A 70,880-nucleotide genomic window follows, 5' to 3' on the forward strand; every position below is an offset into this window, starting at 1 on the left:
ACATGCAAAGTGTTCAGGCACCAGCCAGCCATCTTTTAGGTTCAGGTGGACAGCGTATGGATGTGAGTTGTCCCCCGCAAAAGCTCATGTGTGAGACAATGTTAAGAAGGTCAGAGAAAGCCGTAACCAAATCAGTGAATTAATCACCCAATGGGATTGACTTGAGTGGTTAACTGCAGGCGGGGGGTGGGGGTGGTGGTTGGAGGAAGGCATTGGAGGCCTGGCTTTGGTGTATGTATTTTATATCTGGTGAGTGCTTCCTGATCATCTTGTGAGCTGCTTCCCTCTGCCATGCTCTTGCGCCATGATGTTCTGCGTCACCTCGAGCCCCAAGGCATGGAGCCTACCTTCTATGGACCAAGATCTCTGAAACCATGAGCTCTCAAATAAGCTTTTCTCTTCTATAATTGTTCTGATTGGGTCTCTTAGTCCTATCAGTGAAACAGCTGACTAAACCTGATGATGATGATGGGCTGTCACAGCTCCTGTGATCACACCTGGGCTCCCAGTTCCCTTAGCTTCTAGGCCCTTTGTGTCTAGCCCACAGCACAGGAGTCTGGTATCTCTTCACTAGAGGGAGGTCAGAACAGGTGAGACTGACGGGAAACTCAGTATCAGCAGGCTCTAGTCCCATCTGTCCTTGTGTCCCCACCTCCACCCCATGGCCCATGCTGTGGATTTCAGCTCTAATACCAAACACACAAAACAAAGGCCTCAAGCCTAACCCAGGCCCTCTTAATGTGGTAAGATCAAATTCTACAAGAGACCCATCTTAAGTCTCCCAGGTTGCTTCTCTGGTGGAATCTGTGTGCTGAAGACGTGGACTTTCTCCAGCTGTGTCCACAGCGAGCACTTGTGTATCAGGTGGTTTTTCATTGCTGAGATCATAATACCTGATGAGAGGAATGAAGAGGAGAAAAAGCTCACCTTGGCTCACAGAGATTTTCTGGTTTTAGAGTTCTAGTCCCTGGTTGGCAGACTCTATAGCTTTGGACCCAAGGTGAGCATCAAAGCAGAAGGGTATGGTGGAAGAAAGCTGCCTAGCTTACCGCAGCCTGGAAGCAGAGGGAAGGGAAGGAGCTTCAGGGAAGATGCGTTCTTCCAAGGTCCCGTGTGGGCAGTTTAAAGGTTTCTGCAGGGGCTGGGGATATAGCCTAGAGGTACAGTGCTTGCCTTGTACTCATGAGGCCCTAAAAAAACTGCCTTAAAGGTCCCTTCAGGTGAGCAAAATAAATACCAAGAGCTCTGATCCTAAGATAAGATGGCCAAGATAGATTTGTCCAAATTCCTTGAAAGAATGCATTTTCCCTGCACATCCCCAGTGACCCACCTCCTCCAGCCATGTCCAACCTGCCTAGTTATCACCCAGTTAGTTCATTCAAATTAGGATGGACTATTGGGTTAAAACTATCATTATCCAATCATTTTGCCTCTGAATATGCCTGCATTAATAGGAACTTTTGGGGGCGCTTTCATCCAAATCGTTACACCTGAGTATTTCATTTTAAAAATGGAGATTTTCATGCCCTAACCCCATGTCAGGGATAGCCCAGGACCTGGTTCTGAGCAAGCACCCTTGTAACTGGTGTGAATTTAGGGAAGGAAGACTGAGAGTCAAAGCGCATTAACATATATATACTCCTGGGCCATGAAGGTCTCACCTGGGTAACAGGTACAGGAAAGTAGGAAAAAAACCTACCAGGGTAATTACTGAGACCCTTGGTAAAAGGACCATTTTCTGGGGCTGAGGATGCTGCTCAAGCGGTAGCGTGCTCAGCTGGGATACGGGGGCACTGGGTTCTATCCTCAACACCACATAAAAATAAAATACAGATATTGTGTCCACCTAAAACTAATATATATATATTTAAAAAGACCATTTTCCTGCTGACTTGTCATATTCTGCTCAGCTGCGCTGTGGGCCCCTGCACAGATCAGGCCTGCAGTTGTAAGAAATGTCCAGGCTCAAGATCAGCACATCTGAGCATCACAGGCTCAGCTCATCTTAAGATCTAGAGAGTACATTTCTATCCTGCTTGATAATCAGCATACATCTATGTATCCAAAGTCAGCCTGGAAGCAAGGAGTAATGACTACAAATTCTCACAATGAGCAGAGAGTAAGGGTAACACCTCCCATAGTGAGCAGTGGGCAGGGAGCAAGGCTAAGACCTCCCATGGTGGACAGCATCCCTCAGCAGTTGTCACATTGCCTCTGGTTGGCAGACCAGCCTCTGCATGACCTCAGCATTGGCTGTAGGTGAACTGCCCCTCTCACCTTCACTCAAGGCTACAAGGCCTCCCTTTTCAAGTAAGGAATGAGGCTGAGTCACCATAAAGGTCACCCAAATCATCTGGGCTTGGGAACCTCTACCAGCACCCATGAACCACAGCATGGCAGCCATCCAGAGGCTACAAGACAGCTAGGCGAGTGTGACCTGGGAAGGTGGAAAGAAGACATCAACAAGCACAATTATAGGCCACTGATCCCACTCAATTCATAGAACTCCCCTGGCAACAGGGGTAGGTGAGGATCTTACAGAAAATTCTAGACATACAGATTAATGGAATTTAAGTTAGTGAAAAACCGAATCCCGAACAATGGGAAATACTTTGGACAAAGAATAAAATAGATCTAGTTTATATAAAGATGACAATTATGTATTTTGCATGTAAGTCCACCGTTTTTAACTGTGATCTTGAATGCTGACATCAGGTGCCAACCTGAAAGTTTAACGGGAATCTGCAGGGCTGGCAAAGCACTGCTCTGTGGTAGGCTGGGTATGGAAGATCCACCATGGATGCAGGCGCACCATCCTATGGGGCCCTGAGGGAACAAGAAGGCGGCAAGGGGAAATATACCTCTCTGGGGCTGGAACGTCAGACTCCCAAGCTCTTTCAGATGGACTGGGTGAGCTTGGCGCCCCAGCCTTCTCCAGGATGCAAAATGCCTATTGTGGGACTTTCCCAGGCTCTGTAACCAAGTGCCAGTTCCCCTAGTAAGTCTCAATGTACATCCATCCCACTGCTCTGTCTCTCTGGAGAGCTACAATATGATGGAAGAGAAATGCAAACAAAACCTTCCTGCTGTATGCCAGTACTTGTGCAGACCAGTCCAGACCCGTTTGTAGGATGAATGTTTATAATATGCATCTACCAAGAGTTTTTGGTAATCTGAATCAAATTCTATTTAGCAAAAGGTAAAATAAATGAAACTGGTTCCTAATATCAACCAACATTGTAAGAACCCCATCATATCACAGGCTGTCACAGCACCTAGGTTAACTGCACAGTAAAACTGTTCAACAACTGGGTGGGTGCAGTGTTGCAGCCTGTAATCCCAGCAATTTGGGAGACCGAGGCAGGAGGATTACAGGTTCAAGGCCAACCTATACAACTAAGGAAGGCCCTGTCTCAAAGAATATCAAGGGCTGGGGGATGTATGGGTTCAATCCTTAGTACCAAAACAATAATAAAAAACCAAACCACCAAATAACAACAAAGTTAAAATGCACTTTACAGTTCTCAGACAAAAAAGTCTTTAGCTCTATCAAAACCTAGGATCCCCTCTCTCTTTGTGATACTGGGATTCTAGGTTTGGGCCTGTGGCATGCTAGGCAAGCACTCCACCACTTAGCTCTACCCGAGCCTTCTCTCTATTGTAACATTACCAAAGCACTTGTGAGACTACTCCAAAATTGCCTTCTACTACTTGGGATTACTATTTAAAGTTTTTATAATTATTAGCCAAATAGTTATTTAATAAGATCTGGGGTAAAAAAAAAAAATTATCCCAGATTTCTGGCTAAAGCCCACATGAAAGGTTTCTCACTTTTACAATTTTTAAGAAATTCTGGTTCAAGATTTTTTTTTTACAGCACAGCCTTTTCAGATTGCCTGCTTGATAGTCCCAGGCATGAAAATTTTAAGCTATATCACTTATATACATTGAAGTTTTAATAAAACCCTGATAAACAACATCCCTTCTGGGCAGTTTAAAGATCCCTACAGGGGCTCGGGATGTAGCCTAGAGGTAGAGTGCCTGCCTTGCATGCATGAGGACTTGGGGTCAATCCCCAGCACAGCAAAAAAAAAAAAAAAAAAAAAGTGTCTTAAAAGTTCCTTCAGGTGAGTGGGTAAACTTAAATAAACACCAAGAGCCCAGTTCCTAAGATAAGCTAGCCAATAAGATAGATTTCTCCAAATTCCTTGCTGATAAATATGAGGGAAAATTCAGCAACACCTCTGGATGACAGCAATTGTGGGGAGAATGAAGAAAATGAAAGAAGAAATTCTACTTTCTAAATCTGTCTCCTTAGATAAAGCACATTTTAACAGAACAGGTACTTTAGGGTTCTTTCACAATAAAAAGACCTTGCCCAACAGCCCCCGGGACAGCCCATCATCAGTCCTTCCGAAGGGGAACAGTCTCCTCCCGGATTCCCTCTTTGGTCACAATGCAGATCCTGAGGGCATCCCCGGTGTATACGTCCCTCTCAGCTGCAGAAATGAAGACATCTTTCACCAGCCTCATGGCTCTGTCCAAAGACAATGGCACATGCTCCACGTTTTGCATGTTCTTGAAACCAACCTGGAAGGACAGGAGGCTGGCATGAGTGTCCTGTGATGGTAAAGGCCAAAGGAAGGTTCCAGCCTCCCCCCAGTACTCTCTCAGGTCTGTAGATTCATAATAAAAATATCACCCTAGAATGCCCTTCAGACCAAGAACTGCCAGTCTTGGATGAATCACACACACCAGAAACCTGGGATGAACTCATTGGCAAAGCTTCCATTCTTGAGAAGCTAAATCAAGCAAGGTAGAGACAGGTAAGCAGAGGAAGAGACAGTGTCATAACTAAGAAGAAAGTGGGCCAGGACCAATTTCTATAGCCACCAACTAGGTCCACTAGAAGAAGGCAGCAGCAGAGTACCCAAGAAGTCAAGTGCTAAAGGACACACTGCAGGCTGAGAGCACCAGGCATTCCTGACTGTGGGGGAGGTACACAGGAAGAGTGTGTGGTTTTAGGGAAAAGCAGTGTCCAGTGGTGGGAAATGAGGCAGACAAGCAAGAACCAAAGGCATGGCCAAACAAATCATACTTGACAAGTGAACTAGGGAACGAACACTGGAGACAGAAGGGGGACTGGAAAGTAAATTCAGAAATGTAGGTTTGAATCTTGGCAGCTATGATGGTGGAGACAAATGAAAAACATCCCTGGAAGTTAGAACCAGAAAAGTGAAGGGGTAAAAAAGCATTTTCATGACCTCAGGAGGGCACAAACCAACTGCTGAAGAGGTCAGACCCCAGAGAGCTGGCAGAACAGACACGGCATGGTTTGGGCAGTGACACCAACCAGATGAACTCAGCAGCTCCTTAGGAAAAGGAAGAGCACTAAGAGGGAGGTGCTGCATCTGGCCACAGTCAGACACAGGCTCCTTACCTGGTTGTCGAGCAGGGGCTGCAGCATAGCACTGGCTGAGCCTCCAGCCTTGAAGGAGTCTCTCTGGTAGGAGCCTACTGGGTCAAAGCTGTACACAGCTCCCTTTCCTTAAAGAAAAAAACAGTCTCCATAAGGACGGCACCCAATCACCACCCAGACCACGGTAAAAATGAAAATAAATCCAGTCAAAACATGATGTGAAATGCACCACCAACTCAGCTAACTTCAGCCAATGACCAGAACACATTCACTGCTGTGCCGGTGACACCAGCAGAAAGCATGGTCAGAGCAAGAGACCCAACCCTAGGCTCAGACACTGCAGGCAACCTACTTACGAGACACTTGACATGATCTGCAAGGTCACGCTGCTGTTATCAACCTGTGGCCCCAACATGTAGTGGGATGCAGATGCATCGGCTAATAGGTTACAGGGTCTGCTCTAATTTCTGACCAAATCCCTAATATTTCTAAATAGTATAGTTTTTATAATATTTCTAACTTGTATAGTTTTGGCATTGACCTGACAGTTGAAAATTTTTCCAGTGGTAAATGCATGAGTGATCATAAGGAATACTTGCTGTGTTTGAAGCATAAAGCCAATCCTTCATAAAGGAGGAATTTCAGAAAAACATAAATGACACATGTAAAATATTAGGTTTGCCCAAACTATAACAACTTGAATTACTAGAATGATAAAAAATAGCTTCTTTGGCTGGGGTTGTAGCTCAGTGGTAGAGCACTTGCTTAGCATGTACAAGGCACTGGGTTCACTCCTCAGCATCACATAAAAATAAATAAATAAAATAAAAGCATTATGTTCCTGTACAACTAAAAAAAAAACTTAAAAAAAAAAAAAAAAAAGAACAGCTTCTTTGCTGGGCACAGTGGCACGTGCCTGCAATCCCAGCAGCTCAGCAGGCAAGGCAGATCACTAGTTCAAAGCCAGCCTCAGTAATTTAGCAAGGCCCTAAGCAACTTAGTGAGATACTACCTCAAAAAATGAAAAAATAAAAATAAAAAGGGAGTGGGATGGGGTAGAGAGAAGACCTGGGGACATGGCTTATTGGTTAAGTGCCTCTGGGTTTAATTCCTGGTTGCTCCCCCAACAGAACAACGAGAAGCTAAGAAAAACAGAATCTGAATCCACTTCCTAGCAATATGACAGAAACTTGTGGGACAATGAGGATGTGCCCGGCAGACTCCACTGAAGCAGATGTAAATGATGCCCTCTCTGGCCCAAGAACCTCCTGGTGTGAAAGCACACACACGACGACGACTCAGTCATGACTCCTTGTAAACAAGAAAGACACCTCTATATCACCCAAGAGCACAAAACTTGTCAGTAGAAAGAGCAAACCCTGGAGCCAGCCCCGCCCCTCAGTATCCCAATATGGCCTGCTCAGGCCATGTTTCAGTGATCAAAAACATTAATATCTGCTATCACCCCAGAGAGGTTATGAGGTTAATACACTCAAAATACGTAGGTAGTTTCCAGTGCACACATGTTCAGTGTGCACCTTGTTACTACTACTCAGCAGCCCTGGAAGAAGACTTACATGTATGTAACGGGACTATGGAAGACGGGACAATACAGAATGAATTGAGCTGGGTAACATGTACAAGACAATCCTGTTCTTTAAGACATAAGAAAACTTATGCATATCTGGAGTCATCAGCTTAAAACTATACAATACATCCAATGTATGGTTACAGGAAAATACAGGTTGGACATCCTTCATCCAAAATGCTTAGGACAAAACGAAAAAGAAGAATCCCCTGATCTGGTTATTCAACAATGAGAAATTTTATAGGTATACAAAAGCTGGAAGAATAAATAGCAAACTGTATTTGATTATCTTTTGAGTGTGGGATTGAAGGTAAACAACAAAAATGCTTCTCTATTGTTTGAGTTTTTAAATAAAGAACACGTCACTCTGCAATTTTTGAAAAAGCTTTTTTTTTAAAAAAAATTATGGATGTGAGACATCATGGATCATTCAGAAGGCATGCCTAAAACTGCATGTAACTGACTGGAACAACACATGACACTAGAACTGGAGTACTCCAGCATCACCCGGAAGATGTGGGGTAGGGAAAATCTTCTTACCATGTGTGCACAACTGCCACTGTTATCTTTGTGTACTTTTTCTATTGCAGAAATATGAAGACTGAATTTCATGCTGGACAAGGCAACATGAAGTCCCCCAAGAGAATCTAGGGAAGTGTCTTTGAGAAAGCAAAGGTCCACTAACCTCAGCCTACCAAGAAGGAATGGAAAAGAGACATAAAGGCAAAAGAAAACCATATCTCGTACAAGCTGAGTGGCCACAAGCAAAATGAGACACAAAAGCTTTCCCTGAGGGTGGAACCAAGTTCAGAAAACTAGAAAGAACAGATCTGAGGAAAGCAAAGAAAAGGGTGAGATCTGCCATAAACAGACTTCAAGAGGCCCCTAGAGAAAGCAAGAGACACTGGCAACATCTGTGCAGGGGCATAAAGCTTGACTGTGAAGCACATTCTCTCAACAAAATTCAAAAAGCTCTATGATTTTCAAATAAATAAATTAATTAGAATAAAGCCAGATAAGTAAGTCCTTGAGAGATACAGATAAGTTTTGGCTTTCCTAACCAGGCAGGAAAGCCTTAAGACTAACAGATTAACTAAGAACGTACATAAAATCAAGCTTTCACATTCCCTGCTGGTAGAAGTGAACTGTACATCCTTTCTAGAGGACTGGGCAGTAATGAAAACAAAATGAAAAAGAAGAATCCCCCGATCTGGTAATTCAACAATGAGGAATTTTTTCTGGAGGAGAAAAACACAATTAGAGAAATAAACAGAGGTATATTTTTTACAAGGATGTTTCTCATGTTGTTTACAGGAAGGAAAGCTGAACAACCTGAATGCCTGTGGAGGACAGTGAGGCACACCAAAGTACAGCCTCATAGCACGGAATCATATGCTAAGAGTCCTTAGGCATATCTGGAATCATCAGCTTAAAACTACATTATATATCCAATGCATGGTTATAGGAAAATACAGGTTGGACATCCCTCATCCAAAATGCTTAGGACCAGAAGAATTTCAGATTTTTAAATTTTGGAATATTTATATATATAATATAAGGTATCTTGGGATTGGGACCCAAATCTTAATGTGAAAATCACTTACGTTTCATACACATAACCAAAAGGTAATTTCATAAAGTATTTTAGATAATTTCATTCATGGAACAGTTTTGCGGTGTGGATTTTCCCACCTATGGTGCTAGTCAAGTTTTGAATTACAGAGCATTTGAGGCTTCAGAGTAGAGATTCTCAACCTATACTACTGTCTTACTCATGCGCAACTACATGAGTGTATAAGCATGTATTTACTGTTCTCACTACAGAAAAACTAAGGTTCCTTTCTGGGGAAAATGTTTAGAAAGCATGGCAGGAACAAAGAGACTAAAGGCACAGACTCAGGTAAAGCAGACGCAGAAGGGCAGCTGCTCACCTCGTCAACAGGAAGCACTGCCTCCAGGTCGCCTCTCAGAAGGCAGGAAGGCTCTGGACTCAGGGCACCAGGCTCAGAGCAGAAAGGGTTCAGGAAGGAATGAAAATAGAAGAAACAAATAGAAAGCTGACAGAAAAGAGCAGATCTCTAGCTTTCTTCCCTGCTGAGGCCTTGAAGGTAGGCACCCAGCATTAAGAAACCTTCATCCAAAGGGGTGCAGGTCACCTAAGTACCCAGCTGAAGCCAGCGGGTGAGCGACACCAAGACCTTCTGGTATACCACTCTGAAAGACAAACGGTCACCCAGAAATAAAAAAAAATCTGAAGAAAGGCTCTGCTACAGAGACAGGCAAGGAAAATAAAACCACACAAAAAACAATCTAATGAAATGCAAACAATACAAGAAAATTTCAAATTAAGTACAAAATAAATAATAGAAGGATTGAAAAAAAAGCCATTAAACAGGGAAAATCGCTTAGAAATTGAAGACACCAGAAACAAAAGTAATAGAGTGAAAAACTAAAGTTGTATGCTGGCCATACAGCTCAGTGGTAGTGTACTCGCTTAGCATGTGTGAGACCCTGGGTTCCTTCCCAGCACTGTAAAAAAAACCCCAATAAATAAATTTGAGAAAAACTAAAAAATATCAGATTCTGAAAGCAAAATCTCAAAAAAAAGGCCACTCTGATTTTTTTTCTAGAAATATTTGGGAGATGCATGCCACCCAAATAAGGAAATAAACCAAGAGGAAAGCCCGGGATCCAGCCTCTAATTGGTGGCATGCATCTGTCCTGAGAGACTGTGTTTTTGGAAGCAAATGATATCAAAATCGTAACTGGTAGAAAATAGCAGCACCATGTGGGGTAAAGCAGCTGTGGACCAAAGACAGATGGAAATGTCAGGTGAAACACTTTCTCAGACATTGCCTCTTCTTCTGATAGAAAACCAAAGAGGTGTTTCAGAAAGGTTCTCAGAACACTGAGAAAGTATAGACAGTAAGTACCCCAAATGACTTTGAAGACATCACTTTACAAAAACTTTTTGAGTCAACTACTAAATATGTCAATAATTCCTTGTGATCACTTAGGATCACATGCAGGTCAAGATCCCATAGGCCATATTTTTCTCTGAGATAAAAATGCAAAATTACAACTTTACGGTATGCAAGACTCCCAGGAAAGAGCAAAATAACTGACTGCTAATGTGCACCACATGCAGTACTTGCTGTGTGCCTTCTGATGTCATTGATCCCTCTTAGCTTGAGATCCTTCTCATGACCAAAACATGAATTGCTGGGTTAGAGGGAGTTTACGGCTCCTTTCCACTCCAAGCAGAAAGGGACACATCTGGGAACCACGCCCCCTCCCTTGCCAGAAAGCAAGGCTCTACCTTCTTCATCGAGTCCACCGATGATGTTGTAGACATAGTATGGGAAGAAGCGCCTTGAGTACAGGATGGTAGACAGCATCGCAGCAATGGCCCCCGTTGTCATGGCCTTATTATTGGAATGCTTGTACATCTGCAGGATTTGGCAAAAACAGAAGGCATATGAAGGTGGAGCCTGCAATCTCTTTCACATCAAACACAACAATACCTACGTAAAGTGGTACTCTATTAGATCCTTAAAATCTCAAGGGAACAAATGCTAAGCTTGCCTTCCACTCTCTGGCCCTGTAAGAGGGCACATGAGGTAACTTAGGAAAGCCTTCCAAATCCACACCTCCCCTTCACTGTGAACCTAGACCAGGGGCCATCAAAACCTAGCACAGGCCAAATTTTAGCCCACTGCCTGTCTCTGCGAATATAGCTATGATGGAACACAGCCACACTCACTCATCACATACTATCTCCAGCTGTCTTTTCAGGACAACAGCAGAGTGGGGCAGCTATGACAGAGGCCAGATAGCCCATGAGGCTGAAAATGCTCGTCATCTGGCCTGCCACAGATCAGTCTGCTGACCCACATCAGAGCCAGATGTGGCCCCCATCTCTGCAAACACCTGTGAGAACAGGAGACAAAGGGCAGATCCTTAGTTTGCAAGATTCCAGTACAGAGAGTGGTCTCGCTCCTCAAAGCATTCCCAGCAGAGAACACAAGTAAAAAACAGGCTCCTAGGATAACAATATAGTGTTTTCATAATCCTAGATTTGTCAGACTCTTGGGAATCCAGAATAACTCAACAGAAATTCTGCAAAACTCACAATATAAAATGGGTTTAGGTTGACTTAATTTTTGTCAATCATATAGCATCACTAAAGAGAAACCCAACACTATAAACCCAAACCATGACTTTCAAAATATAGAAAAATAAAAACCTATGTAAAATACACATTAACAATCGCTGTAGATACCTTCTAACATATCTGAAACCTTGAACATAAGGTCCTAAAAAGCGCAAACAACTGATGAACAGTGAAATCATTTCTATCCAACCCAAGTCAGTGCCAGTGAAGCCAATATTCACCTGCCTAGTGATGGTGTCACAACTGGTGTGAAATCAGCCTCAACAAGCAAAGCCACGTGACCACCTTGTTGGCACTTTCCTGTCATACCACCCCCTACCCCTGGTGGCCACCACTGAAGCCTGTCAGGTGATGGGCTATAGCTCCCACCCTCACTCCTGGTCTATTCCTTCCTCTTCCTGCTCATGTGTCTGTACACTAAGGTCAATGGTACAAAGGGAGAAATCCTTTCAGCTGACAGTGCTTCAAACCAAGTGCCTGCTAACACATTCTGGGGCACCTTCTGCCCCAGACAGTTTTAGAGGGAAAAGTTTCCTATGAGCCCCTCTAAGGCTACTTGGAGAAAGAACTTCTCATGGTACAGAGATATCAGCATGTGAAGGAGCTGCTGGTTCACAATGAGACCTCAACAAACCTAGTCAGCAGGATCACTTCACTTCTAGGATACAATGTTTTGCCTGTTAAATTCATGCTTCTCCAGCTGTTCTAAGCAACAGTCATATTGCAGGCCTAAGAATCTAATGGATTGTTTCTAATTTTCAATGGTGTTGACAAGTACAAAAGCACCTACCTTCAGTCTTGCTTCAATAATCTTTGTCAGGGTAAGGCAGTCTCCATGAAAACCGCTACATCCAATGACTGTTTTGTCTGTTCTGTAAAAAGCACATTTCAGCAAGGATGGTTAAAATCTGATGGTGTTATATCATTCTCTATCTCCAGATCTTGTGTATTTTATTAAGACAAAGGAGAAAAGGGTGCTCACTTCAGCAGCACACTCATCACAACAGATGCTACCCAGGTGACAAAACTCACACTGGATGGTGTCTATATAGCCAAGTTTAAAGCTTTCTTTTTAACATTTACTACTCTCAAACTCTGAAAGGTACATCTTAGAAGAGGAAAGCACTGGCGGAAAAGAAAGCAGATCCAAGGGCAGAAGGGACTGGGACAATGCTTCTTAGGTTAAGATGTGGGCCTTGCTCAAACCAGGAAACAAGAAGGCGCTGTCATCTTCCTCACCTACTCCCCACAGCACCACAAGGGCCTGTACAAAGGGCCCAGAAGGACTCACACCTTATCTCTCTCATTCCCACTCCAATTCATGCTTAGTAAACTGTGACTCAACTTGGGATTAACAAGGATTCATAGCATTTCCCAAATGGTCATTTAAGTACTGCAGCTAATCAGCAAGACGCACTTCTGTGATATATACAGACAGTTCTATTTTGGTATATATAACTTCATTTCATACATTTTAGGAAGATAATTATTCCGCCCATTAAAACTTTAAGTTATTCAAGGAAAAATAAACTAGGAAAATTTAAGAACACTTAGTAGATATGGTGCTATGGTTTAGATGTTTGTCCCTTCCAAAATGTGCTGAGGTTTAACTGCCACTGTGATGGCATGTTTCGGGTAGAGCCCTCATGAACAGACTAATGCTGTGCACCCCTTTCTCTCTGTCCTTCTGCCATGTTATGACACAGTACAGAGACCATGGCCAGATGCTGTTCCCCCAAGGCTGGAATTCCCAGCACTATGAGCCAAAACACTTCTATTCACATAAGTGGACTTACACAAATGATTAGAGGCATAGAAAGAAATGTTAACAAAATGCTCAAGGTAAGATCCTGGGGATGGCATATTGGTGTTCATTATGAAATTCCTTTGTTGAATAAAAGTGCTTGAATTTTCAATAGTGAGATGCTAGGATAAAAACACATAGGTTACCAAAAGCAGTGTGGGTACCCAGATATAGCAAGTATCAAAAACTCTGCAATGAATTTAGAAAATGCTTAGAAAATTGTTCTTTAGAGAAAATACAAGATAAGCTCCCAAGGCAGCGTAAAAAGTCACTAAACAAACTGCTTAACCGGAGGAATCTTTTGCAGCATTATGTCATCACAAAGACATCATGAAATATGTCCTTAGAAAAATTTACTTACAACTTGTAACATTTGGGGCTGTCCCGAGTGTGAATAGAAAAGCCTTCACTGAGCCGAGTGTCAGAAGCAACAATCGAAAAGTCTTCACCAGCAATTGCCAATACAGTACTGAGGAAACAAAGAGAAAATTAATGCTTCGGGGTGGTAACCCTACCTTTCCTAATGGAAGAATGCTCCACAGGACATATTTGGATGTGAACAAAAACAGGATTCCAATGGAAGAGGAAAGACTGGCTATAAATGTCTTGGGAAAAAACCCTAATCATCCCAAATTCAAGCAAAGGCTCCCTGACAGGAATAAATGAAAAAGCCACTGAATTATTATCATCATCAAATCAGAAACCTTACTAATGCAAGGTTGTAGTTTAAAAACCCTGACATTATAAAATGATGAAATGAGGACCAGGTATAGATAGCGGCAGAAGGGAGCAGTGCATCTTCTTGTGCCAAGAGTATCTAATGTCTTGCACACAGCAGACACTTGGGTACTTGCTGACGAGTGGAGAGACAGCAAATTTCCCCTAAGATCCTTAAAGCAGAAACTCCAAAAGCAGACCCGGGTCCTAATTCTGATTCTCCAACTTAGCAGATACAAGGCTGCTGGGTATGTTATTTAGCTTCTCAAGGCCCCAATTTCCGTTTTTACAGCAGAGCTATAAGTCATAGACTTGTTGGGTATTGGCAAGGGTTAAGTGAGCTGACAGTTGTAAAGCCCTTATAACAGTGACTATGCAGCACTGCTCCTCTACTAGATGTGAGCTATGACTGCAGTGGCATATGCTTGAATGAGAGTAAGATGACTAAGCACCTGGGTTCTGGAATTACTGGAGGCAGAGACCTTCACTTGTCACCCAACACTTCTGTGACCTTAGACAAATTCTCCAGGTTCAAGTTAATGACAATAGCAGTACCGGTGTTACAGGGTATCTTTGAGAATTAAATGACAACAATCCACACTGAACACCTAGGGTTGAGGATGTAGCTCAGTAGTGGAGTGCTTGTGAGCATGTGCAAGACCCAGTAGTGCCAAAAAATAAAAATAAAAAGTCACAGCACCTAGCATAGTGCCTTCCAGAATATAGTACTCGGAAAACTTGAGGTCCTATTTTACTGAATAAGGTTTTCACTAAAGTTTCAAAGTAGAAAAGGATGCATTCCAGGGATTAGCAAGCAAAGGGAAACAGCTAATATTTACATAGTACATGAAAACAACCATTCAGGTGGCCATTTTAGTGCAAGAGAGTGGAGAGACATATTCCTGCATGATGGACAGGGATCCTGCTGTGGAAGGGCCCAAATGTCAAGCTAAAGATTTATGAATTTATAAAAAAAAAATTTGAATTTTAGCAAGGTACTGTGAAGATTATCTGAGCAAGAATGAAAAAAGTTCAATTTGCACAAAAGGGTTTGATGACTACTCTGACAACACCACAATGTAAAACGGGACAGAAACATGCTCCAGAACAAGTAATGCAATGGGAGGGAAGCAGGGTAAAGAGGAGAAAAGGGGATGCACCCCAAACAACACACACACACACACACACACAATGGACTGAAATGCAGAGCTGGAAAAACCCATTATGACATCCATGATTTTACAGAAGCAGAATAATGACATAACTATGCCGCACATCTAAAGGAGGTGATGTGGTTAAAAAGAATAATTAGCTTGTTTTGCTTACTCTCCTCAGATGGTGAGAATAGAAAAATCAAGGCATAAATGTTTTACAGGAAAACAACAAACAAACAGAATTGAGGAACTTATGAGAAGTAGAACTGGAGAAAAAGTCTTGGGAATTATACTCCCAGGTATGGGACATGTGACTGCTAAGGACAGACTTGGAGGCTAAAAATTAATAGAAATAAGCCTCATTTTGTAGAAGCAGAGGCTGCCTGAAAGCCAGCCGAAATACATGCTAAAGATTGAGAATGGGTGGCAATGTAATAATCAAAAGATTATAAATCTTAGAAGAGTAATAGCTTTAACTGGATTACAAGTTAAACTGGATGACAAGGGTAAAAAAGTGAATGAGAACTGAAATTCTATTATCAAGAATTTATGCAGGGAGCAGTGGCACAAGCCTGTAATCCCAGCGGCTCAGGAGGATGAGGCAGAAGGATCCCCAAGTTCAAGTCCAGCTTCAGCAATTTAACAAGGCTAAGCAACTTGACAAGAGCCTGACTCTAAATGTGGGGGGGGGGGAGAAGGCTGGTGTGTAGAGTACCCAAAAAAAAAAAAAAAAAAAAAAAGAATTATAACAGTTTTATGAAATGGGTCTGACAATCCACTTTATAATATGAATCATCACATGACATGTTAATGAGTGCAATGGAAAAGTAAACAAACCCAGTGATGACAGAATTCTGAATTCAAGTCCTGACTCAATTCACGCAAGGTCTGTAACTCAATTCAAACACACAAAGTCCTGACTCAATTCACACAAGGTCTTTAACTTCCAAGAGCCTCACCGGGCTAAATATCATCTAATATTTACTGATCCTGAGAACTGAATATGATCATTGCTGGTACGTCACAAAATGTCTTTGATTCTCCCCAGAAGTACTAAGTAGCTAAGGAACAAAAATAAATTTAAGTTCAAGAAATGAAAAGGTAGCCAGGCACCTATAATCCCAGTGGCTCAGGAGGCTGAGGCATAAGGACCCCAAGTTCAAAGCCAGCTTCAGCAACCAGGGAGGCGCTAAGCAAACTCAGGGAGACCCTCTCTAAATAAAATACAAAATAGGGTGGGGATGTGGCTCTGTGGTCGAGCCCCCCCCCAACCGAGTTCAATCCCTGGCAGCGCCCTCCACCAAAAGAAAAAAAAAAAAGAAACGAAGAGGTACCCAAAGACCACACTGCTCTTCAGTAGCATGACCAAAACTAAAACTGATTCTTCACGATCTTAACACACTCTCACATTCAATATTTCAAGTTAATTAAGGACCTGATTGGTATTTTGTTTTTTTCTAAAGAACCATCTGCACGCCTGTCATCCCAGCGACTACGGAGACTAGGGCAGGAGGATCCAGGAGGATCCAAAGTTCGAGGCCCGCCTGGGCAACTTAGCAGATCATACCAAAAAATAAACAGGGCTGGGGCTGTGGCTCAGCGGTAGAGCTCCCGGGTCCAGTGCCCAGCGGCAAAACCAAACCAAGAACCGTCGTGAGAAATGGCTGATACACTCCAGGCGCCGTCAAGAAACCCACGCCCTCCAGGGAAAGGACTGCTAGAGACCCAGCGGGCACTCCGACAGCACCAGGCCCCGAGCGGCCCGAGAGCACACGTAGCTTTCCCCGATCCCGGGCCCAGAGCCCGAGCTCCGCCGCGCGCCCTCAGGCCCACCGCTCCCGCCGCCGCCGGGCGTTACCCTCCGTTGAAGGCGTAGGGCGAGAAGCGCAGCCGCCAGGGACCCGCGGCGCCCAGCGCCTCCATCTCCGGCTGCCCGCCGCAACCCCAGGACGAGACTGCGGACGACATCGCGCGGCACGGCTAGTGCTGTCTCACGACGAGATGGCGGCCCGGCCGGAAGTCGCGCCGCTTCCGGCTTCCGCGGGCGCCTCTACCCGGAGCCTCTCTTTGCTCCTGGAGGTCCGCGCCGCCTGTCTTGCAGAGCTGATGAGACTAAAATTTTTCTCCTTCAGAAAAAGAAAACATTCGAGTTCACTTTTGGCGGGCCAAATTGAGAGTCTGGCCACACCAAAAATTTGGCCAGACTATGGAGCAGCGGCAACTTGAAGGCCCCCTGGGCGGTAGAGGACCCAGCCCCAGATGCACACGTAGTCAGGCCGCAGCTTTCTGAAAGGCCTCAGACCGTACCAGCTGAAGGCCATGAAAAGCGGAGTGACTGATTAACCGAGGAGCTGCCACAAAATGAGATATGTCACTCCAAATAAACGAGGCGACTTCGGCTGCTTGGGAAACCGGAAAGACACACCTGCGCCCCGTAACCCTAACAATGCGGGCGACAGCACGGCGTGCAGAGCAGGTGGGGCCGTTTGGCCGGCGTGTGGGAGGCTGTAGCGTGCCAGTGCACACGTTCTTACGCACTTACTTACACAAATTATGTTTCCAATCCTACGTGCAAGCCCTCAAGCAAGCAATGAACTAATGTAGGATGCACTACCTAATAAGCACACGCCATTCTGTAGTAATATTTTTTTAAAATATTTATCTTTTAGTTTTCAGCGGACACAACACCTTTGTATGTGGTGCTGAGGATCGAACCCGGCCCGCACGCATGCCAGGCGAGCGCGCTACCGCTTGAGCCACATCCCCAGCCCCTAACACATGCAATTCTGGAACCAGAAAGATTTCTTTTTGGGACCAGGCGGGTCCCGGGATTGAACTCGGGAGCACTCGACCACTGAGCCACATCCCCAACCCTATTCTGTATTTTATTTAGAGACAGGGTCTCAGTTGTTTAGTGCCTCGCTTTTGCTGAGGCTGGCTTTGAACTCGCGATTCTGTCTCAGCCTCCCGAGCCGCTGTGATAACAGGCGTGCACCACGGCGCCCTACCCAAAGATTTTTTTAAAAAGTACTTGTTTAAAACCTTTTCCCGGGGCTGGGGATGTGGCTCAAGCGGTAGCGCGCTCGCCTGGCATGCGTGCGGCCCGGGTTCCATCCTCAGCACCACATACCAACAAAGAGAACTAAAAAATAAATATTAAAAATTCTCTCTCTCTCTCTCCTCTCTCTCACTCTATCTTTTAAAAAAACAAAAACAAAAACCTTTTCTCATGTTTTACCATATAATAAAACAAAGGATTTTCCTTAATGGTCATGGCCCGAGAAGATCACCATTCTGCTTATTCTAGTCCTCCACAGGTTAACAAGGTGCCAGGTTCTGTCCTGGGTACTTATTTTAAGTACAATTTCTCACTCTTAAAGAACACACAACCTTACTGATAATTAGAAATACAAAGGAAGCAGATAAGCAAACAACATACTATATGAATATGCCTAGTATCAGGGAGCAGCAATAGATCATACCTTGTGACAACCACAAAGAGTGAGGAGCGCACGAGGTGGTAGTAGTAGAATTAAAATATAAATGAATGTGTGAGTACACGCCATCTGCTTCTGTTTTTCCTCATTCTGCAAGCTCGCATTTGCGAACTAGGTAAGGAATACATGAGTGCCATTTGCCACGCACTGCTCATGATTCACGCAAACTCACAACTCTAACGGGAAGTTCTATGATTATGATTACCCAACTTTGCAGAAGACACCGAGTTGGAGTTGTTAGCTTCGAAAGGGTACACCACTAGTTGGTTAAAAAAAGAAAAGAAAGAAATCCAACATTTAAAAACCAGTATTCTTCCCGCGTCCGGCAAGGACCAATTAGAAAAGGTTCTGGCAAGACGACCCCGCCTCGCCCCGCCCTGTCCCGGAACTACCAAAGAGCTCCGCCTGGCGTTTCCCTTTCGTCAAACGCCCCGAGAAACGACGGAAGTGACGGACTCCCACGCCTCCTGTTGACGCCGCGCGCGCAACCCACTGAAGCCGAAGAAGGGACTGGCGGAAGTGACATTATCAACGCGCGCCGGGAGTTCAGTGGGGTCGGCCAGGGTCGCCGTGGCGGGCGCCGGGGCCACCTGCGGCTGAACTTCGTTTGCGGAGGTGCGTCGTTGTCTCTGCAGTGACTCAGGTAACAGCCCGCTCAGCTTTCCCTCCTTCCCGAGGGCTTGGGCCTCCCCGACAGCGAGGCCCGAGGGCCGCGACGGGCGTCTCGCCGGGCGGGCGCGCAGGCCCGCGGGGCCGTTGCTCCGCTCGCGCTGCCGCCCCTCACGCCTGTACCGGCCGCTCGGCCGCGGCTGCAGCCCAGTACCGGCTCCGCTGCTATCCGTGGGCCGAGCGCGGGGTGCAGGGAGCATCGAGGACGCAGGTCTGCCTGCCTACGCTGCCGCTGGCTAGAGGGCAGGTTCACCTGCCGGAGCCCGCCCGCTTTGCTGCCACAGGGTGGGTTTGTCTCGAAGTCATGCTCCAGACCTAAACATCTGGTCAAGGTCTCCATCAAGCCAGCATGGGTTCTGAAAACATGGGGTAGGCTTGTTTGGGAAGAGATTTATGTCTGAGTTATCCAGACGTAGCTAGAAGGCTGTGCAGAATTTATTTGATCACTTCCCAGAAATACCTAATTTAATACTCCGGTTTCCATGAGAAGATGACGTTGCAAACATTCCTTTCCAAGGATAAGTGCAGTACTCAACGTGCGATTGTATGGTACAGGTGAGGAAAAATGGTCTGTGTCATTGTTGAGAGGTGAGCTCTGAATAGTTTGCTCAGGTCCCTAACCTTCAGTAACCAAACCGTTCCTTCTGGAGACTTTTAGTGGTCTGGAGACAGCAGAGGTTCCAGATAAGTGCATCATATGTAGGGCTTTAAATTCTGCTTTCATTACCTCTCTACTCAACCATAGCACTGACTCCTTGAAGTGAATTTTCAGTCTTCAGTTTTCTCTTCTCAGATTTAACCACACTTGCAAAGTAGATCTAATTCATGCTGCACTTTGAAATCCTGTAACTGTTCTTACTGCCTATGTATGTAATAACATCTAAACTCTGGTAGCGTGATCTCCTATGGCTACTGTCTCATCTCCTGCAGTGACGTTCCAAACAGCCTAATGCTAACCTTGTCACTCGCACCCTGCATGCTTTTCTTTTTTTTTAAAATATTTATTTTTTAGTATTTGGCGGACACAACATCTTTGTATGTGGTGCTGAGGATCGAACCCGGACCGCACGCATGCCAGGCGAGCGCGCTACTGCTTGAGCCACATCCCCAGCCCCCTGCATGCTTTTCTATCTTTGTCTCTGTGCTTCATTTCTTTTGACTGAAAAGTTCTACTTGCCTTGCTTGACACAGTTAGATGATCCCTGCTTTGTGAAAACAATGACCTCTCTTCAGAGTTCTTGATTTTAGCCTATGTTGTCTTCTCTTCCACAGAGGATGTGCATTTATTCACAATCACCATATGCCAGGCACAGAGATAGGTGTAGAGATTTCAAAGACATAATGTGCTGGTTTCTGCTCTCAAGAATCTTAGCTTACTTGGGGCATACTCTCTGCTGGGCTTACCAAGTTTTTATAGTACTTATTTGCATGCTCTTCATGTTGAACTATTTGATGCCAGGGCCTATGTCCCCTCCATCTTCATATCTTTTATGCAGCACTTTTATTGTGATAAAGTAACAAGTTCAGAAAACATAATTTTCTTATACCTCTGATGTATTCATTTTCAGAAGTAGAGCTCTTGCTTGCTTTCTTTGATTAGATTTTTCAATGATGAGTTTGTAGGATAAGTAGTCTTTGGGGGTCCAATTTTTCATTGCTTTAGCAAATATCTTAGTGCCTACTCTGTACCAGCACATACTTTAAGTGAATGTGGTTTGTATTAGGGTTCTCTAGAGGAGCAGAATCAACAGGAAGTATAATTATAAAAAGGGGACTTATTAGTTTGGTTCACACAATCAGAAGCTGAGTGGTCCACAATGCCAGAGAGCTGGAAGAACCAGTAGCCACACAGTCCAAGAGGCTGAAGCCCCAGAACAAGAGGAATGAGCAGTTTACCTCAAGAATGAAGGCTTCTGGGTAATCACTAGCAGAACACAGCAGCAGTCAAAATTCCATTCAAGAATCAAGCTTGCATATCTTGGTGATTCCTTGTTCTTACAACTTTTATTCCATCTAAGCCATCATCCTATTGGTTGGTGGTGCCCACGCTTAGGAAGGATGTCCATTTCAGTTGGCTGTCTCACATGCCAGTCATTCCTAGACATACCCTCACTAACACACCCATAGTCCTCTCAATACTTGGCATCTCTTAAGCCAACCAATTTGACAATTCAAATTGACCATTACATGGGTCTTTGGACATACAGCTTTGAGACCTATAAGTTCTGTGCAAGAATATCTTATTAGATGATAATAAATGTTTGGACTGAATTATTGTAGTAGTAGTTAACATTTGGTCTGTGCTTACTGTATAACTAGGTATATTTTGATCTGTTAACTCAGTCAATTCTGTGTTGATTCAGTCAGTTCTCACAGCAACACTGGATAATTTGTGGACCCATTTAAACAGGCCACAGTCTTAAGGATTGGGAATGTAGCTCAATTGAGAGTGCTTCCCTGTCATGAGTGAAGCCTGGTTAAGATTATGACATTGATATCAATACAGTATTTTTACTTATTGATGTATCACACAATTTCTACAATCTTTGATTAAAGTAGGAGCTCAAAAAAAGACCCTAAAAAATATTGGGTTTGATTCAATATTTATTGGATCTTATGCCTAAGACATTGTGGAGGATATAAAATTGGGTAAAATATTTAAAACCTGAACTTGAACTTGGCTTCTGTATAATTATATACTACACTTGCTATATATATATGTAATGCTTAATAAATGATCTGCTCTGATAAGACAGTTTGCTTAGCAATTTTTTTTTGAGATGTTTTTCCTCATTAGTTTTTAATGTTGGTTATGACGTCTTAATTTTGAGTACTGTCAGACTATTTAAATTAATCATGTAATAGAACAAAAGGCTGTAGGCTTGTGTTGGTTTTCTTATTTGTGTTTGGGTAACCACAAAACTGTGGTTATAAGACAAGACAGGTTACCTGTGCTCTTAACATTAAGCTTGAAACTTTTCCAAGGAGCATTGCTGTTTTTCCGTGTGTGAGAGTAACCCAGAGCATTGAGAAGTTGCCAAGAAGAGTGTGCTGGGAATGCTCCAGAAACTGATCGAGTGCTGAAGAAAGTGCACATCATGGATCAGAACAGCAGCCTGCCACCGTATGCCCAGGGCTTGGCCTCCCCCCAGGTAATGCAGCAGGTAGGGGGTGGGGCGCATGTGCCCACAAGGGACAGCACAGTCCCAGGGCCATTTAACCACTGTTGCTGAAAATGGGCTTGTGTTTTGTTAGCAACTTCCTTTGGATTGTGAAAAGTTCTGTTAGGCTTTGAATGGGCAGAGGAGTGTTTTACTTGGGAGTCTGTTTGGAAGCCGAATTACACGTTTGTGTATAAACACTTTGTCTTTTGATGAACACTGAGGATATTACAAATGATTACAGGGTCACCCTCACCATATTATTTCCTAGTTTTTTTTTTTAATAACTTTATTTATTTTTAATGTGGTGCTGAGGATCAACCCCAGCCCTGAATTATTTCCTAGTTTTAAATACCTCCTTGAGGTACGGTTCACATACAAAAACCCCTACCCATTTTAAATGTGTGTTTTGTAGTCAGTTCTGTAAGTTAGAACACTTTCTTGATCCTAAACTCTGCCTCTTTGCCCCCTTGTTCCTGCTCCCCAGCCCTGGTTGCTGCTCAGTCTACACTTCAGTGCTGAAGATCAGTTCTGCACTGATTGTTCTGCACTGATTTCATGGGGTTTTAATGTGTTTTCCTGATGACTAATAATCTTGAGCATCATGTCAAAAATTCATTGGACGGTTACATATCTTTATTTATAAAATGTCCGTCATATTTGTTGCCCAGTCCAGGGGCAACAAAGCCCAGATGCTCTAAAATCTCACATAAGTGAAGTCACACAGTATGTCTCTTTGGTTGGTCTCTTTTCTTTGCCCTGTGTATGGTTTATGTATTGGAGTATGATCCCTTTTTATTGCCAAGCAGCGCCCTTATCTGTTTGCTAGTTGCTGCTGTCTGGTTGTATCTTGGGTAGATACTCAAAGTGGCATTATGTGGCCATGTATGCGGGTGTCCATTTTTTACTCAGAGGCTGCCATATATGTGCTGAAGCACTGTCCTGCAGACCCCCAGCTGTGGGAAGAATTGTGTTTTTAATGAATTTTCCTGAAGACTAATAATCTTGAGCATCATGTCAAGTATTCATTGGCCAGTTATATACCTTTATTTATAGAATGTCTGTTGCCCAGCCTATCACTGAGCTACATCCCCAATCCTTTTAATTTTTTTATTTTGAGACACTTCTAACTAAGTTGCTGAAGCAGGCTTTGAACTTGGGATCTTCCTGCCTCAGCCTCCCAAGAGGCTGGGATTATAGGCTGCACCATTGCTCCACCTTGTTGACTAATTTTTTTTTTATGAGTTTTTTGTTATATTTTATTGAGCTGTAAGAACTCCATGTAAGAACTCCATCCATTCTTTCTGAAGTACAATTTACCAATTTTTCTTTGTTGTTATCACTTTTGTGTCCCAAGAAAACTTTGTTTACCGTAAATCTTACTTACAGATTTAGCCTTACTTGTAAGGCTAAATCTGTAAGTAAGATTTTCTACTTACAGATTTAGCCTTACAAGTATGTCTGTGTTTGTTTCATGTTAACTTTTATATATGACTTTAAAAAAAGTAAGACAGACCTTCTAAGCCTTAGTTAGTCTCAGTGTTTTAAAGGTCTATAGCCTGGGTTTTTTTTCAAGTCAGCATTTTTATAGAAATAAGTGATAGTTGCAGGAGAATTACACTTGTACTGTTAAGGCCACAGTATAGATCTTGCCCTCTTCTGGTATTCTCTTCTTGCCATTATGTTGCTAAAACAATTTATCTTATGCTTCTTGGCAAATAAGTGGTGGAAATGAGAAAGAATCATTGCTCTTTTTGGGTCTCACATATATTTGATAATCTAATAAAACCTGTGGACCCTCTCCACAGAAAAACACAGGGTTGCACATGATGTTGAGGTTTGGAATGCTATTCCCAGCTTTGTAGGCTCTATGGATCTTGGTGAGGGGAAAGCGCTGGGCTGGGTCTCAGTGTTTTAAAGGTCTGTAGCCTGGGTTTTTTTCAAGTCAGCATTTTTATAGAAATAAGTGATATTTGTGGCTCATCTGCCTTTGAGGCTTAGACCTGGGTGAGTCGCTCACCTTCTCTGTTCTCATCTGCTTTCCTCTCCCTTTCTCAAAGGGTTGTTGAAAGACAGATAAATTAATAAATGTAACAATATCTGGAAAAGTTTGGCAGCGTTGTAGAAAAGTAGACTGATAGTATTTGATAGATTGTACTGATTCACATTTTGGGGAGGGCAAATGATCAACCTTTGAGTAGTGTTCTAGTAATCCTCTCTGGTTGCTTCAGTGTCTCTGGTGTGTGTGCCTGTCATGTGGATGCCTCTAAAATGACTATAATTGATCATGTATAGGGGAACAGATGCTCCCCAGGTGCTGGAGTGGCATTTTAAATAAGGGTACATCTGTCTAATAATTGAGACCATTATTATTCCCTGGTCATGCTACAAAGGTTAAGCCACTCTCTCAGGTTCTCTTGTGGTAAGTGGTTTCCAAGTCCTGAGCTCTGGTCTGCTATGTCCAGGATTAAGGAAGAAATCACATTTCTGAGAATAGCAAGTACCGTCCCTGTGATACTTGGCAATTCACTCTTCTAGAGCATCTTGCTTCATGGTCTCCTGCAGCTCCACCAGGAAGGCTCACAGATGTGCAGCAATAGCAGCCTGACTCTCCCCACCTTTGTTCTCTGCAGGGTGCCATGACGCCTGGGATCCCCATTTTTAGTCCCATGATGCCTTATGGCACGGGCCTGACGCCCCAGCCTATTCAGAACACCAACAGCCTGTCTATTTTGGAAGAACAGCAGAGACAGCAGCAGCAGCAGCAACAGCAGCAACAACAACAGCAGCAGCAGCAGCAGCAGCAGCAGCAACAACAGGTGGTGGCCGCAGCAGCGCAGCAGTCAGCACCCCAGCAGCCGGCACAGGGGGCCTCCGGCCAGACCCCACAGCTGTTCCACTCACAGACTCTTACCACTGCACCCTTGCCGGGCACCACGCCCCTGTATCCCTCCCCGATGACCCCCATGACTCCCATCACTCCTGCCACACCAGCCTCGGAGAGCTCTGGGATTGTGCCACAGCTGCAGTGAGTAATCTGTGTTGTGTTGCCCTAAGGTGGAGGAGCCTTTGACTGTGCTATGTCTGTGTCTCCAGAAGTTGCACAGTGGTGCTGTGCTCCCCAAAGAGAGCCGAAGTAGCTTGAATCAGCACCCTCCGCCCCCCATGGAGGGCTTTCCTAGCATCCTCAGAAACTGCCCTTTTCCTGCACGTGGGCGTCACACTGGAGCTGGGTGTGGTCGATGTTGCAGATGTCACCTCCAGCTGATGCACCGTGGGTTAGGCACAGTTCAGCAAGGTCCTGGTGGTCCCAGTTTTCCATTTTATTATGAGGATTGCATACAAATCTGTGGTCTTCCCATAAGGCGAGAATGACTATTATTGTCCTAAGTGAGTTTTTCTAACTTGTAGTGGGTCCTATATGTAACAGGATAGGGAGGCAGGAAAAATTTCCTCTTCCTGAAAACCAGGCAGATATTTCCAGGTAGTTGTCCATGAGAAGCATGTGATTTTACCTTTAGGAAGCTAATGAGCTATAAGCTGCAGACGCTCTTGTATGGCTGCCCCCTCCCTGTGCTGTTCAGAGCTGATGATCTTTCTGTGCTTAGTCATTTTGTTAATTGCATGACTGTCATTTATAAGCCATTGCTGATCATTTTTGGAACTAAGTAGTGTGTGATCATAGATCTGATTGTTACCCAAAGTCCTAAATATGGGTTCTCTATCTTTTTGACCCCACAGAGTTTTAAAAACAAAATCATGTTTATTTTTGTGGCTTTGGAGTGATAAGCCCTGCTAGCTCACTTTTCTCCTTGTTGTTCCCATAGTCCTGAATGCTGTTGACTTCCATGGGCATTCAGGATTGCTCAGTGGCTGAAGTCATAAATGACACCTGTTGGGGGTGGGCAGTGGTTTCTGACATTCCCTGGACATTTAGTCAGCTAAGTTACTTAGTTTTCACTGTCTATTCAGAGCCCTATTGATCTAAATGTTGTAGGTTTGTGAAGAGTTGAGGTAAATATTTAATGAAAACATATAAGAATGCATTTACCAAAGATATGACTGAATTTGTGATAGATGCACCAGAGTTTATTTGACACAGTTTGTAGATGGATTCATGTTGAAGGCAGGACTGTACGTAGAGTGACAGGAAGGAAGATCTGATGTAGAAATGTAGAAATGATGTAGAAAACACAGCCTAATTGGCTTTAGGAGTGTGTATCAGAAAAGACTACTTACTGTCCTCCTCTTAGTAAATTATGAGCCATCCAGTTTCAAGAGAACTGCTTTCTGACAGTGATGTTTTTTCACTTCAGCAGTGAAGGTAGGATCTCTCCTTCCTGAATTCTGGAATCAGAATTCTTAGGTGGTAAAGATCTAGGTCCTTGGTGTTGGTCGTTTCAAGTCTATATGCTTTCAAATCCAGGAAAATATGGAACAAAAATTCTGAGTTTGCCATGTTTTCCTTTTTATTTAAGTTTCTAATGAAGTTGATTTTCAAACCTGTCTTTATTCTTTTGTGAGTTATTCATGAAACAATTCAAGAATGCTAAAAAATGAAAAGGGTTCCTCAGTCCCAGAAGGTTATCTTGATTTACTGAGGCTAATCAGAAGAGAAATCAGGCCCCTTTGCTTTGCTAAAGAAACTGAATTCTTGTTCTTCCAAAAGATAACTTACTTGTAAAGGACTGAGGAAGTCCTTGCCCTCCTGTTTTCATTACAGATAGTGATTTAGGATGGGCTGGTGCTGGCTCTCTGGGAGCAAGCCAAGGAAGGGGTAAGTGGAGGGCAGGGGTGGAAACAGGCTCAGGTTCTGGCTCCACACTTGGAACACACGGTGCTCCCTGGAAGCCTCCATTCTTTATCTGAAGGTGTGGTGTTGGCAGTTGCTGCCTGCTGGTGTGCTGTGAGTTTTGAAGCCAGTGTGTGAGGTGCTCAGCATGCCATGGGATCCTTGATAGACACTCAACAGGGTCAGCAGTTCCTTAAAGCCTAGTGAAAGAACAAGGCTCCTAGATCAGCATTTAATACTTCATTGTGTAAAAGTTAAATAATCTAAATCATCATGTTTTCTTTTCAAATTTCTTTCAGAAATATAGTATCCACAGTAAATCTTGGTTGTAAACTTGACCTGAAGACCATTGCACTTCGTGCTCGAAATGCTGAATATAACCCCAAGGTCAGAGCATTTTCACGTATTTCAAACTGTTTGGTAAAACTGAATTTCCTTATAGTTGTCTCTGGGTCAGAAAGTTGTATTGTCCTTAAGGTTCTTGATAGCAGCAAAATGAGGCTCTAGGGGAAAAGGTATCATTTTAATATTTGAGGTTCAGTGAATACAAGAATTTCATTCTATTCACATTTTACTTTGTAGCTGCTAAATGTGAGTCCCTTGGGATTTAGTACTGTGCAAGGTGAAGCAAGTTTATATACACTTGTCAGACCACTCGAAGCTGGAGAGCAGAATCTGAACCCATTTATTACATTATGAACCATTAAGAATGGCAGGGTGGGGCTGGGGATGTGGCTCAAGCGGTGGCGTGCTCGCCTGGCATGCGTGTGGCCCGGGTTCAATCCCCAGCACCACATACCAACAAAGATGTTGTGTCCGCCGAGAACTAAAAAACTAAAAAATAAATATTAAAAATTCTCTCTCTCCTCTCTCACTCTCTCTTTAAAAAAAAAAAAAAAGAATGGCAGGGTGTATTTCCTTCATTAATCCTGTGGGAGGGGTGTGAATGAAGCAAGGTAAGCCAAGAGTTGGTAGTTGTTGAAATTGATAAGGATAAGACAGCATATTGTGATATGGTCTTCTACCTTTCTATCACTTTTAAATTTTTTGTAGTAAAGAGATTCTAGGAGAGATTACTGTGCCAGTGGAAGTATTTTCTAACATAGTAAACCTTTGCATTGAGAAATGAGTGGACATTGGAAGGAAGTGCCCAGGTGGAGGAGCTCGTCCTGCAGAAGCAGGGCCCTGCATTGGAGCATGTACACCAGAGAGGCATCAGGTGCCAGGGAGACCAGTGTTGACTCGAATGCCTCTAACAAAAGAAAACAAATTTTATGTAAGGAAAAGAAGAGAGAGGAGGAGAAACTGGGACTGTTTTAAAATGTGGTCTCTGTTTTTCATCGTTAGATAGATGCTGGCCAGTCAAGCTGTTCTGTCCTGTGCAGCTGGGCAGATCAGCAGAGGACACATTGAGTTACTCTTGGAATCTTAAGAAGCCCTGGGAGTGTGCCTGAGTTATGCGTGTCTGCTGGAGTCACTGCCCACCTGAGTTTGCCCAGTTCGCGAACACCTTGCGGGTGTGCCTCAGCTCTCACCTTTGGGTCAAACTCCCAGTGCAGGTTGAACTTGGGTATTGTGCTTTCTCCTGTGATTTCCTTGGTCAAATGTCTTGAAGCAGTAGCTGTGTAGCAGCATCTAAGCAGCTGGTTGTTAGGAGGTAGCAAAGGGCAGGGCAGTCGTAACTATCAGTAAACATGTGGAACTGACTTTTCATCTAATTGGCTGAAAGCTAACCAGGAGAATAACCATCACAAATCAGCTTGGTTACTTTCAGCTAACCAGCTTTTTTTTTTTTTTTTTAATTGGTTAGTTGGAAGTATTTATCCAAATAATACAAGGTGAACAAACTTCTATGCAGATTCTCGTGTTGGGCAGTGAAAAGTTGGGAAAGTTCTCTTACCTAGACCTCTGTTAGCCAGTTAGTTTTGATAATTTGTTGGACTTCTAAAGTTCAAGTTCTTTCACTATGTTTCAGTTTTGATAATTTGTTGGACTTCTAAAGTTCAAGTTCTTTCACTATGTTTTGTTTATTTTTTTGCAGTGGTGGTGGCGGCTTATGTGTTTTTCTACACATGTATAAGTGAAATTCAAGGTGATTTTGGATGAGATTGGCCATTTTGAGATATTTAGATAAAATATAAGATATATTTTATCTAAATATAAAATATATTTAGATAAAATATAAAGCAAAGATGATGATTGACTTTCTGCTTCTCCCCTGCAACCTGGAAGAATAGCAGACAGATTATCTTTTTGATGCCTTGGCAGCAAAACTGACAGCGAGAGTTCAAATGCAGGCTTGTGTTCTCCAAAGTCTGGTTTCCTCCAGCAAGTCCTTGGTTTTTAGTACTTTAATTGGGGTAACATTTTATTTTTATGATGACATACTGCAAAGGCTCATCTACAATTAATGCAGCTATTTATTTGTGAACATCTAATAAGAAGACCTGTTAGTAACACTGTTTCATATGCAGAAGTTATACTGTATCAACATAGTTGCATCTTGATAATTTATGTCTGTGAATGAGAAGAGTTTAGTTTATTTTGATGGTCAACCCCTTTTCAGGCAACAGAAGGGAAATAAAGGAGCTGGGTTTAGTACTACTAGGAGTAGTACTTCCTAGTGCAGATGTTCCTTAGCTTGTGAGGGCATTTCATCTCCTCCTGGGCCCACCACCTGCCCTCAGATGACTGCCCTGCCAGTTTCCCTCACCATGGCTTGGCTTAGGGACACTGCCAGCTGCTGTCACCCAGCAGCTTGATAGTATTGTACTGTGTATGAACTGTGGTGTATGCTGAATGTGTGTTGCTTTTACAACACTGTAACACTGACGATCCAGAGCCACACCTTGGTGAGTTGGACATGATCTGTGCACAGGAGGCAGATGAGGGTTGTTGCCAGCTGTGGCAGATATGCACTGTGGGTGAACAGCCTGTTGGACTTGGGTGCGTCCCAAATCCCCAAGGCATCACGAGACCTGGACCTTTAGTACAGTGAGAAACCAGGCATAGGTGGTTAGAGTCGTTGTGCTGATCAGTCAAGAAAGAAATCAGTTTTCAGATTTGGGGGTGTTTTAGTTAACTAGTAAGTTGGGCTACTTAAAATATGGAATACATTAAATATGCCTAATTATTTTAACCTCTTTGGGTCTTCTAAGTGTCCATTTAGGAAAATACAGGAGTTGTTTAGGTGTAAAAGGGATCTAACAATTTTATTTTGAATTGAGCAAAAAATTTTTTTAAAAAAACAAAGTATATCGGGGCTGGGATTGTGGCTCAGTGGTCAAGAGCTTGCCTCTCACGTGTGAGGCACTGGGTTCGATCGTCAGCACCACATAAAAATAAATAAATAAAGGTATTGTGTCCATCTACAACTTAAAAATTTTTTTTAAAAAGTATCAGAATTATTGGACTTTTTTGAGGGTTTTACCTTTGACTTTAAAATAGGTAAATATATAAATATATATGTACATATTATGTTGAATTAAAACAAATATGAATAAACTAATAGTTTCCTTAATAAGAAAACAAAAATATCTCCTTGACTATAGTACCTCATATGGTCTCAATCATTTCTGCTAGTTAGAACATAAAAAATGAGATAAAAACTATTCAGTGACAGGAATTTGTATCTTTATCTTAAATTGTCCAGTAGCCGAAGATGTTTGTTCTTGGTCTTAAGCTCTCAGGGAGCTAAGCTGAGGCACCATCCACCATTATCCTGTCAGTGAGTATGCATCACACCAAGCACCTGGAGATGAGTCTTGGTCATCGCAGTCTGAGTTCAGTGCATCATTTTTCAATCTCTAAGGAAGTGCTGGTAGTTATTTGACCAATTAAAAATATAGAAGAAACTTAGGAGATTCTGAGTAATTGGGCTTATCTTGGGAGTCATGCGATCTAGAACATACTGCTAGCATTTTTGTGAGTAAGGAGGGGGGAAGATGCAATAGTTTTAAATTAAAAGTGTCAAAGCAATCTAATTTGTCAGTGAGTTATCTTGGGGGTTGGGAGCATAGCTCAATGGTAGAGTGTTGTCATGCCTGAGGCATTGGGTTCAGTCTGGGGCAGGGGAGTCATCTTGATTAGAAATATTAAGGATCTTTTCTTATTTAATTATTAATTAAATTAATTATTAATTAAATTAAATATCATATTTCAGCTGATACGATGGTGCGATGGTCACACCTATAATTCCAGCTACTTGGGAAGTGTAGGCAGGAGAATCGCCAAATTTCAGACCAGCGTGAGGAATTTAGTGAGACCCTGTCTCAAAATAAAAAATACAAAGGACTAGAGATAGAAGGCCCCTGGATTCCATCCCCAATCCCTAGTACCAAAAGAGAGAATATCATATATTAAAAATTTAAGCTATTTGAAAATAAAATTTTGCCTTGTTTTTTGTAACTGAGGCCATTAACTCAATCCACCATTGAAAGATTTTCCCTGTGAATTAAAATGTTAGCAAGAAAATGTTTTAAAAGAGCCAACATGTTTAAAACATAAATAACAGAAAAGTAAAAAACTTTTTTTTTCTCACTTTGCATTTATAATTGTTTAATATTTTAGTATTCTAAAGGCCAGCTCCAAATAGGATCATACTTCATTACATATTGATATACTTATAATCTGGCTTATTAATCCTCTGAGGAAGTAGAAAAGGCTTACTAGTTTATTTGACTGAAGGTTTGTATATAAACTGAAAATTTATATTTACAGATGCTAGTCATGGTAAATAGCAAATATTTTGTTTTTTAAAGCTTAGTCGCCCCCCCCCCTTTTTTTTAGAGAGAGAGAGAGAGAATTTTTTAGTATTTATTTCTTAGTTTTTGGCGGACACAACATCTTTGTTTGTATGTGGTGCTGAGGATCGAACCTGGGCCGCACGCATGCCAGGCGAGCACACTACCGCTTGAGCCACATTCCCAGCCCCGATAAACAGCAAATATAAGATAGAAATAGTTTCTGGTGTTTATTGAATATAAAGTACTGGGTTGAGAGTGTAGCCTGGTAGCACAGTGCCTGCTTTGCATGCACGAGGCCCTGGGTTTCATCCCCAGCACTGCAAAACAACAGACAATAAAAGAAAAGCAGAATACCCAGAGCCAATTTGTGTAACTGTTAGCTTTGGTGGTGGGATGCATGTGTGAAAGAACATGGCAGACCTTGGTGTGGCCTGGTCTCATGGTGGCTGTTCTGTTGCCTTGACCTATACAGAAATTCAGAACAGATAATCGTATGTGCTGGATCTTTCCTATTTGTTGTCATATTCTTTGTCACTTTCTAGTTCCAGCAAACCCAACAGTTTGGATGATCCCACTAATGCTTCTCTCTGACCCTTTTAGCGGTTTGCAGCCGTAATCATGAGGATACGGGAGCCGCGGACCACAGCACTCATCTTCAGCTCTGGGAAAATGGTGTGCACAGGAGCCAAGAGGTAGTTGAGGGTTTCCTCTCCTGTTGCACAGTCTCGTGGCTTCTTGTTGTTGAGCTCACACTTCAGCAGGTTACTTTCCAGTGCCACCACATTATGGTTAACCTGGCATGTGATTCTACTCACTTCAGATAGCATTGGTTTCCTTTTGTTAACATTATCATGAGTTTAGACACATGTTGCAGCACTTATTCATCCATGCAGTTCAGTTGCATTTGGGGTAAGATAATGCAACATCAAAACTGCTGATGAAAAACATCCCTATGTAAAAAGTTTCTGAATATCAAATTCATGAAGAACTGTGGGTTAAGAGAGACAGATGGTAGAAATCTGTGGGCCAGAATGCAGGAATGCAGCAGTTCTGGCAGTCTGGCTGGTGGAAAGACTGCTTGGTAGGTCTGCAGTTTGTGAGCACACAGCAGTACTCGATGATGTTGTCAATGAGGGTTGATCTGAGTGAAAGGTTTAGTTAGTTTGCTAATTTGGACTTTTTGTGTTACTCATCTAAATAATTATTGCAGCTGGCTTCAATACAAATAACTTGCTTTCCCCCTTTGTCTAGTGAAGAACAGTCCAGACTAGCAGCAAGAAAGTATGCCAGAGTTGTGCAGAAGTTGGGTTTCCCCGCGAAGTTCTTAGATTTCAAGATCCAGAACATGGTGGGGAGCTGTGATGTGAAGTTCCCCATAAGGCTGGAAGGCCTCGTGCTCACTCACCAGCAGTTCAGCAGGTAAGTCTAAGGTGTGCTGGGTAGCCTTCGGCCAGAAGTCCATGCTGAGGTAGTGTGTGAACACAGGTGTAGTACTGGACTGCTGCTGTTGCATCTGCCTCTTAACCTCCCATGTTACTGAGATGACTCAGTTGCTTTAATGGAATGAACTGTATTCCACTTGTGTGTCCTTATCATTTTGTTGCTCAGTCAATACATTTTAAACACACGGATAGGAGCTACAGTCCCTTGTGTTGCTTTTCCTGCAATTTGATGCTCTTCTTTTCATCAGCATTACATCAGACCTACGAGCAGAGTCACCTCTAGTTGTCCCTGCTGCTTGCTGTTGCAGACTCATGGGGCAGCCCATCATGCAGCCTCATCTCCCTGCTACCATCTTCTCTTCTCCATTGACCACCACACCACTTGAGCTCCGCCCCTTGTGCCCCAGGGGCACATGTTACTTCCCTGGTACAGTTTCACTTTTCACCTGGGAAACTCCCCACTATGCCACTCAACACACAGACACAGGGTGACATCCTACTTTCATTCTCTGAAGCAGCGAATGTGAGAGACCAAGTTCATTGGGTAGCCAGCGTCACTACGGGTAGGTTCCTTCTCAAGCTGCCTGGCCAGTACTGACAGCTTAAGGAGGCAAGATACCATCAAAGGCGGTTGTCACTCTCAGCTCCTAGAAGTACATAGAAACTGTAGTAAGTGGAGATGTCTTGCCCAGGATGAATGTGGACACAGATCAGGGAGCAGAATATAGACACAGCTCCTGTCTTACACAGAAAACCCAATTCAGTAGAAAGAGACAGGCACAGGAGGATGGCCAGCTGGGCTTCCATGTTGGACACGGTGGCCTGGCCTGGTTTGTGCACCTGTTCAATGCTTCCCTTGTTCAGTCCTCATTCCATCTGGAAATACAAAGCTCACGACTTCTAACTTGTTTCTGCCATTTTCCTTCTAGTTATGAGCCAGAGCTATTTCCTGGATTAATCTACAGAATGATCAAACCCAGAATTGTGCTCCTTATCTTTGTTTCTGGGAAGGTTGTGTTAACAGGTAAGGTGCAGTGGGGAGCAGTATTTGCAAGTGTGAGTTTCGAGGGTGGCTTTTCTGGTGGTCCTTAGCAGTTGCCTTTGCCCTATTCCTCTTTCACCTACCCTAATGCTGCCAAGAAGCGTGTGGACCCTTTGGAGGGGAAGTGCGGCAGCCTCCAGCAGGGAAGGGGCAGGATGCCTATCTTTTGTCATTGGGGTTAGCCCTGTGACTTGTGACACTGAGGCTTGTAAACAATACCATTTTGAGGCAGCAAAGGAAGACTGAGAAGAGCTTGGCTGGAGGCAGCCATCAAGGTGACAGTGGTTCTCCCTGCCTGCCTTGTGCCTGGTGTCATCTCCAGCTGCATTGCCTAACAGTGCATATTGTTTTAGAAATAAACTTAGAACCTCGGCAAGGGGCCCTGCCAGTAGTGTTTCTATGTCTGCAACTGTTAATTAACTGGGTTTGGAGAGAATGGTACTTGGAGTTTTAAAGAAGTGATTTTTCTGTCTCACACTGCTGAGAGATGCCATTTCACACTCTCTGCTCCAATATGTCCTTTGTAGGTGCTAAAGTCAGAGCAGAAATTTATGAAGCGTTTGAGAACATCTACCCCATTCTGAAGGGATTCAGGAAGACTACGTAGTGGCTGCCACCACCATACTTGCCCCACCCACTTGCTTTTCAGCGAATCAGCTTGGTACTGTTCCTGGGCTCTTTCAGGTGCAGCCTGCTACACCAGGCCGATCTTTTGTGGCCCTCTGCAGGATGTGGGAGGGGCTGCTGCTGCTCTGGGCCTCCCGCAGCACTGCTGAGAGTTGCACGCCTGTGCTGCTATGTGGGCGACGCCGCCCATTTATTTATATTTAGATTTCAAACACTGCTGTTGGCAAGTTGGTTGGTGTAAGGGACAGAAGTGTTAAAGCCACCTGTACAATTGGACTTCTTATTTGTTTAATTCCCCTGCCCCCATAAACCTCAGTTTTTATATTTCTACCAGAAAAGTAAAAAATCTTTTTTAAAAGTGTTGTTTTTCTAATTTGTAACTTTAGGGGTTATTTTTTGTGCCAGACACATTCCGCCTTTCCAGTATTGCAGGACAGAACAGATGTATTAATGAAAACAAATGGCTGTACATATTTTTCTTTCTTCAGAGTACTCTGTATAATAAATGCAGTTTATAAGAGTGTTAATTGTTGTTATGAATGATACCTTCCACGAGTCACGTGGTCTCACTGTTTAAAACACCTACTTTAGACACAGTGCCTGAGATAGCTTTGGCATCTGCCTCTGTCTGCACTTGGCATTGCATTCCTGTGCACAGGGCCCGAAACCCACAGTTCTTCAGGCCTGTTCCTCCTCTAGAGGTGGGGCTGCCTTCTGCAGGACCCACTTCAGCTCACAAAGCTGCTGAGGGGCAGAAGGCCTCATCCTCCAGGCGTGGGGCTGGTGCTTGGTGCATCGTTTCTATTGAGGGCTTTTTATTTTTCATTTTGAGACAGGGTCTTGCTAGGTTGCTAAGGCTGACTTTGAACTTGTGCTAGTCCTGCTGCAGCCTCCTGAGCCAGTGGGGTGACACCACGTCCAGCTAGTAAAGGCTTTTATTTGTTCTTTTCAGATGGACATAAGTTCTTGGGTTTCATTACGTATTTTTTTTTCCTTTTGTAAACCAGAGTATGTATAGTAAAAAATACATCACACACAGCTCAAGGAATGTAATCAAAGAGACGTCTGCCCTTCCTTGCCCCTCTGCCTGTTTCTCCGGGGTAACTATATTCCAAGCCTTGCCCTCTGCAAGTCTGTCCTTTGAGGGTGCTATGATACCACTTTTGGAGAAATATATTAAGGTATGTGTTTGGTTTTGTGCCTTTACAGTCTGTTGAACACATCTCCAACCTGCATTAGTTGCACCATGGTCATTCCTGTTGTGTCCAGAGCTCACTGCTATACACAGGGCTTCAGGGAGTGCTGCTGTTTTGGACAAAACTCTCAGATGAGAACTGCCACGTTGAAGGTCATTTATACATTCTTAGTGTTGATAGGTCATACCAGGTTACAGCCCAAAGGCAGCAGTGTATAGAATACCCTTTGCTTGTATTTCTGTCACATGTGAGCATGAAACCAGCCTTGGCTACTTGTCTACAGATAGACCAGAAAGAACGTGGCCCATTTGAAGCCAACCATTGCTTGCCTTGGGCTGCTCCCTGGCAGGCAGGCACTCTGTCCAGTTCCTTGATGAAGACAGACTATGGCGTCTGTCTTCTCTGTAGGCAGGGCCCCTGGCTGACAAAGGTCAGTCCTGGATGGTGCCACTTTCCTTTCAGGCTCTGTTGCTGCTTTAGTTCCTGGGTATCTCAATGTGTACTGTCCTCAAACAATAGTCCATTAGAATTTTACCTAACACTTTCTTTGCCTTTGCAAATACAGGTGGAAAAGTGCTCTGAGTGAGATGGTTTGACTTAAAAAGGCACAAAACCCATTTTATTATACAAGAATAGTACACAGTAAAAAGACTATTTCACTTAGTCCCACTGTTCATAGGTAAACCAGTTCATAGTTGGTGTGCAGCTTTATATTCAAATTTATATTTTTGTACATATACATGTATAAATATTTTTACAAAAACACATATCATGATATAATGGTCTCTTGGTGTTAATTTAGACCTCCCGCTCATTTGGTATCCGTGTTAAGTGTGTATCATTAATAACTTTTCACTTGGATGTACCCAAATTCACGTAATTCCATTACTGGACATTGTTTTAGAAATATTTAACACTAAACAAGGCCCCAAGCCACATCTTTGTTCCTCCATCTCTGGTACAGTTACTTTCTTAGGGATAAAATCAGAGATGGAATTGCAAGGCCGTAAGATGTTAGTAACCTTTTTTAGGGCTTGAAGATGTCTTTAAGGTGTATCTGTTACATCCTGCTTCCATACAAATTCTTCTGTGTAGCCAGTGCCCAAGCTACAGTTCTCGGCGCAGGTGAAGACAGCCAGGATGCCCCAATCAACACTCTTGCCCAGTCTGTCTGCCTTGAGGTGGTTCAGGAGCTGTGGCATGACCTGGGGAGGGTGACATGGGGGTGAGTAAGATGCCTCGTGGCATAGAACACCATCTGCTCCCATCACCACAGGGCACTTTCTGTATTACTACTGTCCCATGGGCACCTGCTATTTTGGTAAAGTTTCTAAATGTTCAAAAACAAAGCAGGGTGATTATACACTAAATAGTCCTAACTTAAGGCCATACCTGGAATTCAAATATTCTCTTGGCACCACAGGGACAGTTGGGAATATCCTCCTCTTGAGGGATGTTTTCACCAGAAATCCAGATGGGCTCAGTACCCCTGCCGTATCTGAGAATCTAAAATCAGCAAGGACCACATTCAAGCAGGAACACCTCACCCAATGGTTTCCAGTGGTAGAAATTTCTGATTTATCATCTAGGGGGCTGCACAGGCTCCACAGTGTGTGATGTGGCTCTGACCTGAAAGGCAGTTCACGGTGTGTACGGTAATGCTGCCTCAACTGGCTCAAAGCTACTTTCCTACATGATGCCTTCTCTTCCTAGCCCATCAGAATCCTCATCTAGGAAGTACATTGTGAAGGGACTAAAGCGTGTGACTCCCCTTCCTATACAAAATGAGTTGGTACTTACCTTCAAACACATGTAAGGAACTTGAAGCATTTCCAAAAGGACAAATACCTAGTGAAACACGGTGCCTATAATAAATTCATTGAAATCAGCTTCCCAAAACAATCAAGTGGCTGTCTTGTTAAAAGCAGAATCATTGCTAAAAACCACCTTCTTGGTGTTTGTAATATAGGTCAAGGTCAAATCCTTCCTATAAATTGATTCCGGGACTGGTTTTTAGGAATATAGCTGAGTTATTTTAGGTATGTATTTGTGGTGAAGGAAGGAAGTTATAGAGGAAAGTGTTTATCTGTTGGAGAATTGGCTGTGTGTGTGTTTGTGTGTGTGCACGCGCGCGCGCTTGCACACAGCCAGTGGTGCCTAAATGTCATGTATCTTAGGCAACACTGCATCTCTCATGGCTGATGCTTTCTTTAGAAAATGAATCCTGTGTGATAAACAGTATACCTTTAGGAATTCAGGAATGTGAAGTAGAGAATAAGTGCAAAAGCACCTTTCTATGTGCCCCATCTGTGCAAATACCACAGTAGCAAGATGTCTGTGGACTTTGAAGGAAGAGACTAGCTTAGGAGTCACTTCTCAGGAACCACACTCACCAAACAAAACAGAAGTGAAGAGGTATAAATTCTCTTTTACCTGCTCTGGTTCAAGGGCTATCTGAGCTTTGAACTTCTGGAAAATGTTATCTTCCCTGGATTCATGCTTTGCCATGGAATCCAGTTCTTCCTCAAGAGCTTCATCTGGAAAAGCAACACAGTGACTTTACAGAAACAGGAAAAATCCCACATGGCAACAATTCACACATGTGAAGGGAACCCAGTTCTAACGAACAGCTTTCCCTGTTAACTCACACATTAAAACTGGTGCTTATTTCTAGGTGCTTCATATAGTAGTACATCATTACTATGCCTGCTCCCAAATTATAGACGCAAGCCAAGCACCCTGCCCAACACACAGGACACCTAACCAACGTGCACCCTCCTTATGGCTACTCTCAAGTCTCCTTGCACACACACCCAGTCACCCAACACCCATTTTCTGTTGCACACTCATTCTTGGGATTCCAGCCACCCTGAGACTGGTGGCTGCCAAGGCAACCTTTTGTCTGTAATGTATCAAAACACTCTGATCAATATTGACTTACATAGGCTGAAGTAACACTTCACCACTAATAACATCACAAGAGCACTAATTAGTGGCACTCACTGGCAAGATGGAAGGAGGGACCAGAGCAGCCTACATCCAGTGTAGGAGAAAGCTTCAGTGTGACCTTATATGACATTCTGATGTTCCCTCTGGCTTCCTGCCAACCTCTTCCACTAAGGAACTCCAAACCTAGGTTCAGGATGACATCCCCCCATGGGACACTTTTTTTTTTCTTTTTTTGCATTTTGTTATGGAAAAGGTTGAACATGTGTAAAATTAGAAATACTATAGTGAATCAGTGCCAACTAAAACTTCAAGGCCCCAACTCAGTTACCCTGAATGAACCCCAGACATCTCACTATGAATATTTCAGCTACCCACACCCTTGAAAGACACAAATTTTCCTTTATTTACAAATTCCAAAGTATCATCCTTGAGCCATGCAAAGTGTTTTAATACTGGTTAGCATTCTTATGCATGTTCAGATTATCCTGTGCCACTTGGAGCCTTTTCACATTAGTTCTTGAGTTCTGACACGGCCCTATTAGTCTTTGCTCCCTTGATCTCTGGAAAACTGTTCCAACACCATTTGAACCTAGCATCTTGTGCTTTTTTCCCCTATTCTGGAACCAACCACTTGTCCAAAGAAACTAGTGTTTGTTTTAAAGAGAAATAGTATTTATGCATCAAGAATGCCTATTGCTGGGCTGGGGTCATAGCTCAGTGGTAGAGTGTTTGCCTAGCATGTATGAGGCACTGAGTTGGATTCTCAGCACCACATATAAATAAATAAAGGTTCATCAACAACTAAAAACATACTTAAAAAAAAAGACTTCCCACTGCTACTGAATTGATTGTTTTTATTTCTAAGCCTTTGTAGCAGATTAGATAAATCAGAAATTCACAGCCATGCTTTCAGTATAAACTCAGACCTAAAGGATGTTCATTTAATCTTACATTTTCCATCTTTCTTCCATGCCCAACAGACCAACATGGTGACTCATCTGCTTTATTCCCTAATACACAACCATCTCAAAGTAACAGTAACACCAAAGCTGTCTTTTCTCTATTGAGGTAGATCCTATCAGGGAGGTACTGCTGAATCACTGTTTCCCAGGAATGTAACACAGTGATAAAACACTTGACAGGCACACACAAGGCTCTCAGCTCAACAGTACCAAAACAACAACAACAAAACCCCCACTATGTTTCTAAGTAATTTAGAATAGTTTTAGAGTGGTTATGAGACTAATTCATTTATTTTTGATTAGTGACTACTTTTAAAATTTAGTTTCACTTCATGGTTATATAAATCCTTACATGCGATCCTTATATAGTGGCAGCTATATGAAACAAGATGCCAAGCCCAGCCTTTGCCTTCCACCCCTCCCATTTTCCTGAAGGAAAGCATTTTCATGACTCAATGTTTAATATTTCTAAAACCACAAGCAATAATGAACACACATACAAATACATGCACCCCCACTCCCACATTTTTCTACACCATCACAGCACCTGAACTTGCTTTGGTCGTCACAGGGAACCTGACCTCCCTAAGCAGTATCTGGGCTCCTCCACAAGACAACCCAACACTGGAGGTTGCTGCTTCCCACTGTATTCAACAGCAGAAGCAAAGCACAAAGCAGGACTCTCAATAAGAGTTCTGGACTCTATGAGCTGACTGAACTGTAAACCAGAAAGCTGACATTCTTAGTTTCAGTTTCTGTAATCCTGTTGAAGTGGATAAGAGTTCAGGTTTTAGAGTTGGCAATAACTAGGCTCCAGCTTGAATGATAACACCTATCAGTTATTTTGACCAGAGCATGTTATACTCAGAACCTCAACTTCCTCACTAGCAATGTGGGACAGCTTCAGGATGTCATTGAGAATGTGTACAGATGGTCCCTCAGCTGAGTAAGTGCTGGGTACTCATCAGCACAGACACTACCCAGAGAATGAACTCCAGAGAAGCTGATACGAGCATGCATGTAAAGCTGGCAAGATGAAAGAGAAACCAAACACCACCAGGTATTCTTACTATCTCCATCTGGGGGACAGATCTGGGACCCAAGATAATCCTCCAAATTTCCAGCACCCAGCATCTTTTTTTTTTTTTTTTTGTAGTATCGGGGATTAAATCCAGGGGTGCTCTACCACTGAGCTACATCCCCAGCCCTTTTTATTTTTTGAGACAGGGTTTCATTAAGTTGCTGAGCCTATCCTTGAACTTGCAGTCTTCCTGCCTCAGCCTTCCGAGCAGTTAGGATTCCAGGGTTTTGTTGTGGTACCTGACTCACGCCAGGGAGGTACAGGAAGGGTATTTTCACTCGACAGCTTATGGTCTCCAAATAGAGTCCGTTCCTCTCAGGACCACTTTTCTTGACGTACTGAGCCCTTTCTACCATATTTTATCATGAGTACCCATGCCGACTCCTTACCCATGCTTCCTGTGATCTCAAAGTCTTCTTCCTTTTCCACAACTTCAGGCACAATCTCCTCCTCTGTTTCTATGACAATTTCGAATTCAGGAAAAAGGAAGTTGTGGTCTGGAACTGTATGGTCCAAATGATCTAAGACAAATAATATTAACAACATCATAAGTAACCATTTTTTTTGAAGACAATCTATACATTTTCCATTTCTAAAGTACCGCCTCATGTCCTTGAGTGATTTCATTGTTAAGCCAGGACAGGATGTGCTCACAAACCTGGGTGGGCAGGTCAGTCGGCTGACAGCCTCATCATGCAGTCAAAAGTCATGACAACATAAGAACATGAGGCTACTGCTGGCCTAACTCAGCATACTGTTTTATGGTAAGTTGCTTTTTTAAATAGGAGTGTGCTGTAAGACAATAAGAAGTAAACTCATAAACAACAGTTACTTGTTATCAAGCAGTCTGTACTGTGCATGATCACTGCAATGCTGTTACACAACTGGAAGCACAGTAGGCATATTTACACCAGCATCACCCCAAACACAGGAGTCTTGTGTTGACCACTAAGCAAAGTATTAAGCTCCTGTAGACTTCAGGGATCACTATTGCAGGTTGCCTATTGTTAACTGAAATAATGTGTGACTATATTATGTTTTGCATAGTAACAGTTTTCCCTACTAAATTTTGATATATGTAGTGCTGGTATTTTAGATTAGGATCACAGATTGTGATTAGAGCAAGGCTGGTCACACAACATTGATGAAGACTTTACTGTCACTCTTATGAAAACATTCCTATTACCAGCAATGAAGTTTCTGAATTGTATTCTGGTTTCCAATGTAACCTGGAAATATTTGTGTTGGATGAAACTAAGAAACAGATTAAAAAAGAAAAAAAAGGACTTACCTTGGGTACAAGCCTGCTTGTGCCCCAACCTCCAGTCTAGCGTCTGATGCTCCTTACTGCAATAGTGTGCTTGGTGGCATCTGGAACACGTTTTAGGGCCTAAACAGCCACAAACCCTGCAGAGATGAGCGCCCGACTTAAGTTGGAGACACACAGATTCTGTTTCTGGGGAAGGGTTCTCGGATGGTGGCTCATAGGAGTAAAACTCATTTTTCCTGGGTAGCTGATTCCTAAAAACTAAGAATGAAGAGAAAAGGAATAAAAACGTCCAGCGACACAAAACAGTAATCCAAACATATGAGTCTCGATGCCATATGCCTTGTAAAATGATTTACTCATTTATAGAAAGGCATTCATTTAAAGCTGGAGAATTTCGCCACTCGCGCCGGGGCCCCGCCGCACCTCGTAGGCCGGCGCAACAAGGCGGCTCGCGGCAGCAGAAGAGGAAGAGGCAGCGGTGGAAGGCGTCGGCGCGGCCCGGCAGCGGCGCGTACACCTGCAGCAGGAAGGCGAGCGGCCGGCCGCAGCGCGCGCAGCCCAGCGCCGCAGGCCCGGGCAGCGCGGCCTCGCCCAGCCACGCCGGGCGCCCGCCCACCTTGCTGGGGAACTGCTCGCTGCGCAGCCTCCACGCCGGCGCCGGCTCCGCGAAGCCCAGCTCCACCCGCCGAGCCGGGGCTGCCGCCATGGGGGCGAGTGCGGGCCGCTGGGCCGGAAGCGGAACTCGCCCAGACCGGAAGCCGGAAGTGTGGCATCGCTCGCAAGGCGGAAGTGCGGCAGGACCGGAAGCGAAGGTCGGCTTCCCTCCGGAAGGCGCTAGTGGCGTTGGGGTACCTGAGTACGGGGTGCTTTTCATGAGTTCAGCTGGGAGGCAGCAGGACCTTCTGGTCACCCAGTGGGCCCTGCAGCCATGCCGGCGGTGGGGCGAGGCCTTCAGGGAGTAGGGCGTCAGCCGCTAATCCCTCGTGGAGGAAGGTAGGTTAGGAACCGCGTGGGAACTCCTCCGCCGCAGAAGGGTCTAGCAGTTCCCCGAGGAGCCCTGGAATACCGTATATAACAAACGCTTTCGGCGGAGGAAGGCGTGGGCAATCCAAATTAAGTGATTTTGTTTAAAATTTATGTCGCTCTTAATTCTTATACGATGCACTCCAGCAGCACAGTGTTTAAAGCATCAGGTTCATAGTCTTTCAGAACTGGGATCTGAGAAACAGGCGACTCGATTTTAATTGCAGTTGTCAGATCAAGTGGGGCTGGCAGCAACCAAAGGGTTTAAAAGGGCCGCTGAACAGGCTTTATTGAGGTATCACTCCCGGGCGGAACTCGATCAGACCCACAGCGGGCACAGGAGAAGGGTCTGAGGAGAAACCTCGACTGGACCGGACTTTTATGGGGCTTACAGCAGGAAGGGAAGGGCTCGGGACAGGAAAAGGTATTCACAACGTCTCTTGCCCCCTTGGAGTTGGTCAGGGGAGATGGCTGAACTCCAGGATTGGTGGGGGGGTCCTGCTGATTGACAGGCGTTAGTCAGGAGATCTGACAGGCATTTCCACCCGCATCTGATTGATGTTCTTTTCCCTGCGCTGCTTTGTTCTAAGTCGCCACCACGACCTAACAGGAGTCAGTGGTCTTTTCTTGCGTCCTGGTCGAACAGTCCCCTCCCTTTCCCTCCCACCCCTATTCAAACTCTGATTCTTGCCATCAAGTCAGAAAGGTTTCAGATGTGTCGCTCAGAGTAATGGAAATGAGTTTATTGAAGGGATAGAAAAGGGGACACTCTCAAGGGAAAAAGTGGGTCCTTTCAGAGAGGAGAGGAACAGCTGCCCTCCTGCAGTCCACAGTTTTATTGAAGATCCCAGGGAAATTCCTAGAGAGTCCCACCCAGATCCACTTTTGATTGATAACAGGGTGACCTGGTACTTGTCTCCACTGCCATGACAACTGTAGGTCACCTTGGCCCATGCTGAATTATTCTAATTGGATTCTTAACCATACACTCTCACAAATTAAAAGGGTCTCTCCATTCAAATGGTCTCTCCATTCAAAGTAACTTGGAGTCCTCTTAATGTTTCCTGTCCTGCATTTTCTTGTAGATAACAGGTTGTTTGCTGAAAAATATGACATAGCCTGCCACTTAGGCCAGTCAGGGATGCAGGCAAATTGCTTTTGGGCAAAGAAAGCATGTGGGGGTCGGTATAGAGGGCTCATTTTATAGAATTATTCTCTTAATCTTGTATTCCTGATACCACCAGTCACCGAGTTCTGCTTCCTCAAATGTTTAAATTTGAACATAAGAGAAGCATGCAGAGGCAAAGGTAGAAAGCAAATTTTATTTAAAAAACAGTGACACAGACTTCTCCCAGGAGAGAGAAACAGGCCATAGCTGCATAGCTGTTGTCCTGGTATCCCAAGAAGTGGGAGCATCTTACCCCTTTTATACATCTTAGGTTTTCTTTGTTCTCCTATCTTCTTCCCCCTTATCTCTCTCCTTCTTGCTTAGGAGATACCTGTGTGATGGCCAAAAGGTGAGAAGCAGGGGGAAGGGCCAAATGGAGTGATCCAGGCAGGTAACAGCCCAGGGGGCATTAATTTGCTGAGGGCCATTACCAAGTAGGAATGAAGCATTGAAATTTCCTTGCCAAGCGTACCCCATGCTGCTTAGAGGACATTGGATGGGACATTGCATGCATGCTTTAATAAGGTGACCTTGCTCAAGGACCAAGGCGGATCTGGGTTTAGAGCTGATCAGGTTTGAGGAAGTAACCGGTTCCTTGAGTTTAAGGCGTTGCTAGTTTAAGATAATGGGTTTTAGGGAAGTTAGAGGTTGAAGATTATTGCTGGGATTAGGGTGTTCCTGCTGCTTGCTCCCGTTGAGTTCTCGTGAGATTAAAATGGGATTTGGAGAGAGCCTCGTGGAGTAGGTGGATTGTGCGGGAGACGGCAGAACGCGATTGCCCCTGTACCTGTGTGGAGGCGGTGTGAGAGCTGGAATAAAGAATTGCTGTTTGAACCTACAAAGCTGTGTGGTGGCTCTTGATTCTGGTGCCCAGGCAAGACCTTGGCATTAATTAGCAGCTCCCTGTCTGCTCTGGGGGTGTTCATTAACAATCTGTGGTAGGGACAGTATAAGCAGGTAATCTTGATAATCCAAGGGCTCTGGAGGCATTAACATTCCAACCTCCCAGGGGTGGTCTTCATTTTCGTGATCTGACCCAATTACCTATCTACACCGATTGCCTAGGATGCTCCCCTTCCAGCAGGAGTTTCTCCCCTCCCAGCAGGGTGTCTCCCCATCCCAGGGAATTGTCTCCCCTAGTGTGGGGGCATCTGTCCTCCCAGAAGGGCATCTCCCCTCCCAGCAGGGTCTCCACTTTTAGGGGTGGCTCCACTCCCAGGAGTGTCTCCCCTTCTTGCAGAGTGTCTCTCTTCCCTAGGGGTTGTCTGGGTTGGTGGGGCAAGCATCTCCCTTCCCAGCAGGGAATCTCCCCTCCCAGGGGTTGGCTTCCCTCTCAGCAGGTGTCTCTCCCCTAGAGTGGTGTGACTCCCCTAGAGGGTTGTCTCCTCTAGCAACAGGGTGTTTCCCCTCCTAGAGGGCATCTCCACTCCCAGCCAAGTTTCAGGTGAGTAGCATAGTGGGGGACTGAGGGCGGGGCCTGGGTGCCACCTTGGGTGCTGTCTGGGCCTCAGGCTGAGGAGGGAGCTTTTTCCTCAGAGATGAACAGAGGAACCCTTTCTGCTGGACAACATGGGTCATTCCACAGGGAGGGCAGAGGTCCCCTCTCCTCCGAGCAGCCTCAGGGCTCACCAGCTGGGAAACCCTCGTGGACCTCATTTCTAGGTGTGCTCCTGGGTTTCCTCCCTGAGCAGCCTGGGAGAGATGCCAGACCTGGGGACCCTGGTGGGCCAGGTCTACAGGGCTGCCAGGTTTTCTTTCCTCAGAACCACCTCGGGGAGATGCCAGGCCTGGGGACACTCTTGGCCATGACTCTAGGTACATTCTGGGGTTCACTCTCCTCAGAGCAGCCTGAGGAGATGCCAGGCCTGGACCCTCTTGACCACGTCTCTAGTGATGCCGGGGGTACTCTTCTCAGAACAACCTAGAAGAGATGCCAGGCCTGGGGACAATGGTGAGTGATGTCTCTATAGACGCCCAGGGTTCCCTCTCATCAGAGCCATCTGGAGGAGTCACCAGGCCTGGCCACGCTGGTGGGCTACATCTCTAGTGAATCCCAAGGTTCCCTCTCCTCAGAGCAACCTCAGGGAGATGTTTGGCCTGGGGACTATAAACACTTCTGCTTACCTTTCCTCAGAGCAGCCAGGGGGAGGCGCCAGGCCTGGATCCCTGGTGAGCCACATCTCTAGGGACACTCTGGGGAGGAAGCCACTGAGGCTTGGTGAGTTTAGGTTTTCCCAACCTTGAGAGTGGCCACCGAGGGCTAGGATTTCACTGCTTTTCTTCAAACCTCTGATGCCACAAAGTTGGCTTATGGCATCCTGTGTCAAAAATTCACTTCCAAGAGGCCTCTGTGGTGGCCCATTACTGGCCTCTGTCCTTGGGCACAGGAGTGAAGCAGGGCTCCATGTGCCTATCTCTTCATGGAAAGAGAGAGAGAACATGTGCTAAACCCTTTAATTGGAGAGAAGCCATTCAAATGATGCAAGTGGTCAGGTTTCAGGGGGTTGATTGTGGCTTCATGATGTCTGCTGTCAGCAGGTTGACTGACAGCTAGAAAGGCCATGCTCAAAAGCATGGCCTTTTTATAGGGAGTTTCCATGGAACATTCTATCCCAAACAGGGCAAAGGGGTAGTGTTACAAAGGAAGGGATGAGTGTAGCTCAACCTCAGGGGTATGCCTACTCAGAAGACTGGCCTTGCCATCTGAGTGGGGGAAAAGACCGAGTCATGAGTTATGGCACTACCATGCCAACTACAGTGATCTTTCAGATCCTTGTGATGCAACAGGACTGGAAGGCATGGTAGCTCAATGTGGCTCCCCACATATTCCCCCTTTCTTAATATTTAAATACCATTGGGGGATTATATCTTTTAGTCACTGGATTCGTGGTCTGAGGTCATCATGATCTACTATTGAAACACAAAAGGAATTAGTAGAAAACATATTATCTCAATGAAACACCATGTGGAATGTTTCAACATATTTAGGATTAAAGTCATTTAACTTTGGAAGATCCAGGTTATTATTATTATTTTGCCAATGCTTATCAGAAGATTCTTAATCTTTTCCCAATTTTATTGGGACGCATTCTGTTTGGCCATAGTAATATAGACATTTTTATTTGGCATGGCATTTAGGCCTTTCCACAAACCATAGAGCAGAGAGCTCATTCACAATATTTATTACAGTGGCTTTTTAGAGCATTTTAACTTAGTTCCAATCCTTCCATCAGCACTTACCTGACTATGAAGAATCTTGGAAGTAATTTAAGTCAAATATTAGGAAAATCAATATAAGTTTTAAGATATAACCACAAGGGGCTGGGGATGTGGCTCAAGCGGTAGCGTGCTTGCCTGGCGTGCGTGCGGCCCGGGTTCGATCCTCAGCACCACATACCAACAAAGATGTTGTGTCCGCCGAGAACTAAAAAAAAAATAAATGTTGGAAATTCTCTCTCTCTCTCCTCTCACTCTCTCTTTAAAAAAAAAAAAAAAAAAGATATAACCACAAGAAATATTGTAGAAGCAAGGAATAATATTTAAAGTATCACTTCAAGTATCATGAGATCAAGAGCTTGCCTAGGTCTGGTTAATTGGCATGCACCTGTTTTAAAGCCTGAACATTAACTTCAGCATATAATAGATCTGAAATATTAGCTAGAAATAACTAGAGATAACAATAATATAAGTTGTATTTTTCATCCTTACTCTTAATTCTCACATTTAAGGAGTTTCTTATGTCTGTCAGTAATATAAATATTCTGAAGGTTGGAGTCAAACATCAAAACATCTTTTTGGATGCCATCTCACTGAGAGTTTAAAGTTTCTAGAAGTTATGGCATCCTCATGTAATTGTTCTTGTCTATTCTAGGAGACCAGCCTAAAATATATACTTCATTTCTAGATATCTTGTGTTGTACTGACAAAACATGTAAAATCCATCCACTTAGAAAAGGTATCAACTTCTATTGTAGAAATATTAGGGCAATAATACATTGGTGGATATTCTATGTAAATAACTGTCTTTAATAGAAAAAAATCTATTTCATTAATTTTTCTGACAATTGTCTAGATAAGTAAATATAGTCTTAATCTTAGAGACCAGCATGATTGGCTGGTTTAGGTTTCTTATATGCTGTCTTTTTCTCAAATGATACTTCCAGACATCCGGTTTACCATAGGATCAACATATAGGTGTTAATTGACCACTACAGTCAGTGAAGACAGAATTAGACAGGCAGTCAGTATAGATAGGTACATTGAGTCAGGTCAGGTCAAGGAGGTCAATTTTGAGTGAGTCCGGGAAGTTGGAGACTGTCCCTTGAGGGATCTTATAAAAAACCTGCTTCTGCTCCAACCTGTTGCCAATGTAACCTGTCCAAGGGATTTGCCCTCCCTATAAGGAGCTATATGGTTGTTAATATGTCCAGGACTACTCTACACTGCTCTTCCCTCTTCAGCCCACCTTTTTTCCACCTTTTGACCCACCCACTGAGCATTCCTGGGCCTAGTCACTAGAAAGGAAGGAGAAAGATAAGAGGGGAAAGGCAGGAGAACAAAGAAAGGCTAGGTCATATAAAAAGGACAGAACACCTTGCTTCTTGGGATAACCAGCTATGACCCCCTTCTCCCTCATGGGAGAAGTCTATGTTACCCCTTTTTAAATAAACTCTGGTTCATATGCTTACCTCAGCACACTTCTCTAATGTTCAAACTTCATGGGGAAGCAGGACTTGTCACCCAATAACTAGTGGTATCATCACTACAGTTAATCTAGTTTCATTGGTGGACTTTCCAGTCCACACTGCAATGTACATTAAAAATGGACCTGAGAAATGGATCCATAGAAGTCTCTTGATAATTTTTTTAAAGAGAGAGAGAGAGAGAGAATTTATTTATTTATTTTTTTAAGCTTTTGGCAGATACAACATCTTTGTTTGTATGTGGTGCTGAGGATCGAACCCGGGCCACATGCATGTGAGGCGAGCGCGCTACCGCTTGAGCCACATCCCCAGCCCCTCTCTTCATAATTTTTACTGACCTGACAAGCTCATGAATCTACATGGCTATAAACTCTGCAGCTGAAAATTTACCTTCCTGTGCCAGGTTTCTCAGTCATTATCATTATGACAGGTTTAAACTTTATCTTTTGAAATCTGATTAATTTATTGAATCATTTCAGTAACAATAAGACTCTCAGTATGACAATTTAAGAAAATTTTGAAATATTTGTAAGATGTACTGTGTGCCTGTGGAGTCCTGTTTTCCCCCTTTTCTTTATTTAATAAAATTGATTAAAGGCCTGATGTATATTCTAATATATTAATATATGAATCTGGATTTCTTGGAAATCTCCCTGAATTTATTTTGGTCTATATTAAGTTTGAGAAGTTTCCTTTGATTATAGTTTCTGGTAGGTAAAATTTTAAGGCTAGATATGAAAATGAGCTACCTTTTATTGATTATTGTAATTTCCCAATATATAGATAGTTAATTTATTCTAACAATTTAGAAAGAACCTTTAACCTCTTTCTGAGACAAGGTCTTAAAATATCTCTATGTTTCAGAATATTATCCTTTAATTAGGTGTCTCTTAATTGTCTTTTAGAAAATATGATTAAGGTTACTTCCCAGTGTAGAGAGTGATATATAAATCTTATCATATTTTTTTACAGATAATAGGTCCAGTCAGAGAACTTATAAAGTACCAATGAATTTTCAACACGGTTTGTAACCATTATTGCTCAAAACTAAAATACAACTTTAATTTGGAAAACCTCAGTCCTAATAAAATGTTCTCCCAAATCTCATAATTTTCCAAGAAACAAAGTAACATCTAAGAATCAGCAGTGCCTTTGAATCAATCAAATTTAGTAACCAAGGAGAATTGTCAAAATTGAGATCTAAGTCAGCAGTTTAATATATTTAGTGTTTAATTAAGGATATGAATTTATTGAAAAAATTAATCCTTGCCTTAAACAGTAGAAATAATTAGGCAATAAAGACCTTCCTTAAAGAAAATAAACTTAGCATTTTAATATGTCTTCATCATGTCTAAATATGGACAAAATATTAGCTCATATTAGCATAGTAAAATCAGGAAAATAGCCTGAAATATTCTTAAATTAATCAGTTAAAATTCTTATAGTCAGTCCAGTACATATAAATCTTTCTCTCAATTGTTTTAACTTTCTGTATGATCTGTCTGTCTAGATAAGGATATAAAGATCTATTTAGGAAAATATCTTTATCATTAAAATTAGAATAGAAAGACATTGTTTTACCCAAAGATGATTTTTTTCTTCTTCTGAAGATGTCCAATGTGTGCTTCTTCTCTGTTGAAGCATCTTCTTTTCTTTTAAAACTTTTCCTGGTTATACTTTGGAACAATTTCTGAAAACTTTAGAATCAAAACAAGTTATCATACCTTGATAAGAAAAAATATCTTAATGAAAATATAGTTAAAGTACTTGGATATTTCTGTAGACAGGATTATATCTGTTTATCATCTAATACAGTTTGTATACTAATATGAGATTACTTGACTGTTGTTTGACCTCTTGAAAAAAATATTATAGTAAAATACATTTATCTCAAATATCTGCAATTAAAAGGCAGAGCATCAGATAAATGCATGTATAAGAAATGTATAAATTATGTGTTTTATATTGAAGAAAAACAATTAGATAAACATATATTAACTAAACAATTAGACACTTAGACAATTAGACTGCTCTGGAAGGGAACACAGGGGCGTGCTTAGAGACGAGGCCCACAAGGGTTTCCCAGCATGACCTCTCCTAGGGCTGCTCTGAGGAGAGCAGAGCTCTGCCCTCTCTGTGGAATGACCCATGTTGTCCAGCAGTCAGGGTTCCTATGCTCAGCTCTGAGGAGAAAGCTCCCTCCTCAGTCTGAGGCCCAGACAGCATCCAAGGTGGACCCAGGCCCCCCACTCAGCCTCCCACTATGGTAATCACCTGAAACTTTGCTGGGAGGGGAGACACCATGCTGGGAGGGAAGACACCCCCTCTAAGGGAGTCACACACCCTCTAGGGGTGATGCTCCTCCTAAGGGAGAGACACCAGCTGACAGGGAAGCTAACCCCTGGGAGGGGAGATACCCATATGTGAGGGGAGATGCATGCCCCCACAAACCCAGGCAGCCCCCTATGGAAGAGAAACACCCTGCTAGAAGGGGAGACACCCCTAGGACTGGAGCCACCCCCTAGAAGTAAAGACACCCTTCTACAAGAGCAGAGGCCCCCACTGTAAGGCAGACACCTCCATGGGATGGGGGGACACCCTGCTGGGAAGGGAGAAGCTGATGCTGGAAGGGAAGCATCCTGGGTTTCTGGGGACTCTGCTTCTCCCTCCACCCCAGAAATGTTCCCACTGCTGTCCCTAGGTCTGGCTGTACTGTGGCATAAGGAGGAATGAAATCTCTAGAGAGCAGAAAAGGGAGTCCAGGAGCCATCTCCCTGCACCCCAGCCTGATCCCCACCAGGTCAGGCCTACTGTGGCCAGGGGCCAGGCAGCCACAGTGAGCCCTTCTTCACTCCTGTGCCCAAGGGCAGAGGCCAGAAAAGGGCCATCACAGAGGCCTCTGGAAGTGATCTTTGACAAGGGTGACAGAAGCCCACTTTAGGATCAGGGGTGTGAAGAAAAGCAGTGAAATCCCAGCCTATGGTGGCCAGTCTAGGAGTTGGGAAACCTGAACTCCGACCAAGCCCCCGTAGATTCTAAAAGCTGAAGGCTTCACCTGCCCCCTGCTTCGAGTGTCCCAAGAGACATACTTATTTATCCCACTAGGGTGCCTAGGTCAGGCATCTCCTCTAGGCTGACCTGAGGATGGAATCCCGGGGATCGCTAGAGACATGATCCATGAGGGTCCCCACCCTGGCATTTCCAAAGGCTCCTCTGAGAAGAGGAAACCTGGACATCCCTAGAGACATGGCCCACCAGGGTCCCCAGGCCTGACATCTCCCCCAGGCTGCTCTGAGGAAAGGAAACCCCACGTGTCCCTAGAGAATTGGCCGAGTATGTACCCAAACCAGGATTCTTCCTCAGGCTGCTCTGAGGAGAGGAACCTGAGGCATCCATACAGATATAGCCAAGAGGGTCTCCAGGCCTGGCATCTCCCCCAGGCTGCTCTCTGAGGGTACCCTTGGGATACTCTTAGAGATGTGGCCTGAGAGGTTTTTCTGGCTTGTCATCTATTCTGGCTGCTCTGATGAGAGGGGGACTCTGCCCTCCTTGTGGGGTGACCCACCTTGTCCAGCAGTCAGGGTTTCTCTGCTTAGCTCTGAGAAGAAAGCTCCCTACTCAGCCTGAGGGTGACAGAGATTCCAAGATGGCAACCAGTACCTGTCCTCAGCCCCTCTGTCTGCAAAACTCACCTGAATCTTGGCTGGCAGTGGAGATGCCCCCTAAGAAGGGAGACACACTGCAGGAAGGAGAGATGCTCACCCCCATGACCCCAGATGCCCCCCCCAGCAGAGAGAGACACTTTGCTGGGAGGGGAGACACCACTGGGAGTGGAGCAAGCACCTGGGATTGGAGACATCCCACTAGGAGGGGAGAAGCCCCAACCATATGGGAGATGGTAGCTCTGTTGTCTCTAGCTCTGAGAAGAGGGAGAGTCTGCCCTTCTCGTGGAATGACTCACCATTTCCAACAGTCAGTGTTCCTCTGCTCAGCTCTGAGAAGAAAGCTCCCTACTCAGACTGAGGGTGACCCAGAACCCCATGTGTACCTAGAGACATGGCCTTCCTGGGATGTGAAGACTTCCTGCAGAGTGGGAAGAAGCTACCACTTAGAGGGGAGCTGCCAGGGCTTCCTGGGGTGCTGTGCCCCTCCCCTGACTCAGGCAATGGCAAGGCCCTACTGAGGTGGATGCTGTTAGACCAGGACGCAAGAAAAGACCACTGACTCCAATTAAAATCAAATTAAAGCAAGCTTATTATTTTGACCGGCCGGGCTGCCTTTCCCTCCCAAAACGGCGGGAACAAAACAGCCCCGAGGCTTCTTTGTGGCCCAGTTTTATAGCCCAAAAAGTTACACAAAGGGAGGGTTACAGATAACAATACTCTGAGGAGCATAACACAAGTTTACATTTTTGCTGGTCCTTGCACCAGAATTTATGAGGACCATTAGAGCCTCAGAGAGGGTCGTTGTCTGGCCAGGGAAGGCCAATATTTATGAGGTGTCACTAAAGTTTCAGAGAGGGCTGTTATCTGGTCAGAGAGCCAGGCATGGGTGAGTTCAAGACACGGGCAGGCATTCCAAGCAGGTTCAGAATTTGCAGTAATTTATAGTAAAGCCAAAATTATCTTTTCATGGTTTTATGGCGAGAAATTTATAGTAAAGCCAAAATTATCTTTTCATGGTTTTATGGCGAGATGCCCAATTTTAAGAAAAGATCAGGTTGGGTCTATCAATGGCGCAAGGCATCCATCCTCTGGAGGAGCGCAGTATGTTTCTGGGAATGGGCTGATTTGTTTTTGTATTCCTATAATAAGTATAGTTGCGATTTCTCATATGACCATTAAGTATGAAGGAAAAATCATGACTTTCCCAATTAATGCAACTACTTCTAAAGCATAGATCTGTTTGCTCTAAATGCAATGATTCAGCTGTGGAGTGTAAATTGTTAATGTCTAATGAAAAATTCCCTGTATTCCTGTCAAGGAAGTTTTTGAGAAATTAAATTAAAATCTAGAGAAGAAAAATTAATGTTAAGAAGACAGATTAGTGCTTTGTACTGGGCAACTTGTTCTTGTTCCTGTGCACAATGGTTTGTGCTCTTACTCCTGTTTGATTAAAATTAATAACAAGTCAACTACTTGCCGTAACCATGGCACCGGTTCCAGTCAGTAAGTCAAGAAAGAATAGTCAAGGTATAGGCCAATAGTTTGGGACATTTGTAACTATTATTAAAAGCTAACTAAGCAGAAACTGCTCAAAGCAAAACGTGAACTGAAAGTACAAATGCTTGCTTATGCATAAGCCAAGATACATTCTTCTATTCTAATTGTAGCTACGTAATATTTTGCTTTGTTTGAATAATGATTCCTATTTTGTAACCACAAAGTACTGTAAGCCTGTCAAAATGAAAAATATATATGATCAACTTCACAAGTAAAGATTGGGATCAACACCTTCACTTTGGTGTCTGTGTTGTTTCTCCACCCCCTCTTTCGCCGACTCCTCACCATCGGTTCATCTCCTGAGACCCCCTGTTGGAGCTGGTCTCCAACACTGGGGACTCTGCTTCTTCCTCCACCTCAAGAGTTACTGGATGAAACCTACTCCCACTGCAGTATCTAGGTCTGGCTTGGTTGTCTCTAGAACCAAGAGGAGTGGAATCTCTAGAGAGAACAAAAAGGAGTCCGGGAGTCACTTCCCTGCACCCCAGCCAGTCCAAAACCAGATCAGGCCTGCTGAGATGGGATGGTCTGAGGTTCTCAAGCGGAGGGAGGATCACCTCCACCACACTTGTCCTATCTCTATTAGTGGCCACCAGGACTAGGTCCCTGGAATAGAGCTAAAGATCTGGGGACCCAAGACAGGTGCTCAGTGAGGGAAGAATTAGGGAATATGAGGAAAGGGTAGTAACCCCCACATCACATGCTCTGCTTGCTGAAATGATACAATTATTAGAACACAGATGAACTTACTGTTGCCAGGGTAGGACAGATGCCTCAGAGCCACCTGTGTCCCTGTGGGTGGCTGACAGTTGCTTACTTGTTCTTCTGTGGATGACATTTGCATGTTGGTGGTTATGTTGTGGGGAAGGTAACTCAGAAAACACACCAAGTCCCAGTTTTGTCCAAATTTAAGAGTCTTTATTCTGACTGGCTGGGACTGCTTCCTATAGGACCAAGTTGTCTCTGCAGAAAACAGCCTTGAACTTCAACATTTTAGGGTATTTAAAGGTAAAACCCACATTCAGGTTGATGTAGCTGCAATCAATCAGGGTACAGAAGCTGAATTGAGCAGTTAATGAAACAATGCAACGGATGTTCTATGTTGCCATAGCAGCAAGCAAGCAAAAGGGAAGTGTGCCAAAATGACCCCAGTTGAGTACAAGTTAGAGAATAATTACTAACTGTTATTACTACTAATGGTTACTAGATAATCTCTGTCAGGGTATATTGCCCAAGAAAAATGGGACCAAGAGATAACAGTTTTACTTTATATAAGAATTGACATTTTGGGGGCTGGGGATGTAGCTCAAGTGGTAGCGCACTCGCCTGGCATGCGTGCGGCCTGCGTTCGATTCTCAGCACCACATACAAACAAAGATGTTGTGCCCGTCGATAACTAAAAAATAAATATTAAAAAATTCTCTCTCTCTCTCTCTCTCTCTCTCTCTCTCTCTCTCTCTCTAAAAAAAAAGAATTGACATTTTGTATTGAAAAGTATGCTATGCTAGGTAAATATTAATGAGTACAAGGCAGGTCTTTCCCATAGGAGAAGTATTTCTTACAAGATATGGAGTCTCAGGATAAAATGGGGTCTGTTGATCATTGCCCATATAGCCTGACCCATAACAGAGCATTACAAAATAGGCTGCTGTGAACATTCTTGTGCATGTGTGCTCTGCAAACACCTTCACTTTCCCTGGTGCACAACTGACCTCCAACATGGAGGCATGTGTTGACATGTTTAGGAATAACTGTTGTCCTGGGTGACTATGTTTGCCCATTCTCTGCTCTCCCTCCTCCTGCTCCTTAACTTTGTCCTAATGGCCTCCCATCTCCTTCATAACTCAGGCCTATCCTTCACCATCTCCTCCTTCACATGCGTGCACTGGATCCATCTCCATAAACTTGCTCTGACACCCTATTTTCTCTTGCCCTGTGACTTGTGGAGCAACTCTGTTCAGGGTGTGTCACATTTCCCTCTTAATAGACACCCTTTACAGGGTTGAGCACTGACAGAAGAGAGCATTCAGGATTCACATTGAGCACCTAGGATGACTCCTAATGTGGAAACACATTGGTGGGGTGATCTTGTTAGGGAGACAGGGCCCATCCTGATGTGTAAAAAGGAGGACTGCAATATCTTATCACATAGCACCCCTGAGGCAGGGCTTGTCTCAACACTGTTCTTCTGCCAGGGCCCCAGAGCAACTGCCAACTCCATCTGCCATCCCAGGCCCCATTGTCTGCCCTAGAGCTGAGCCAACTCCTGCTCTCCAGCAAGGTGAGGCCTTCCTATGAGCACCACATGTTTCCCTCTTCCTGCATGATTTAGAGCTCAAGGCTGAGGAAGGCTCAGCTAGTATTGTTGATATGAATAGATGAGGTTAACAAAGATCAGAGACAACTCACAGCTGGATATTAGTGGACTGAGAGCTGAAGTGGGGTTGTTGCAGGGCATTGTCCCCCCCAGAGTCCAGAGTATGGCCTGTACAGGGCCAGGAGGTGCCATGGGGAAGATTTGGGAGAGGTGCCTCTGTATGTAATGCTTTATTGGCTTTCTGGGCACATTGGCCTAAAGTTGGGCCTCCTGTATGCCTTCTGGGGGAGCAGAAGGCTACTTGAATTTTCAGGGGCATCTGGGCAGAAATATATCTGGGGAGCCAGGTCAGCCCTGCATGAGGAGCAGGTAAAGATTCTCAGTTTTTCAACAACAGTTATAGAGCTTCATTTTGAGTAAAAAACAGAGGTCCCCAGAAATTTCTTAAGGTTTCTGTGGAGACAAAAACACTTCCATCCTTCAATAGTGTGTTTAGCAGCTCCTTGTGTTAGAGGGAGCATTTGAGAAATGTTCAGAAATTGAGCAGCAGCCACAGATCAGAATTGAGCTCCCTGTGTCCTCTGTGCAGTGAAGTCTTCCCTAGAGAGGGGAATGTTCCTCCTTCCCACCACCTATGCACAAGGTCACATTCCTGCACCCCATTAGTCTTCTGAATGGGGTGTGGGCTGCATTCTGAAATGCTTGTGTCCATGGGGCATCTCCTTTGAGTACTGAGAGGGAAACCTGACTGAGGAAGGCCCAGGGAGGGAAGACAAGGATGGATTTTGATTAAATTGTAATTCATTGGGTTTGAGAAGAGGGTTGTAGCCCCCAGCTTCTTCTACCCTCACTGCCTTAAAAGGCTGGCTGGGCCCAGTGGACACAGGTGAGATACCTTGAGCAGGTGGAGCATCCTCTTCTGTGCCTTCCTGAGACACCCTTCCTGCTGAGATTAAAAGGGACACCTCGGCTGTTCCAAATTGTGGATGGCTAGTGGGGCATGACAGATTGGTGGGCTTTCTGGATTCTGTGATTTTGGAGATTGAGTTTCTTTTTTTTTTTTTAAAGAGAGAGTGAGAGAGGAGAGAGAGAGAGAATTTTTAATATTTATTTGTTAGTTCTCGGCAGACACAACATCTTTGTTGGTATGTGGTGCTGAGGATCGAACCCGGGCCGCACGCATGCCAGGCGAGCGCGCTACCGCTTGAGCCACATCCCCAGCCCATGGAGATTGAGTTTCTAACACATTAGATTTTAAACACATGTGGAATGCAAACATTCAAGCCATAGGGCCATGTTTTTAGATTTATGGGATAAATCTAAAAACATGGCACTATGTTTTTAAAATGCATGGGATAATGGGTTTAATTTCAGCTTCAATGTGCAAACTTATGTTGTGGAGTAAAGAGAACACGGAATCTCTTTGGCCATTCTGAATAGAACTTCTGTGTATAACTGCATGTTGTATATACATATTTTCAAGATATATTTTCTAAGCAATTGTTTAAATTCTTAATTTTTTATTGGATCATATGGTGTGTTTATGTATTGCTCTGGAAAAAAAACTTAAAACTTTTAAAGCAATTAATGAGAGTTCTGGTTCTACATCTTCCAATCAATACTAATTGAAAAAGTTTGTAGCCATTGAATGCAGTTAAAGTTCCATACAGCATTGTAGGTCATTTCCCCTCATGTCAGGTGTAGCTGAGCAGCATTTCTATGCTTCTTTGCCCTTTCCATATCTTCTTTGGTGAGTTATCAGTTCAGATATTAACCCATTATAATTTGATTGTTTCTTACCATATTTAGGATACAAGTCCACTTTAGATTGACTTCATGTATTTTCCTAATATTTTCACCAGTCTCTGGCTTAATTTTTTTGTTCCCTTAATGCCATTTTTTCAGAGTAGATGTTTTAAAAAAAAATTGGGGGGGGGAGCTGGAGTTATGGCTCAGTGGTAGAGCACTTGCCTAGCATGCATGAGGCACTGGGTTTGATTCTCAGCACCACATATAAGCAATTAAATAAATAAGGTCCATCAATAACTAATAAAATATTTTTTAAAAAATTGGTACTGAGCATAAAACACAGGGGTGTTCTACCACTGAGCTATATTTCCAGCTCTTCTTAACTGTTTTACTTTGAGACAGGGTCTTGCTAAGTCGCCTCAGGCTACCTAATAGCTGAGACTACAGGCCTGCCCCACCTTGCCCAGCGACAATTTAAATTTAAATTAAGTCCACATTATCAATTCTTTCTTTCATGGAATTGTTTTTGCAGCTGTATTTTTTAAAATAAAATCTCAATATGAAACATGGTCATATTAATTTCTACTATAATTATTATAGTTTCACATTTTTTATATAAGCCATGGACTATTTAAAATGAGTTTTGTGAACCTTATAAATGTTTTCCCTGTCCATTTCTCCCATAGTGTTTCCAAACACTCCATCACCATCTGTGCAGTAGATGCTGTTTTCTTCATGAAGGTCTTTTTCCCTTGATAAAATCAGCTGCCTCTAGGCATGTGTGAGTTTTGGGCTCTCCACTCATCTCCATTTATCTACCTGTGTATTCCTTCACAGCATCACTTTTTCCTCACTACTTCAGCTTTCTGACAGGTGTTGTGATACAGATATGTGAGTTCTTTGTCCTTCTGTAGTCTGTGACATCTATTCTAGGTTCAGAAACAATTTTCTGAAAATTTGAGTGTGATTGTGCTGAATCTGCAAATTAACTGTGAGAGAATTTCATCTTTACTATGTAGAGACCTGAACAACGAATATTTCTATTTATATTTTGTTTGATTTCTTTCAATTGTTTCAAGATTTTCTAAAAGTGTAGTTGTAATTTAAAACATATATAACTTTTCAATTTTTGAGGTGCTATTGTAAATGGAATTGTTCAATTTTTTTTCTTATTCTAGTTTTTAAATTCCAATTTTTCCTATATAGTTTTGCTGATATATAAGAAATCAATTGATTTTTGCTTGACTACGTATTTTCCTTTTTGCTATCTTTATCCTTTATGAACATGGGATGGTGGATTCTATTACTGTTTGATTTCCAAAATTATAGTCTCATAAAATCAAAAGCATGAATTTCAGAGCTTCACCAGGACTGCCACAAGGGGGTGCAGGGCCAATGCTGAACAGTGAGCACTGATTATCCTCAACTGCCCACAATGGCCAGAAGAGGGTTCTCAGAGTGTCTTTTTCTGATCCCCTTGAATCATATGACTGCCAGGGATGGATGTCTATGCCCACAGCAAACTTTCTTCTCAGGACTCACCTGGGGAAATCCATGGCTGGGGATACCTGGGGTCTATGTCCACAGTGAGGTAACCCAAACATTCCAGACCTGCTGTAATCCTCACCCCTGTGGTCTACCAGGGGAGACCATTGCTGTGGACACCTTGGGGCTATGAGTGTGGTGACAAAAGCTTCCTTCTCCTTGGGACCACCCAAAGAAATGCTGTAGCTGAGGACACCTGGTGCCCATGTCCACAGTGAGGTAACTCTAACTCAAAACTGGGAACCCACCCAGGAAGGGACCATGGGTGCAGGTTAAAGGCACCTTGGAGCAATGACTGTTGTGACAGAGCTTCCTTGATTCCCTCACAGGGAGATGCCTTGGCTGGGGACACCTAGCGACCGTGTGTAGCATGGGATTTCTTCCCCTTGGCATCTACATGTGGAAGGCACTGTAGTTTTAGGATAACTGAAGTCTATCTGAGGAAAAGGTGGGGGAAAAATGAGGAAAAGCCTCTTTGTCCACTATCCCAAGTGCTGAGAAAGAAGCTCTTTTGTGTTTTTACTTTTGTAGGTAATATTTTAGTGGGACTTAATTTTATGAAAGTATTCCTTGTGAGGCTTTGACTGCTCACTGTCATAGTATATTTTATGGGAAAAGGTATATTTTATGGGGAGAAAACTCAGCACACTAAAAGGAGAAATTGAGGCACAAACTCAGGTTAATACAGGGGAGGCCTGGGATTCCCAGCACAGGGAGACTCACTAGTGCCTGAGGGCAAAGGCTAATGTTGCTTCATTGTTTATCTTTATTCTGGGTAAGTCTGTACATAGTTGAGTGATTTGTCTGATAATTCCTAGAAGCCACTGTGGTGATAACTGTGCTTACATAGACATCTGACAGAGGTGTATGTGGGAAAAACACTGGACTACATTACCCATAATTCTCAGGGGGAAGTAGAAGCTTACAGGAGTGCCCCCCACTGTGAGTGAGCAAATTGTGGGACTACATTACCCACAGTCCTAAGGGGGAAGAAGCTCTCAGGATCCCACCAGAGAACCAGCAAAACACTAGACTACATTATCCACAATGCTTGGGGTGTGGGTGGGAATGGGAGGGTCATAGGAATTTTTTCACCACAAGCTGTAATGTGGGACTACATTACCCATAATCCTGGGGGACAGAAATCACAGGATTCCCATGCCTCCTGTGAGCTGGTAAAACAAGCGACTAAATTATTAACAATCCTGAGGTGGCAGATGCTTCCAGATTCTCCCACAGGAGCCAGAAAAATGCTGCACTACGGTGCCTTCAGCCCTCTGGTGTGGAAGTTCTCAAGAGCCCCCTTTCTCCACCCCCCCCCCAGGCAGGCAAAATGCTGAACAACATTATTTATAATCCACAGAGGGGGAGGTAGAAGTGCACAGAATCAACCCCTCTGAGCCAGAAAATACAGGGACTTCATTACCATCCTAATGGAGCAGAAGTTCCCTGGGTTCTGCAGAGAGAACCAATACTGGACTACATTACCCACAATCTATAGCGGGGTCACCTCATGGGAACACTGCCCCCAATAAATTGACAAAATGCTGGACTACATTACCCACAGCCCTCAGGGTCAGAAACTTTCAGGAGAATTATTTCTACCTCTTCCCGTGAGTGGGAAAAAGTCTGGACTAAATGACCTACAATCCTAAGGAAGATGAAGCCCCAGGATCCCCCATGAAGAGCTAGCAAAATGCTGAACTACCTTACAACAAGAATGGAGTTAAGGTTTGGGTTTTTCTGACTGTCCTTGGGGGATCCTGGGCGCTTCCTCACCCTAAGAATTATGGGTGATGTAGTCCTTGATCTTACCCACACATCTCTTCCAGGAGACCCATGAAAGCTGAATTCACATGCTTATCCTTATACTCTGAAAATTCTGAGTAAATTTAGGGGTAGGGATAGGGGTAAGGCTAGGCAAAAATAAGCCACAGGGCAAAGGTCAGTGAGATTTACAAAACCAAGAGACCATGGGTAGTATAGGCCCACATTTAACCACTGACACTAATGGATAATGTAGTCCCAATATTTCCTGCTCTTAGCTTGGTATTGTGGGAGGCTCTCCCCAAATATTGTGGGTGGGGCTGGGGATGTGGCTCAAGCGGTAGCGCACTCGCCTGGCATGCGTGTGGCCCGGGTTCAATCCTCAGCACCACATACAAAACAAAGATGTTGTGTCCACCCATAACTAAAGAATAAATATTAAAATTCTCTCTCTCTCAGTCTCTTTAAAAAAAAAAAATATTGTGGGTGAAGTATTAAAAGGAATATGGCTCAGGTTGAGGAATTCTGGGTAATTCCTCCTACCAATTCACCTGGAATTGCGGGTAATATAATCCCACGTTTTATTCAAACTGTGGAGACTTGTGGGAAATTCCACCCTTGTAAGAGTTGTGGGTAGTGTAGTTTCATGATTTATTGGCTCTGTGCAGAGGATCTTGGGAACTTCCTCCCTCCTAGGATTATGGGTAATGCAGTCCAAATTGCCTGCCCACCGCTGGGTATTCTGGGAGCCTCCTCCCTGAGGATTTTGGGTAATGTAGTCCCGTGATTTGACCTCTCCATGCAAAGAATTCTGGGAACTCCCTGAGCAATAGAATTGTGGGTCATGTAGTCCCATATATTACACAGTTGGGGACTTGCGGAAGGTTCCTTTCCTGTGGACTTGTGGGTATTGTGGTCCCATGATTTAGCCTCTCTGAGCAAAGAATTCTGGGAACTTCCCCTCCTTATTATCATGAATGACATAGTATCAACATTTGCTGTTCACCACTGGGTATTCTGTGAGATTTTTTCCATAAGGACCCTGGGTGAAGCAATAAAGAGCGTACCACTTACTTTGGGCAGCTCTGGAATTCCACCCAATAGAATTGTGGGTAATGTAGTCCCATGATTTGTCCTCTTTGTGCAAAGGATCCTGAAAACTTCCTCCCCTTTAGTATTATGGGTAACGTAGTCCCAGATTTCTCTACTCACCCCCCTGGTATTTTGGGTGCCTCCTTCCCTGAGGATGATGGGTGAAGTAGTCATGAGCATACCACTCACTTTGGGGAATTCTGGGAACTTCCTCCCCTCAGAATTGTGGGTAATGTAGTCACATAATTTATACTATCTGTGGGGAATTGTGGGAGCTTTCTCCCTGTTTGAATTGTGGGTAATGTAGTCTCAAAATTTTTCTTCTTCATGCAGAAATCCTGAGAAATTCCTCTGCTAAGGATTATGGGTAGTGTAGTTCCAACATTTGCTTGCTCACTGCTGGGTTTTCTGGAAGCCTTCTTACCCCTTAGTTTTGTGGGATATGTAATCCCCAAGTTTTGTCTGCTCACTGCAAGAGGTCCTGGGAAATGCGTCTTCATAGAATTCTGGAAATTAAAGTTTCATTATTTGCTTGCTCACTGATGGCTGTCCTGGGAGACTCTTCCCCTAAGAATTGTTGGTAAAGTAATTTCAGATTTACTGCTTATTTTGGGGAATCCTGGGTGCTTTGAGCCCATATAATTAAGGGTATTATAGTTCTAGACATAACCACTTTGGAGGGGGAGGGGGATACCATTACCCATAATCCTAAAATGGAGGAAGTTCTCAGTATCCCACTTCCTCCGTTTTAGTATTATTGGTAATGTCCCAGGTTTTTCCCTGATAGCAGCAGGGTCTCAAGTGAGGATTATGGGTAATGTAATCCAAATTGCCTGCCCACTGTTGGGTATTCTGGGAGCCTCCTCCCTGAGGATTTTGGGTAATGTAGTCCCATGATTTGCCGTCTTCATTCAAAGAATTCTGGGAACTTCCTGTGCCATAGAATTGTGGGTCATGTAGTCCTACGTATTACATAGTGGGGGACTTGTGGAAGCTTTCTTTCCTGTGGACTTGTTACTCTCCCAGCGAGGATTGTGGGTAATGCAGTCTTAGGTTTATCACTCACTGGGGGATTCTGGGAAATTCCTCCCCCCATAAAGATTTAAATGCAGTGTCAGGTTTACCACAGGCCAAGGGGTTCCTGGAACATATTTGCCTTAAGTAATACAGTTCTGAGATTTATGAATAACATGCCCCCATTTTTCCTTGACAAGCATTGGCAATGCTGGGAGCTTCCCTTTTTTTCTTGGGATTGTGGGTAGTGTAATCCCTGGTTTAGCTGGCCCACAGTAGGGAAATAGGAGTTCCTAAACCTTAGTCTGCACATCATACATTCCTGGGTTTACCACTTATGACAGAAGACCTTGGAAACTGTCTCTCATTAGAATTGTAGGTAATGTAGTCCCATGTTTTACCTGATCACATAGGGAATCTTAGGAATTTCTGCCCATAGTAGGATTGTGGGTAAAGTGGCCTCACAATGAGGAATTTTGGAGCCTTTCTTATTAGAAAATTATAGATAATTATGGATAACTAAATTATAGGTTAATTTAGTCCTGGGTTTAACCCCTCAACATGGGGGATTCTGGAATCTTCCTACCTCTTTAGAATTGGAGGTAATATATTTCCAAATTTTATTTGCTTGCTTCAGGGATTCCTGGGAAACTTGTTAAAAATTATTGCCAGCACTATAGTCCTATTTGACTGCCCATTAGATAATCTTGGTGCTTACTACCCCGGGATTGTGGAAAATGTAGTCCTTGGAATGCCCCTCACTGTTGAGGATCCTAGGAACTTTCCAGGATTGTGGATAATGCAGTCCCAAGTTTTGACTGCAAACTGCAGTGATTCCTTAAAAACTTATTCACAAAGGATCATGGGCACAGTAATTCAATTTGACTGGTCACTGATGGGCAACCATGGCAGTTTCTGCCCCTTACAATTGACAGCAATAGTCATTGGAATTTTCCTCTTGCTTTAGAGGATTATGGAAGCTTCCTCCCTAAGAACTGTGGGTAATATAATCCCAAAATTTGCCTACTTACCTCAGAGAATTCTGGGAAATTTGACCATGTAGGATTGTGGGTAATGAATATTTGCAATTTATCACATAGCAGGAAAATTTAGGAGCATACTGTGTCATAGCATTGTGGGTTTCGTAGTCCTTGGAATTGCCCTCTTACTGTGGAGGATCATGGGAACTACCTCATTAAGTATTGTGGTGAATGTTGTCTTGTAATTTGCCAGATGTCTGTATGGATTACTAGGAAACTTGTGCATTAAAAAACTGGCCATCAGTGAGCAGTCAAATTAGTCCAATTTGACTGCTCACTGATGGACATTTGAAGGGTATTAACCCTTACAATTGTGGGCAATGTATTCCTTGGATTTACCTTCTCAATGTAGAGAATCTGGGGAAATTCCTACCTAAAGATTATGGGTAAGGTAGTCTCACACTTTGATTGAACACTGCAGCGATTCTGGGAAACATGTCCATGTGGAATGGTGGGTAATGTAGTCTAGCAATTTCACCACTCATTTCAGGAACACCTGAAAGCTTCAAGGACCACAAGACTGAGGACAATGCAATTTTCAAAACTGCCACCTAGCTACATAGAATCTAAGGAACTACTACCCTAAGAATTATAGGTAATATAGCTCAACAATTTTAATGCTAACTGCAGGGTTAGGTTTAAGGTAAGATTGTTAGGGTTATGGTTAGGGTTAGGGTCAGGGGTTAGGATTAGAGTTAGAGTCAGTGAACTGATTTCTATGATACCAAAACTCACAGCAGTACTGTACTCCACATGGTAACCTGGGGAATTATTTTGAGAATTTATCTTTTAACAAAAGAGAACATTGTAGATGACAGCAAGTCAGGAAGACCTGATAGCTGTGAGGCACCACCATTGAATAAGAACGTGAGGTTCCTGAGTGCTCCCTGTGGAAGCAGCCCCATCCAGCCTGCCCTTTGGACCAGGGAAACAAAGCAGAATGACCCGGCCTAGCCAGGGACAGCATCTTCCACCAGCCATGAGCCAGCCACTGTGTAGTGCTATACCTGGATCCTTTATTTAGGGACCATCTGAGGAGCTACTGGGCAGTTTAACAGGCCCATGACCTCAACTCCAAGTTTTTTCAGGGTAGAAGCAGTGAAGGCCACTGCTACTACCTGAGATTTTCTTTCCTATCCTGGGGAGGATTTTTTTCCCTAATGTCTTTATTTTTCTTAATGTTTTAAAATTTAATTTATAAAAGCATTTTTATTACTAATTGTCACATAGTAATTGGACATATGCTGGTGTTATCCTGAGACGTTAGAGCAGAAGAGTTCAATCAACATGTACAAGCTGAGTACCTCTGACTTTGGTCAGCTGAATTTCCTGACTTTCTATTTCCACTGAGTGAGAATTCAATTCTACCAATTCGATCTATTTGACCTTAGATCTTTAAGGCACCATCCCAAGGCCTTTATGAATTCCAAAATTCAAGAGTGACACAAGTACATTTAAACACCTTTCAGAATGTTTTTTTTTTAGAAATGTCTAAAAGTATCCCCTTTAAAGTAGTCGTAAATCTATGAATATGCTTAAATTCTCATAGACAGCAGTCTATGTAAATTTTTTCATTAAGCAAATTTCTGAGAATGAGTCTTGTGACATTTTCTTTTGTCAACCACTTATTTATGAACATGCAAAATCTGTGCACCCTCAGGAGCTGGATGGCAGTGATGGAGAGCCACAGACCTCATCTCAGGCTAAGGGTCAAATATTTTCTCAGAGGAAATGACAATTTTTAGAGAGTCTGTTCTTTCAGGGTCATGTGGGCAGAGTTAGCCCAGCATGCTTTGGTTTCCTGGATAGTGTCTTTTATGGTATCTACTAGTTCCATGTGGCCATTAAGATTGTGAATTGTGGCTGGGGAGACTTAGAAACAGACTTTTGGTTTTAATTATTTAGAATGCAAATAATTACATGTGGTGGATGGCTACTTCGTAGGACTCTGGGGATGTGAAGAGATTTGGACATTATAGATACCTGCTTTTCTAAGAGAAGTCCCTGAGGGCCACCCATGCCCACATGGGGCAGGGATACTGAATGGAGACAGATGACTTAGGAGATGAGAGAAACATGGAGGACAGGAGGACAGGACCATAGAGTGTGCTGTGTATTGCAACCCAAAGCCATCCTCATTGTAGAGGCTGCTCTGTGGAAACAAGACCAGCCTGTCAGAGGTGGGGGTAGAGAAGATGCAGGGGAATGGTGTACTGGATGCCCAGGACCTGTGGTCTCAAGGCCGTGTCAGGTCCTCAACCACTAGCAGTACGCCATTCTGTGCTAAGAACATTGCAGGTAAGTGGTGTAAGGCCAGTGGCCTCTCAACAGCAGTGATGAGCACCCTGGTTCCCTGAAAGTTTGGGCATCTGGACACCCACCAGTCTCAGAGCTTGGGAGTAAGACCTGAAGAAGCTTCTGGAAGGCCTTTCTCACAGGAAGAATGTCATTCTCATGATTATCCTTCAGCAGTGAGCATTGAAGGCAAATGCTTATCTCAGTGCCAGTTGCCTGGCAAAGTTATTGAGGGAAGCAACCAGAGGTCAAATAGGTAGAAAGAGGGAACTGGCAAAAGCAATTCCAGTGTAATGTCTGGTGTCCACAGTCATAGAAATAAAGCACAATGGATTCTTCCTCTTATTTCACCTGTAAGAGAAAATGAATGAGGTGGAGGGAGAGGAGGAGGCAGGGGAAGAAGACAAGGAAAAGGGGAAAAGAAGTGTAAAAGGGCATAGGATAGAAGGACAGGAAGAGGAGGAGGAGGAGGAGGAAGAGAAAGTGAAAGAAGATAAAGGAGGAGGAGGAGTGAAGGAGGAGGAGGAGTGAAGGAGGAGGAGGAGGAGGAGTGAAGGAGGAGGAGGAGGAAGAGGAGGAGAATTATTTCACATTGTGGACTACAGCAAATCAGAGAGACCCACTCTTTGCAAAGCACCACCATTGAGTAAGAATGTGGGGTCCCTGATTACTCCCTGTGGAAGGAGCCTCAGCCAGCCTGCCCTTTGGACCAGGAAAAAAAAAGTCTAGAGAGGAGGCTTCATAGGCAGGCCTGGCTAGGCACAGCAACCTCCACCAGCCATGAGCTAGCCAGGGTGTGGCCAGTCCTGTCTCCTTTGCTTAGGGACCATCTGTGTAGCTGCTGACAGTGAAGAAGGCAGGTGACTCTGACTCATTTTTTAGAGGGTGGCAGCAGTCAAGTCCACTGCTGCTATCTGAAATTTTCTTTCTATCCTGGGGAGGATTGTTTCCCCTTAAGTCTGTTTTTCCCCCAGATCTTTAGATGCAGATGGACACAATACTTTTATTTTGTTTATTTATCTATTTATTTTTATGTTGTGTTGGTGATCAAACCCAGTGCCTCATGCATGCTAGGCAAGCACTATACCACTGATCTATGACCCCAGACCAAGTCTATCTGTTTCTTAACATCCTAAGTGGGTTTTTTTGCTTAATTTATAGGTAAGATGGACTGCACAACCCAGAATAATCAAAGGCCCACAGCTCTCAGAGACCTCTGCAGTCAGGGCTGACTGAGTAGAACTGACTACAATACTCAGAATTCCTGGGGGCTCTGAGTTCCAAGTAGTCACTGTAGAGTTGAACATAGCACCAAGCTATAATACCCATGATCCGTGGGGGCTTGCAGCTCCCAGAATCCACTATAGTGATGGCTGCATTGGCAGAACACCAGACTACACTGTTCAGAATCCCTAGGGATGCCTGAATGACTGTGTAGCCTGCAATTTCTAGACTTCTGGTGGGGGGGGGAGGCTGCATTGTAGAATAGATTACACTGCCCAGAATCCTGTGTGGGTGTGTGAGGGTTAAAGTGCTACTTGAAGCCCCCGTAGGCTTCTGGAGTGAGGGCTGAATGGCCAGAATGCCAGACTACACTGTTCAGAATCACTAGGGGTGCCTGAGTAGCCTGCAGCTCACAGAGACCTCTGCAGCTGGGCTGCATTGTAGAATACAACACTGCACTACCCAGAATCCTGGGGGTATGAAGGTAAATGTGCTACTTGTGGCCCCTAGGCTTCTGGGGAGAGGGTTGCATGGGTAGAACACCAGAGTCCACTGCCAGGGTCCTCCAGGGTGCCTGGGCCAGCACATGACAAATAGCTTCCGTGGTCCTGAAGGGCAAAGACTGTGTGGGCAGAGCACCAGACTACACTGTCCAGAATCCCTGAGAACCCTGAATTTGTGTAGTCTGCATCTCCCAGAGGCATCCATGGTGAAAGCTGGATAGGCAGGACAGACTGAATGACCTAGAATGCTCTCAGAGGCTACTGGGAATTTGGTCTGAGCTCAGGTTCTTCTACCCTCCTACAGTGGTCACCCTGGGCTGGGAATTAACAGAGTTTTTTAAAATTCCTGATTCTAAAATGGGGCAGACCCTGGCTAAGTCATTCTGTCTCAAAGACTACATGTCCCAGAAGCCTTTGTGGTGGTCTGTTTCTGGCCTCTGCCCTTGGGTGCCTGAGTGAGGGTCTAGGCTCCCAGTCTGTTCCTCTGCCCACCTGGCTCAGGCTGCTGCAGCCCTTGGCCTGGTGGAGTGCAGGGAGGGATCTCCTGGACTCCATTTCTTCTCTCCTGAGATTCCACTCCTCATGGTGCCATAGCCAGACCAACAGTGGAAACAGCAGTGGGAACATATTTTATTCAGTAACTGCTGAGGGTGGAAGAAGGTGCTGACATTCACCAGGGAGCCAGGAGAGGCCCCACCTCTGAGCTAGGAGCAGCTTGTGCACATGCGCATGTGGCCAAAGGGGCGTGGTTAAGAAGGGGCGGGACCTCACCGCCATCTTTAATGCTGCCTCCCTGAGAGTGAGGAGAGTTGGCTTCCCATTCAGGACTGACCCAGGAGAGCCCCAGCTTACTGGAGTGTTGGGTCACTCCACAGAGAGAGGCAGAGCTCCCTTCTCAGAGCAATTTAGAGAGACACCCAGGTTGGGGACCCTTGTGGGTCATGCCTCCAGAGACTCTCGGAGCTCCCTTCTCCGCAGCCTCAGCGGACTCTTGGCTTAGAGACTTTGTGAATCATGGCTCTAGGAATGCCTGGGGTTCCTTTGTCCTCAGAGTAGCTTGAGGGGGACACCTGTCTTGGTGACCCTCATGTGGCATATTTCTATGGTTTCCAGTGTTTCCTGAGGGAGATGCCAGGTTTGGGGATCCTCATTCTCATGTCTCTTAGTAGGCCTGGGGTTCCCTTCTCCTCAGAGCGGCCTGGAGGAGACGCCATGACTCTCTTGGGTCATGTCTCTAGGGACGCCTGGGGTTCCCTTCTCTTCAGAGTTGTCTGAGGAAGCCTCCTGGTGTGGGGAGCCTCATAGGTCATGTCTCTAGGGATGCCCAGGGTTCTGTTCTCCTCAGAGCAGCCTGAGGGAGATGCTTGGTGTGGGACAGCCCTATTTTGTATTATAGAGATAGGGTTTCACTGAGTTATTTCATGCCTTTTGCTGAGGCTGGTTTTGAACTCAAGATTCTTCTGCCTCAGCCTTTTGAGCTGCTTAAATTTAAATATATCACTTCTAACAAAGCCAGAATTTATTTAAAAAAATTCCATTTTTTTATAGAACTGAAGTCATGAATGACATTTTCCTCTTTCTTTAACCTTTGCTTAGTTTTTTTTTTAAAGAGAGAGTGAGAGGAGAGAGGAGAGAGGGAGAGAGAGAGAGAGAGAGAGAGAGAGAGAGAGAGAGAGAGAGAGAGGGAGAGAGAGAGAGAATTTTTAATATTTATTTTTTAGTTCTCAGCGGACACAACATCTTTGTTGGTATGGGGTGCTGAGGATTGAACCCGGGCCACACGCATGCCAGGCGAGCGTGCTACCGATTGAGCCACATCCCCAGCCCCCCTTTGCTTAGTTTTTAAAAATTCTTTTTTAGTTGTAGAAGGGCACAATACATTTATTTTATTTATTTATTTTTATGTGGTGCTGAGGATCAAACCCTGCC

The 70,880-nt window shown here is 43.9% G+C and overlaps 3 protein-coding genes across 5 annotated transcripts; 1 reads left to right on the forward strand and 2 right to left on the reverse strand.

Moving 5' to 3' along the window:
- Positions 1–4,291: 4,291 nt before the first annotated feature.
- Positions 4,292–16,884, reverse strand: Psmb1 (proteasome 20S subunit beta 1). The gene is made up of 6 exons (XM_005342494.5): positions 16,715–16,884; positions 13,347–13,454; positions 11,972–12,053; positions 10,327–10,456; positions 5,441–5,547; positions 4,292–4,590 (listed from the first exon to the last, which is right to left on the reverse strand). Exons 1-6 carry the CDS (start codon positions 16,822–16,824, stop codon positions 4,405–4,407), a joined length of 723 nt encoding a protein of 240 aa, XP_005342551.1. The 5' UTR covers positions 16,825–16,884; the 3' UTR covers positions 4,292–4,404.
- A 1,957-nt stretch (positions 16,885–18,841) lies between these two features.
- Positions 18,842–35,358, forward strand: Tbp (TATA-box binding protein). Its single transcript, XM_005342493.5, has 8 exons — positions 18,842–18,996; positions 22,008–22,174; positions 24,817–25,211; positions 27,275–27,362; positions 32,321–32,412; positions 32,972–33,139; positions 34,092–34,186; positions 34,732–35,358. The coding sequence occupies exons 2-8, from the start codon at positions 22,121–22,123 to the stop codon at positions 34,809–34,811; spliced, it is 972 nt and encodes a 323-aa protein (XP_005342550.1). The 5' UTR covers positions 18,842–18,996; positions 22,008–22,120; the 3' UTR covers positions 34,812–35,358.
- A 1,260-nt stretch (positions 35,359–36,618) lies between these two features.
- On the reverse strand, positions 36,619–43,040 carry Pdcd2 (programmed cell death 2). Of its 3 annotated transcripts, XM_078018653.1 has the most exons (6): positions 42,713–43,037; positions 42,311–42,547; positions 41,409–41,540; positions 38,461–38,564; positions 37,420–37,533; positions 36,619–37,232 (listed from the first exon to the last, which is right to left on the reverse strand). In XM_078018653.1, the coding sequence occupies exons 1-6, from the start codon at positions 42,993–42,995 to the stop codon at positions 37,074–37,076; spliced, it is 1,029 nt and encodes a 342-aa protein (XP_077874779.1). In that variant the 5' UTR covers positions 42,996–43,037; the 3' UTR covers positions 36,619–37,073. The 3 variants fall into 3 exon arrangements, with proteins under 3 accessions (XP_077874779.1, XP_077874780.1, XP_077874781.1); XM_078018654.1 differs by lacking the exon at positions 37,420–37,533 and having other exon boundaries at positions 42,713–43,038; XM_078018655.1 differs by lacking the exons at positions 36,619–37,232; positions 37,420–37,533 and adding an exon at positions 37,598–37,875 and having other exon boundaries at positions 42,713–43,040.
- Positions 43,041–70,880: the final 27,840 nt, after the last annotated feature.

This window comes from Ictidomys tridecemlineatus, chromosome 8, assembly GCF_052094955.1.
Source record: "Ictidomys tridecemlineatus isolate mIctTri1 chromosome 8, mIctTri1.hap1, whole genome shotgun sequence".
NCBI lineage: Eukaryota > Metazoa > Chordata > Mammalia > Rodentia > Sciuridae > Ictidomys > Ictidomys tridecemlineatus.

Coding starts and splice junctions, on each gene's coding strand:
- Tbp (XM_005342493.5), top strand. CDS start 22,121: ATGGATCAGAACAGCAGCCTGCCACCGTATGCCCAGGGCTTGGCCTCC. Junction 22,175..24,816: donor AGGGCTTGGCCTCCCCCCAG/GTAATGCAGCAG, acceptor TGTTCTCTGCAG/GGTGCCATGACGCCTGGGAT. Junction 27,363..32,320: donor ATGCTGAATATAACCCCAAG/GTCAGAGCATTT, acceptor TGACCCTTTTAG/CGGTTTGCAGCCGTAATCAT.
- Pdcd2 (XM_078018653.1), bottom strand. CDS start 42,995: ATGGCGGCAGCCCCGGCTCGGCGGGTGGAGCTGGGCTTCGCGGAGCCG. Junction 38,565..41,408: donor TGAGATCACAGGAAGCATGG/GTAAGGAGTCGG, acceptor TTGCTTTTCCAG/ATGAAGCTCTTGAGGAAGAA. Junction 37,233..37,419: donor AGAGAATATTTGAATTCCAG/GTATGGCCTTAA, acceptor CACCCTCCCCAG/GTCATGCCACAGCTCCTGAA.
- Psmb1 (XM_005342494.5), bottom strand. CDS start 16,824: ATGTCGTCCGCAGTCTCGTCCTGGGGTTGCGGCGGGCAGCCGGAGATG. Junction 13,455..16,714: donor CCCTACGCCTTCAACGGAGG/GTAACGCCCGGC, acceptor TTGTTTCCTCAG/TACTGTATTGGCAATTGCTG. Junction 12,054..13,346: donor AGCCCCAAATGTTACAAGTT/GTAAGTAAATTT, acceptor TGCTTTTTACAG/AACAGACAAAACAGTCATTG.